The 72,089-nt window shown below is 42.2% G+C and overlaps 1 protein-coding gene and 2 long non-coding RNA genes across 3 annotated transcripts; 1 reads left to right on the forward strand and 2 right to left on the reverse strand.

Annotated features, from left to right (window-relative positions):
• Positions 1 to 13,654: 13,654 nt before the first annotated feature.
• On the reverse strand, positions 13,655 to 24,527 carry LOC140586962 (uncharacterized). The gene is made up of 3 exons (XR_011988737.1): positions 24,474 to 24,527; positions 13,993 to 14,086; positions 13,655 to 13,789 (listed from the first exon to the last, which is right to left on the reverse strand). It is a non-coding gene; the product is annotated as an uncharacterized lncRNA (long non-coding RNA).
• Positions 19,375 to 22,276, forward strand: LOC140586961 (uncharacterized). Its single transcript, XM_072708506.1, has 8 exons — positions 19,375 to 19,452; positions 19,696 to 19,945; positions 20,365 to 20,680; positions 20,747 to 21,039; positions 21,127 to 21,171; positions 21,261 to 21,362; positions 21,629 to 21,729; positions 21,811 to 22,276. Exons 1-8 carry the CDS (start codon positions 19,442 to 19,444, stop codon positions 21,842 to 21,844), a joined length of 1,152 nt encoding a protein of 383 aa, XP_072564607.1. The 5' UTR covers positions 19,375 to 19,441; the 3' UTR covers positions 21,845 to 22,276.
• Positions 24,528 to 29,533: 5,006 nt separating the features above from the next.
• LOC140586960 (uncharacterized) lies at positions 29,534 to 30,595 on the reverse strand. Its single transcript, XR_011988736.1, has 3 exons — positions 30,542 to 30,595; positions 29,832 to 29,931; positions 29,534 to 29,606 (listed from the first exon to the last, which is right to left on the reverse strand). It is a non-coding gene; the product is annotated as an uncharacterized lncRNA (long non-coding RNA).
• Between the last annotated feature and the right edge of the window lie 41,494 nt (positions 30,596 to 72,089).

Genomic DNA, 72,089 nt, shown 5'->3' on the forward strand with positions numbered 1-72,089 from the left:
AGCACTGTAGGAATTGCGATGTGACTTTTCTGGTATCATATTACTAACTTAGCAATTACGGCATTGTGATGTGTGTTTTCTGGTATCATCATATTAACCTAGCACTTCAGGTGTTGTTATGTGACTTTTCTGGTATCATCTCAATAACATAGCAGTTCAGGTATCGTTATGTGTCTTTTCTGGTATCATCTCACTAACTTAGCAGTTCAGGTATTGTTATGTGACATTTCTGGTATCATCTTACTAACGTAGCAGTTCAGGTATTGTTATGTGACTTTTCTGATATCATCTCACTAACTTAGCAGTTCAGGTATCGTTATGTCACATTTCTGTTATCATCTCACTAACTTAGCAGTTCAGGTATTGTTATGTGACATTTCTGGTATCATCTTACTAACTTAGCGATTCAGGTATTGTTATGTGACTTTTCTGGTACCATCTTACTAACGTAGCAGATTAGGAATTGTTATGTGACTTTTCTGGTATCATCTTACTAACTTAGCAGTTCAGGTATTGTTATGTGACATTTCTGGTATCATCTCACTAACTTAGCGGTTCAGGTATTGTTATGTGACATTTCTGGTATCATCTTACTAACTTAGCAATGTCGGAAGTACTAAGTGTTTTCCCGTCTTACTAGGCCTCAAACTAACATTAGGGGGCGTCACGGCCGAACCGTATGACCTACACGTCTGACCTTTGGCATGCATAAAGTAGATCAGCTCTGGATCAAGTCTGCCAAGTTTTATGAATGTGACCCTTACGAAAGGCCTACAGTGACCTCTTGAATTTGCTATGGTAGGCAAGGCTGTTTAGGCCCGTGTAGGCCTCAAACTAACTTAAGGGGGCATAACTGCACGACCGTAGAAGCTAGGAAGATGGTTCAAAGTGTTCCTGAAAGTAGACGGTCTGTCCTTCAATTACCCCAATACATGTTTATTAAAATTGTGCCTCCTTAATTTGAAAATAGACTGTTTCTTTATCTGCCTAGACGGAAGATCTTTAAGCAGATGATCGACTCCCCCTCTCAGACAACGTCACGGGGGGTCACGGCCAAGCCGTACGAGCTAGAGGTCTGAAATTCGGCACGGCAAAACTAGACACCCGCCGGAACGACCGAGCCGAGTTGCGTGACCGTAGCTCGCACCCGTGTCCCGCAGTTAATTTTTAAATTTCAGTATGTAGGCAATGTTAAGTGAATGGCTGCCTTTGACAGGCCATAACTTCACGTAGCAGTGACCTAGGAAGATGATCCAAGATGTTTCTGAAACTGGACGGCGTACTGTACAATCCTGCCAATACATGTCCATTAAAATTATGCCTCCTCGATTTGCAATTAGCAGGTGAGTGCCATCAGATGTGGCAATGCCGGAACTGCTAGGTGTAATCCCGTTTCCAGAATTGTCACGATGCATTTCTGGGTTATTGATTTTTCAATTAACGTCAATTAGGGAATGGTTCTGCGGAGCAGCGACGAAGGACGACGGGTCAAAGTTCACCGGAAACGACGAGCCCCTCCAGAGAAGGCCATCCATACACCTCTGTTAAAATCATGCCCCCAAGATGCCCGTAGAAGGGGTTTCCCAACATCAAAGAGGACCACTCTGCGCCGTATGAGCGCTCCCCATATTAGAGCCAATTAGCGGATATCTCGGCGGAGGTGCGACGTAGGGGGTCGGGTCGAGGCTCTCCCGACACCGGACGCCGGCGGCGCAAAGTCCCTCCATATATGTCCGTTAGAATTATGCCCCCTACATACGGCAGGAGCACAAGTTGATGATATTTTGCCTCATCTGGGCCAAAAAATGGGGGTAAGGTCCTAGGCCCTCTACCCCATGTCGAAAGGCTGCCGAAGCTCGGAGGGGACGTCATTAGAAAAATGATCATAACTGCAGTTCGCTTAGAGCTAGAGGTCTGAAATTTGGAATACTGACGGAGGAGGGTGGCCTGCATCAGTGACCCGAATTTTGGAGGTCTAGACCACACGGGGCAGGTTTTATTAACCCTTTAGCGTCTGGTGGTCTCACGGCCGGCCCGTTTGAGCTAGGAGAGTGAGATTTGGCACAGTGGAGCCCCACCGAGGTCTATATCACATACTGGAGAATCAGCGGTCTAGACCTCAGCACTAGGCCGCAAAGTACAAAAAGGTACCTGCGGCCTAGGCCGTGCGACCCAGAGGTCTGGATTTTTTACTGCACACACATGGGAGACTGAAGACCACACCTGTAGAGTTTCAAAGGTGTAGACCTCACAGAACTGTTTTTATAGGCCCTCAAAGTCAGTGAGGTCGGCAATGTTAAGTCAATGGAGGCACCCCACCTGTCACTTCTAGGCCCATAACTTCAGCTAGGAGTGGCCTAGGAACACCATTCAAAGTGCTACTAAAACTACAGAGTCTGCCCTTTAATTTCATGTATAGATATCACCTTAATTAGCAGATCTTCATGTCAAACAATGGGCTTTACTTTTGGTGACCTTTCGTGACCTTTCCACAAATGCGTCGTGCGGTTCCGGATATGCGCTTTATGGCCTAGGGGGACTTCTGGGGGGCCTACGACTGACCCGTACCACCTATGGGTCTGAAATTCGGCACACGTAAACTAGACGCCTTCAGGAATGACCGTGCCCAGTCTGAAGACTGTGGCCCTTACCAAAGTCCCGCAGTGGCCCTTTGAATTTGCCGTGGTAGGCAATGTTAAGTGAATGGAGTCCTTTGACAGGGCATAACTACAGGTAGCAGTGGCCTAGGGAGATGATCCAAAGTGTTCCTGAAACTAGACAGTCTGCTGTACAATCCCCCCAATACATGTTTATTAAAATTGTGCCTCCTTAACTTGATAACACTAGGCTTTTGACCTTGAGTGCATGTTCTGCCTCTACCTGCCTGGAAGATCTTTGTTGATGATTGACTGTATCATATTACTAACTTAGCAATTCCGGACCTGTGTTGTGTGGTTTCTGGTATCATCTGACTAACTTAGCAGTTCAGGTATTGTTATGTGACTTTTCTGGTATCATCTTACTAACTTAGCAGTTCAGGTATCATCTTACTAACGTAGCAGTTCAGGTATTGTTATGTGACTTTTCTGGTATCACCTTACTAACTTAGCGGTTCAGGTATTGATGTGTCACATTTCTGGTATCATCCTACTAACTTAGCACTTCAGGTATTGTGACGTGACTTTTCTGCTATCATCTTACTAACTTAGCAGTTCAGGTATTGTTATGTGACATTTCTGGTATCATCTCACTAACCTAGCAGTTCAGGTATTGTTATGTCACATTTCTGGTATCATCTGACTAACGTAGCAGTTCAGGTATTGTTATGTGACATTTCTGGTATCATCTTACTAATCTAGCGATTCCGGAACTGTGACGTGATGTTTCTGGTATCATCTTACTAACGTAGCGATTCCGGAATCATGATGTGTGGTTTCTGGTATCATCTTACTAACGTAGCACTTTAGGGATTGCGATGTGACTTTTCTGGTATCTTATTACTAACGTAGCAGATTAGCAATTATTATGTGACTTTTCTGGTATCATCTTACTAACTTAGCATTCCCGGAACTGCGAAGTGACATTTCTGGTATCATCTTACTAATCTAGCGATTCCGGTACTGTGACGTGACATTTCTGGTATCATCTTACTAACGTAGCAATGTCGGAAGTACTAAGTGTTTTCCCGTCTTACTAGGCCTCAAACTAACATTAGGGGGCGCCACGGCCGACCCGTATGACCTACACATCTGACCTTTGGCACGCATAAAGTAGATCAGCTCTGGATCAAGTCTGCCAAGTTTTATGAATGTGACCCTTACGAAAGGCCTACAGTGACCTCTTGAATTTGCTATTGTCGGCAATGTTAAGTGAATGGAGACACCACACCTCTCATTAGACAGGCCATAAGTTCAGGTAGCAGTGACTTAGGAAAATGATTAAAAGTGTTCCTGATACTAGATAGTCTGCTCCTAAATGTAATCTATACATGTCCATTAAAATTATGCCTCCTTAATTTGAAACCAATGCATATTTTATCATTAGTGGCTGCACTTTTTTCACTAGGCCTCAAACTAACATGTGGGGGCGTCACGGCTGAGCCGTACGAGCTAGAGGTCTGAAATTCGGCCTGCACAAACTAGGTATACGTATGAATAAGTGTGCCAAGCCTCATGAACGCAGCACTTACCAAAGAGCTATAGTGGGCTGTAGAATTTGCTAAGTTGGGCAATGCAAGTCAATGGGGACATATGAGAGAGTAGGCCGCAAACGAACATGAGGGGCAGTAACGGCCCAGCCGTACGAGCTGCAGGTCTGAAACTCGGTGGAGACATACTAGACGGATGCCTGATGAAGCACGTGCAGCATCATCAGTGCAGACCTGACCAAAAAATTTCTACAATGTTTTTAATATTACAAAACCAACTTTGTTAGTGATATTTCCGGAAACGTGCGTTTTCTGGTTTGACTAACTTAGCAACGGCGGAATTGTGACGTGTGTTTTCTGGTATCATATTACTAACTTAGCACTTCAGGTATTGTGACGTGCCTTTTCTGGTATCATCTTACTAACTTAGCACTGTAGGAATTGCGATGTGACTTTTCTGGTATCATATTACTAACTTAGCAATTACGGCATTGTGATGTGTGTTTTCTGGTATCATCATATTAACCTAGCACTTCAGGTGTTGTTATGTGACTTTTCTGGTATCATCTCAATAACGTAGCAGTTCAGGTATTGTTATGTGTCTTTTCTGGTATCATCTCACTAACTTAGCAGTTCAGGTATTGTTATGTGACATTTCTGGTATCATCTTACTAACTTAGCGGTTCAGGTATTGTTATGTCACATTTCTGGTATCATCTCACTAACTTAGCAATGTTGGAACTGTCATGTCACATTTCTGGTATCATCTCACTAACTTAGCCGTACAGGTATTGTTATGTGACATTTCTGGTATCATCTGACTAACTTAGCAGTTCAGGTATTGTTATGTGTCTTTTCCGGTATCATCTCACTAACTTAGCAGTTCAGGTATTGTTATGTGACATTTCTGGTATCATCTAACTGACTGAAGGCCTCAGAGTAACATTAGGGGGCGTCACGGCCGACCCGTATGACCTACACGTCTGACCTTTGGCATGCATAAACTAGATCAACTCAGGAACAAGTGTGCCAAGTTTTATGACCGTGACCCTTACGAAAGGCCCACAGTGACCTCTTGAATTTGCTATGGTAGGCAAGACTGTTTAGGTCCGTGTAGGCCTCGAACTGACTTAAGGGGGCATAACTGCACGACCGTAGAAGCTAGGAAGATGGTTCAAAGTGTTCCTGAAAGTAGACAGTCTGTCCTTCAATTACCCCGATACATGTTTATTAAAATTGTGCCTCCTTAATTTGAAAATAGACTGTTTCTTTATCTGCCTAGACGGAAGATCTTTAAGCAGATGATCGACTCCCCCTCTCAGACAACGTCACGGGGGGTCACGGCCAAGCCGTACGAGCTAGAGGTCTGAAATTCGGCACGACAAAACTAGGTACCCGCAGGAACGACCGTGCCGAGTTCCGTGAGCGTAGCTCGCACCCGTGTCCCACAGTCAATTTTTAAATTTTAGTGCGTAGGCAATGTTAAGCGGATGGCCGGCTTTGACAGGCCATAACTTTACGTAGGAGTGACCTAGGAAGATGATCCAAGATGTTTCTGAAACTGGACGGCGTACTGTACAATCCTGCCAATACATGTCCATTAAAATTATGCCTCCTCGATTTGCAATTAGCAGGTGAGTGCCATCAGATGTGGCAATGCCGGAACTGTTAGGCGTAATCCCGTTTCCAGAATTGTCACGACGCATTTCTGGGTTATTGATTTTTCAATTAACGTCAATTAGGGAATGGTTCTGCGGAGCAGCGACGAAGGACGACGGGTCAAAGTTCGCCGTGAGCTACGAGCCCCTCCAGAGAAGGCCCTCCATATACCTCTGTTAAAATTATGCCCCCAAGATGCCCCTAGAAGGGGTTTCCCAACATCAAAGAGGACGACTCTGCGCCGTATGAGCGCTCCCCATATTAGAGCCAATCAGCGGATATCTCGGCGGAGGTGCGACGTAGGGGGTCGGGTCGAGGCTCTCCCGACACCGGACGTCGGCGGCGCAAAGTCCCTCCATACATGTCCGTTAGAATTATGCCCCCTACATACGGCAGGAGCACAAGTTGATGATATTTTGCCTCATCTGGGCCAAAAAATGGGGGTAAGGTCCTAGGCCCTCTACCCCATGTCGAAAGGCTGCCGAAGCTCGGAGGGGACGTCGTTAGAAAAATGATCATAACTGAAGTTCTGTTAGAGCTATAGGTCTGAAATTTGGAATACTGACGGAGGAGGGTGGCCTGCATCAGTGACCCGAATTTTGGAGGTCTAGACCACACGGGGCAGGTTTTATTAACCCTTTAGCGTCTGGTGGTCTCACGGCCGGCCCGTTTGAGCTAGGAGCGTGAGATGTGGCACAGTGGAGCCCCACGGAGGTCTATATCACATACTGGAGAATCAGCGGTCTAGACCTCAGCACTAGGCTGCAAAGTACAAAAAGGTACCTGCGGCCTAGGCCGTGCGAGCCAGAGGTCTGGATTTTTTACTGCACACACATGGGAGACTGAAGACCACAACTGTAGAGTTTCAAAGGTGTAGACTTCACAGAACAGTTTTTATAGGCCCTCAAAGTCAGTGAGGTCGGCAATGTTAAGTCAATGGAGGCACCCCACCTGTCACTTCTAGGCCCATAACTTCAGCTAGGAGTGGCCTAGGAACACCATTCAAAGTGCTACTAAAACTACAGAGTCTGCCCTTTAATTACATGTATAGATATCACCTTAATTAGCAGATCTTCATGTCAAACAATGGGCTTTACTTTTGGTGACCTTTCGTGACCTTTCCACAAATGCGTCGTGCGGTTCCGGATGTGCGCTTTATGGCCTAGGGGGACTTCTGGGGGGCCTACGACTGATCCGTACGACCTATGGGTCTGAAATTCGGCACAGCTAAACTAGACGCCTTCAGGAATGACCGTGCCGAGTCTGAAGACTGTGGCCCTTACCAAAGTCCCGCAGTGGCCCTTTGAATTTGCCATGGTAGGCAATGTTAAGTGAATGGAGTCCTTTGACAGGGTATAACTACAGGTAGCAGTGGCCTAGGGAGATGATCCAAAGTGTTCCTGAAACTAGACAGTCTGCTGTACAATCCCCCCAGTACATGTTTATTAAAATTGTGCCTCCTTAACTTGATAACACTAGGCTTTTGACCTTGAGTGCATGTTCTGCCTCTGCCTGCCTGGAAGATCTTTGTTGATGATTGACTGTATCATATTACTAACTTAGCAATTCCGGACCTGTGTTGTGTGGTTTCTGGTATCATCTGACTAACCTAGCAGTTCAGGTATTGGTATGTGACATTTCTGGTATCATCTGACTAACTTAGCGGTTCAGGTATTGTTATGTGACATTTCTGGTATCATCTGACTAATTTAGCGGTTCAGGTATTGTTATGTGACATTTCTGGTATCATCTCACTAACTTAGCGGTTCAGATATTGTTATGTGACATTTCTGGTATCATCTGACTAACTTAGCCGTTCAGGTATTGTTATGTGACGTTTCTGGTATCATCTTACTAACTTAGCGGTTCAGGTATTGTTATGTGACATTTCTGGTATCATCTTACTAACGTAGCAGTTCAGGTATTGTTATGTGACTTTTCTGGTATCATCTGACTAACTTAGCAATTCAGGTATTGTGACGTGACTTTTCTGGTGTCATCTTACAAACTTAGCACTTTAGGAATTGCGATGTGACTTGTCTGGTATCATATTACTAACTTAGCAATTACGGCATTGTGATGTGTGTTTTCTGATATCATCTTACTAACTTAGCAGATTAGTAATTGTTATGTGACTTTTCTGGTACCATCTTACTAACTTAGTAGATTGGGAATTGTTATGTGACTTTTCTGGTACCATCTTACTAACTTAGTAGATTCGGAATTGTTATGTGACTTTTCTGGTATCATCTAACAAGCTTAGTGATTTCGGAACCGTGATGTGTGGTTTCTGGTATCATCTTACTAACTTAGCAATGTCGGAAGTACTAAGTGTTTTCCCGTCTTACTAGGCCTCAAACTAACATTAGGGGGCGTCACGGCCGAACCGTGTGACCTACACGTCTGACCTTTGGCATGCATAAACTAGATCAGCTCAGGAACAAGTCTGCCAAGTTTTATGACTGTGACCCTTACGAAAGGCCTACAGTGACCTCTTGAATTTGCTATGGTAGGCAAGGCTGTTTAGGCCCGTGTAGGCCTCTAACTTAAGGGGGCATAACTGCACGACCGTAGAAGCTAGGAAGATGTTTCAAAGTGTTCCTGAAAGTAGACGGTCTGACCTTCAATTCCTCTTATACATGTTTATTAAAATTGTGCCTCCTTAATTTGAAAATAGACTGTTTCTTTATCTGCCTAGACGGAAGATCTTTAAGCAGATGATCGACTCCCCCTCTCAGACAACGTCACGGGGGGTCACGGCCAAGCCGTACGAGCTAGAGGTCTGAAATTCGGCACGACAAAACTAGGTACCCGCAGGAACGACCGTGCCGAGTTCCGTGAGCGTAGCTCGCACCCGTGTCCCACAGTCAATTTTTAAATTTTAGTGCGTAGGCAATGTTAAGCGGATGGCCGGCTTTGACAGGCCATAACTTTACGTAGGAGTGACCTAGGAAGATGATCCAAGATGTTTCTGAAACTGGACGGCGTACTGTACAATCCTGCCAATACATGTCCATTAAAATTATGCCTCCTCGATTTGCAATTAGCAGGTGAGTGCCATCAGATGTGGCAATGCCGGAACTGTTAGGCGTAATCCCGTTTCCAGAATTGTCACGACGCATTTCTGGGTTATTGATTTTTCAATTAACGTCAATTAGGGAATGGTTCTGCGGAGCAGCGACGAAGGACGACGGGTCAAAGTTCGCCGTGAGCTACGAGCCCCTCCAGAGAAGGCCCTCCATATACCTCTGTTAAAATTATGCCCCCAAGATGCCCCTAGAAGGGGTTTCCCAACATCAAAGAGGACGACTCTGCGCCGTATGAGCGCTCCCCATATTAGAGCCAATCAGCGGATATCTCGGCGGAGGTGCGACGTAGGGGGTCGGGTCGAGGCTCTCCCGACACCGGACGTCGGCGGCGCAAAGTCCCTCCATACATGTCCGTTAGAATTATGCCCCCTACATACGGCAGGAGCACAAGTTGATGATATTTTGCCTCATCTGGGCCAAAAAATGGGGGTAAGGTCCTAGGCCCTCTACCCCATGTCGAAAGGCTGCCGAAGCTCGGAGGGGACGTCGTTAGAAAAATGATCATAACTGCAGTTCACTTAGAGCTAGAGGTCTGAAATTTGGAATACTGACGGAGGAGGGTGGCCTGCATCAGTGACCCGAATTTTGGAGGTCTAGACCACACGGGGCAGGTTTTATTAACCCTTTAGCGTCTGGTGGTCTCACGGCCCGCCCGTTTGAGCTAGGAGCGTGAGATTTGGCACAGTGGAGCCCCACCGAGGTCTATATCACATACTGGAGAATCAGCGGTCTAGACCTCAGCACTAGGCTGCAAAGTACAAAAAGGTACCTGCGGCCTAGGCCGTGCGACCCAGAGGTCTGGATTTTTTACTGCACACACATGGGAGACTGAAGACCACACCTCTAGAGTTTCAAAGGTGTAGACCTCACAGAACTGTTTTTATAGGCCCTCAAAGTCAGTGAGGTCGGCAATGTTAAGTCAATGGAGGCACCCCACCTGTCACTTCTAGGCCCATAACTTCAGCTAGGAGTGGCCTAGGAACATCATTCAAAGTGCTACTAAAACTACAGAGTCTGCCCTTTAATTTCATGTATAGATATCACCTTAATTAGCAGATCTTCATGTCAAACAATGGGCTTTACTTTTGGTGACCTTTCGTGACCTTTCCACAAATGCGTCGTGCGGTTCCGGATATGCGCTTTATGGCCTAGGGGGACTTCTGGGGGGCCTACGACTGACCCGTACCACCTATGGGTCTGAAATTCGGCACACGTAAACTAGACGCCTTCAGGAATGACCGTGTCGAGTCTGAAGACTGTGGCCCTTACCAAAGTCCCGCAGTGGCCCTTTGAATTTGCCATGGTAGGCAATGTTAAGTGAATGGAGTCCTTTGACAGGGCATAACTACAGGTAGCAGTGGCCTAGGGAGATGATCCAAAGTGTTCCTGAAACTAGACAGTCTGCTGTACAATCACCACAATACATGTTTATTAAAATTGTGCCTCCTTAACTTGATAACACTAGGCTTTTGACCTTGAGTGCATGTTCTGCCTCTGCCTGCCTGGAAGATCTTTGTTGATGATTGACTGTATCATATTACTAACTTAGCAATAACGGAACTGTGTAGTGTGGTTTCTGGTATCATCTGACTAACTTAGCAGTTCAGGTATTGTTATGTGACATTTCTGGTATCATCTTACTAACTTAGCAGGTCAGGTATTGTTATGTCACATTTCTGGTATCATCTTACTAACTTAGCAGTTCAGGTATCGTTATGTCACATTTCTGGTATCATCTCACTAACTTAGCAGTTCAGGTATCATCTTACTAACTTAGCATATTACGGATTGTTATGTGACTTTTCTGTTATCATCTTACTAACCTAGTGATTCCGGTACTGTGACGTGACTTTTCTTGTATCATCTCACTAACGTAGCAGTTCAGGTATTGTTATGTCACATTTCTGGTACCATCTTACTAACTTAGCACTGTAGGAATTGTTATGTGACTTTTCTGGTATCATCTTACTAATCTAGCAATTCCGGTACTGTGACGTGACTTTTCTGGTATCATCTTACTAACTTAGCATTCCAGGTATTGCTATGTGACTTTTCTGGTATCATCTTACTAACTTAGCGATTCCGGACTCGTGATGTGTGGTTTCTGGTATCATCTTACTAACTTAGCAGTTCAGGTATTGCTATGTGACGTTTCTGGTATCATCTTACTAACTTGGCACTTTAGGAAGTGTTATGTGACATTTCTGGTATCATCTCACTAACTTAGCAATTCAGGTATTGTGACGTGACATTTCTGGTATCATCTCACTAACTTAGCAATGTCGGAACTGTGATGTGACATTTCTGGTATCATCTCACTAACTTAGCAGTTCAGGTATTGTTATGTGTCTTTTCTGGTATCATCTCACTAACTTAGCAGTTCAGGTATTGTTATGTCACATTTCTGGTATCATCTTACTAACTTAGTAGATTAGCAATTGTTATGTGACTTTTCTGGTATCATCTTACTAACTTAGCAATCCCGGAACTGCGAAGTGACATTTCTGGTATCATCTTACTAATCTAGCGATTCCGGTACTGTGACGTGACATTTCTGGTATCATCTTACTAACGTAGCAGTTCAGGTATTGTTATGTGACTTTTCTGGTATCACCTTACTAACTTAGCGGTTCAGGTATTGATGTGTCACATTTCTGGTATCATCCTACTAACTTAGCGCTTCAGGTATTGTGACGTGACTTTTCTGCTATCATCTTACTAACTTAGCAGTTCAGGTATTGTTATGTGACATTTCTGGTATCATCTCACTAACCTAGCAGTTCAGGTATTGTTATGTCACATTTCTGGTATCATCTGACTAACGTAGCAGTTCAGGTATTGTTATGTGACATTTCTGGTATCATCTTACTAATCTAGCGATTCCGGAACTGTGACGTGATGTTTCTGGTATCATCTTACTAACGTAGCGATTCCGGAATCATGATGTGTGGTTTCTGGTATCATCTTACTAACGTAGCACTTTAGGGATTGCGATGTGACTTTTCTGGTATCTTATTACTAACGTAGCAGATTAGCAATTGTTATGTGACTTTTCTGGTATCATCTTACTAACGTAGCAATGTCGGAAGTACTAAGTGTTTTCCCGTCTTACTAGGCCTCAAACTAACATTAGGGGGCGCCACGGCCGACCCGTATGACCTACACATCTGACCTTTGGCACGCATAAAGTAGATCAGCTCTGGATCAAGTCTGCCAAGTTTTATGAATGTGACCCTTACGAAAGGCCTACAGTGACCTCTTGAATTTGCTATTGTCGGCAATGTTAAGTGAATGGAGACACCACACCTCTCATTAGACAGGCCATAAGTTCAGGTAGCAGTGACTTAGGAAAATGATTAAAAGTGTTCCTGATACTAGATAGTCTGCTCCTAAATGTAATCTATACATGTCCATTAAAATTATGCCTCCTTAATTTGAAACCAACGCATATTTTATCATTAGTGGCTGCACTTTTTTCACTAGGCCTCAAACTAACATGTGGGGGCGTCACGGCTGAGCCGTACGAGCTAGGTGTCTGAAATTCGGCCTTCACAAACTAGTTATACGTATGAATAAGTGTGCCTATCCTCATGAACGCAGCACTTACCAAAGAGCTATAGTGGGCCGTAGAATTTGCTAAGTTGGGCAATGCAAGTCAATGGGGACATATGAGCGAGTAGGCCGCAAACGAACATGAGGGGCCGTAACGGCCCAGCCGTACGAGCTGCAGGTCTGAAACTCGGTGGAGACATACTAGACGGATGTCTGATGAAGCACGTGCAGCATCATTAGTGCAGACCTGACCAAAAAATTTCTACAATGTTTTTAATATTACAAAACCAACTTTGTTAGTGATATTTCTGGAAACATGTGTTTTCCGGTTTGACTAACTTAGCAACTTCGAAATTGTGACGTGTGTTTTCTGGTATCGTCTTACTAAGTTAGCAATTCAGGTATTGTTATGTGACTTTTCTGCTATCATCTTACTAACTTAGCGATTCCGTAATTGCGATGTGTGGTTTCTGGTATCATCGTACTAACGTAGCACTAAGTTACAAACCCGGAATTGCGACATGTGTTTTCTGGTATCATCTTACTAACGTAGCAGATTAGGGATTGTTATGTGACTTTTCTGGTATCATCTTACTAACGTAGCACTTTAGGAATTGCGATGGCAACATCTTACTAACCTAGCAGATTAGGAATTGTTATGTGACTTTTCTGGTATCATCTTACTAACTTAGCAAGTCCGGAATTGACGTTTTCTGGTGTCATTTCACTAACTTAGCAACTTCGGAATTGCGACGTGTCCTTTTCACTAACTTAACTTCAGAATTGCGATGTACCTTTTATGGGTTCATTTGATTATTACAAACCGGTAAGACACTATGAATTGTCTAGTGACCAATATGCAAAACAAAGAAGTCAGACACTGATTTAACTTAACAACCTTTTATTACACTTAACAGCATCTTCATTAAATCTAATTTGGATGGACTGGAGCAGTCGGCGCCAATGCATCCTTATGCCTGAAATTTAAACAGACAGCAGACAAACATCAATCACCAGCGACAGCAACCATAACATAAAGTAATAGTAGTTGCAGTAGCACATTCAGTTTTTCAATGTCTTAACTTACTTTTCTATCTTCTTCATATAATAAGAGATATCGCGCAGGTTTAGCTTCACCTCTTTCATTGCAGCTAGCAGATGAGGATAGCCTTTCGTATAATGACGGAGCTGAAAAGTAAGCATTAAATCAGTTTAACCTTTTTAATTTTGAACAACCAATGAAATTACATGAAAGTGTTCTTACAATGTCCTCAGGAATTGGGCGAGTCCACATGTCAAGGCAAATTTCGGTAAGGATGTAATTTAGTTTTTCAACTGCTGCCTTTAATGAATCAGAAGAAACATATCTTTCATAACACCATACACATTGATATATATATATATGCATGTTTGTGCGTGTGTTTGTGTACAATGCCTCACCAGCTTGCATTTTCATAATCTCACAGATATTCTCAAGGTATTGTGTTTAATATATGTTTTTAGTTTTACCTGTGTATCTATCAGTGACAAATTATGATTACTTACTTCACGCTCTTCATTTTTGCAGTTCTGCGCAGACGCATTTTCTTTTCCTTGTTTGTAAATTTTACTGGTTGCCCTTGCCATGATGATGATTATCCTGGAAAAGATTAAAGTTAGGCTTTCCTATCTCATCCATTGCAATATATGACACTACAGAAGACAAGCCACCATAAAGTCTCTTAGCATTCCCGGAATTGCATTATCTAGCTTTCTAGCTTTTAGCTTCATAGCACTGTCAGAATTTCGTTATAGCATTTCCAGAATTGCGTAATCTAGCGTGAAGCTTTATAGCATTTCTGAATTACGTCAAGAACCTTCTAGAAGTTTCTAAGCATTTCCAGGATTCCGTCATCTAGCTTCAAGCTTCATAGCACTGCCGGAGTTTCGTTATAGCATCTCCAGAATTGCGTTATCTAGCGTGAAGTTTCATAGCATTTTTTAATTACAGCAAGAACCTTCTAGAAGTTTCCAAGCATTGGAAAAACATCAATAGACTTGATTGCAAGTCAAATGCAATCACATTAATATGCCGCTTCACGTTTCTGATCTTCATTAGCCTACCAAATGTTTCTCAGTCACCGTATTAGACGGGCACAGCATCTCGCTTACATTTAAACATTTTAGTCTAAGCATTTCACTCACAAATAAACAGTGAGATTGATTAAAACTGCTAAATTCTACTAATTTTTTTTTACATTACTTACCAAATAATGCTTTGAACAATAAAGCTTGCAGCCAGCTTTTTGATGTTGTTGTGAGGTGAAAAAGTACCAAGACTTTTATACTGAACCACCCACTCACGTGACAGATTTTCGCCCAATGAATACCTAAAGTCTATAAATTGATTTACATATTACGAATAAATCATTAACAAAACCATAATTTAATATTGTGACCATCAACTGACCGTGCACTTCCACAATTACACTTAAATTTTTTTTTGTAATATTTCCTGAAATGTTAGTAATGCCCTGTCAGACCTTTGTGGTGATAAAGTTCAAAAATAGTGCAAAATTCACAAAGTGTGAAAATTAGTGACTGACACATTTTGGAATTGCGAAGTGTCTTTCTGGTATCATCTTACCAACTTAGCAACTTTGGAACTGCGACGTACCTCTTATGGGTTCATTAGACTAACGTAGCAATTTTGGAATTGTGATGTGTGGTTTCTGGTATCATCTTACTAACATAGCAGATTATGAATTGTTATGTGACTTTTCTGGTATCATCCTACTAACTTAGCACTTCAGGTATTGTGACGTCACTTTTCTGGTATCATCTTACTAACTTAGCACTGTAGGAATTGCGATGTGACTTTTCTGGTGTCATATTACTAACGTAGCAATTACAGAATTGTGATGTGACTTTTCTGGTATCATCTTACTAACTTAGCACCTTAGGAATTGCGATGTGACTTTTCTGGTATCATCTTACTAACCTGGCAATTCTTGAATTGCGACGTGTCTTCTCTGGTGTCATCTTACTAACTTAGCAACTTCAGAACTGTGACGTGTAATTTTTTCCATGTATAATTAATTAAAATAAATGTAACAAATTACTTTAAAAATAGTTATAATTTTTTTTGTTAAAGGGGACATTTAAACATGCATAAAATATTTCATTTTATAAACTGAGAGCATTCATTGGGGTGAATCTGTGTCAATCAGCACAGTGGGTGGGGCAGTATAAAAGGCTTTGCTCACTCTCAGGCTGCTCAGAACTCTTCAGACTTGCAGCGTGTTACTTTGTGGAACAGCGGATCATCAGGGGAATACAAATCATTTTCCGGAATTGCATTTCTGATCATTTTTGGTAAGTAGTTATTCGGTTTGCTGTGTAGTTTGTGGATATGATGATTTATCTTGAAAAACATGAATATGTTTAATTGTTTAGAAAAAAAATTAAATAGTCTTCCCAACTGCCATAAGATTGTACACTTAATTTATAACTTCAGTCTTTTGACTTTTCTTGCGAATGCACTTTATGTATAGAACTTTATATAATTTCTCTAGTTGAGCTGAACAACTTCTGTACTTATTTTATGTTTATCTTATTTTAATTTCGGAATTGCGAAGTACCTCATGGGTTCATTAGACTAACTTAGTAGTTTTGGAATTGTGATGTGTGGTTTCTGGTATCATCTTACTAACATAGCAGATTAGGAATTGTTATGTGACTTTTCTGGTATCATCCTACTAACTTAGCACTTCAGGTATTGTGACGTCACTTTTCTGGTATCATCTTACTAACTTAGCACTTTAGGAATTGCGATGTGACTTTTCTGGTATCATCTTACTAACCTGGCAATTCTGGAATTGCGACGTGTCTTCTCTGGTGTCATCTTACTAACTTAGCAACTTCAGAACTGTGACGTGTAATTTTTTCCATGTATAATTAATTAAAATAAATGTAACAAATTACTTTAAAAATAATTATAATTTTTTTTTGTTAAAGGGGACATTTAAACATGCATAAAATATTTCATTTTATAAACTGAGAGCATTCATTGGGGCGAATCTGTGTCAATCAGCACAGTGGGTGGGGCAGTATAAAAGGCTTTGCTCACTCTCAGGCTGCTCAGAACTCTTCAGACTTGCAGCGTGTTACTTTGTGGAACAGCGGATCATCAGGGGAATACAAATCATTTTCCGGAATTGCATTTCTGATCATTTTTGGTAAGTAGTTATTCGGTTTGCTGTGTAGTTTGTGGATATGATGATTCATCTTGAAAAACATGAATATGTTTAATTATTTAGAAAAAAAATTAGTCTTCCCTACTGCCATAAGATTGTACACTTAATTTATAACTTCAGTCTTTTGACTTTTCTTGCGAATGCACTTTATGTATAGTTATATAATTTCTCTAGTTGAGCTGAACAACTTCTGTACTTATTTTATGTTTATCTTATTTTAATTTCGGAATTGTGAAGTGTCTTTTCCGGTGTCATCTTACTAACTTAGCAATACAGGAATTGCAATGTGTGTTTCCTGGTGTCATCTTACTGACGTAGCAAATCAGGAATTCTGTTGTGTGTTTTCTAGTATCATTATACAAACTTAGCAATTTTAGAATTGCGATGTATGTTTTCCGGTGTCATCTTACTAACTTAGCAATTCTGGAATCGCGATGTGTCTTTTCTGGTGTATCATACTAACTTAACAACCTTGGAAGTGTGATGTGTGTTTTCTGGTATCATTATACAAACTTAGCAACTTTAGAACTGTGATGTGTGTTTTCTGGTTTCATTCCACTAACCTAGCAATTATGGAATTGCGATGTATGTTTTCCGGTGTCATCTTACTAACTTAGCAATTCTGGAATCGCGATGTGTCTTTTCTGTTGTATCTTACTAACTTAGCAACCTTGGAAGTGTGATGTGTTTTCTGGTATCATTATACAAACCTAGCAATTCAGGAATTGTGATGTGTTTTCTGGTATCATCTTACTAATGTAGCAGCTTTGCAACTGTGTCGTGTGTTTTCTGGTATCATTATAGAAACCTTAGCAACTTTGGAACTGTGATATGTGTTTTACGGTTTCTTTCCTTTTGTCTATATTTATTTACGATAAGGTAAGTATCTATCAATCTATCTATGTAATTGCATTTTTATTTTTTCAAAGGATGCAACATGGTTCGTAAAAGGCTGCCTTGCCCACTGTGTCAAGTGCACTATATGAATGTGACAGTACATTTGAGGGATGTGCATAACATTACAAGCAACGAGGAGCGAAGGCTCCTCGTTTCTTGTAAGACAGGCCGGTATTCTGGTGCAGTGGACTGCCCAATACCTGGTTGTGTTTCGAAAAAGTTGATTCGGCTAGACAAGCACCTAGAAATCATTCATGGCAAGAGTGGTGCCGATCTTAAGACTATGCTTCATGAAGCCAAATGTGCTGCTGCAAAAAAAGCAGTCATGAAGCATAGAGGGGAAAATAATAAGAGAGACAGCGAGATTGAGGAATTGAAGCGCCAAGTCACAGAGCTTCAATCCCGCCTTGATGAATTTGAAGGGGAGAATTTGGACAAATCAGGCCCCAGCCAAGCAACACATAAGCTCTTCTTTATTGGTAAGTATAATAATAAGTATAATATTTATATTATGCAGTTATTTTAAACTTCTGTAGTTGACGGCATTGTTGACAATGCCTAGTATTTTTCTTGTGTATTTTATTTCATAACTATATCTTACAGAAATGTTAAAAGAAATGTTGACTATATACATAATGTAATTCTTTTCAAAACGTCCATTGTTGGGAATTTTAACCTTCTCAAGGCAGGCGTTGCTGATTTGCAACAGTTAAAAACTAACTACCTTATTACCTCACATACATATTTTATTAGTTTTTTTTTACTAAAAAGTACCACTGCAGGTCTTGGTTGTCCTTTAGCAACAAAAACTCAATTTGAGCCTGAAATGGTTAAAGCTTTTAAAATTAGGTTAAACTGGTCACCTTTGTTTTACCTGCATTATGGTCATGTAGTACCGCTGTCACCCGAAGATTGCTATTCACATTATAAATAGCCACATTACAGATGGCTAATTGTGTTCCTTTCTTATAGATAAAATACTTCCAGATTTTCAGGAGTCCCTATTTCGTGTTGGTGCCGACAAGAAAAAAGGTGAAAACAAGAAGCAGGAACTGGGTTACATAAAGAGCTTCATTCAGTTTATGTGGGGCTCTTCATCTGACACAGCACCTGCTCACTTGAAATTCCTGAATGAACCAAGCAAATTAAATGATTGGGTGAAGGTTTTGACAGAAAAATTTAAAGTCACGACCTGCAAAAATTATCTCATTTCCGTTTGCAAGTTTTTTGAATTTCTAATTGAGAGACGGCCAAGCTCTGTACGGCTTGGCCAAAAAATTTTAGAGGGTCTGTTGAGGCATTTAAAAATGCAGAAACATTCCCTAGCAAAAAAGATAGTAGGGCACCGGCAACATGTTAAAGAGCTCAAAACAAGGAAGATGCCTACCAGAAACGACCTGCGTGAGCTAATCACGACACTACGGGGCCGAATTCCAGAATTTCTTGGTAAGAAATGCAAATTGCTGAAATGTGGAAATCTCAACTGCATAATTTCTGGTAGTGGGGGGCTACATTTGCTGAATTAGCTGCCCCCTGCAATGTCACGATGTCACATATTTGTTAAATGCAGAGGATACATTTTGGTGTGCACTGTGTGCTGTGGCTTGTTAACAATGACCACTGATCACTTTTTAAAAAAATGTAGTTGTAATGCATAAGGATTCTTGAAAAAGTCTTGTAAATGCCTTAATATGTTTTGCTCACAGATGAACTATCTGAAGACCCCAGTTGCATAAACACAAGAAACGAGGCAATAGGCGCACTGGCAACGTATATATTTATCTGTACTGGGCACCGTGTGAGTGTGCTCGTAAACCTCACACTAACTGAATTTAATGAGTGCCAGGAGATAGATAATCTATATGTCATCAACGTGAGTACCAAAAAATTGATATTGTACTGATTATTAGATCGTGACACACCAATGTAATGTGCTTTGGGATAGTTAAGTTGTGAATTGACCTGCTTGGTTTTCAATAATGATAATAATAATAATATATCCTTTATTGCCTTGTTCTTTGTAGCGCAAGCTGTCTGCAAAGGGCAGCCACCTTTAGCGGCACCCAGGGAGCCTCCATGCTGAGTAACACATTGTTGCATTCTTAAAGGTGTCCAGCCACAAGACGTCTGGATCATTCGGGAGGGCAAAAATTGCCCTCAACAACAGGGAGTACTTGTGGATGCAGCAGTTTGTGCAAATGAGACGAAGACTATCAGGATACCACCACAATCCAGGGACATTTTTCTTTTCCTCCTCCGGAGAGCCACTAAAAAAGCTCTGCGAGCTTGTGAGAAAAACATGCCTGGATTGTGGGATGTGCAGGGGCTTCAGCGTCACAGAGATTCGCTCTGCCGTTGCGACCTGTGTAAGTCTAAATTTAAAGCAATAGTGATGTGCTTAGTGTATGATAGATTATTAATTTATGACATCTTTTCTGGTTTTGTCTTAACTTAGCAATTCTGGATCTGCAACATGTCTTTTCTGGTTTTGTCTTATTAACTTAGCAATTCCGGATTTGCGACATGTCTTATCTGGTTTTGTCTTATTAACTTAGCGATCCCGGATTTGCGACATGATTTATCTGGCTTTGTCCTAGTTACTTAGCAATTTCTGATTTGATGTTTTTGTTTTCTGGCTTCATCTTGCTAACTTAGCAATTCCGGATTTGCAACATATTTTTCTGGCTTCGTCCTACTAAGTGATTTCTGATTGAAAATTTGTGTTCTGGTTTCATCTTACTAACTTCTCTAGCGCTAGTCATCAGATCATGTATCTTGTCTGCAGGCACAGAGAAACCTACCTGATGACCAGCGCAGACTAGTGGCCCAAATTATGTGTCACAGTCTTACAACAGCAGATAAGTTTTATGTCGCCGAACTGGAAGTGAACGATCTGCAACGGGGTCGTGCTTTTGTGAATGAGGCCTTAGGTATTGGTAAAAGTAAGGCATTGAAAACCAGTACACCTTACAAGAGGCTGAGACCCCAGGTGTTGTCTTCTGATGACGATGACCAGGAGGGGGCAGTTGGTGTTTCGCCAGTCCTACTGCCCAGTCACATTTTGGAGGAAGACCCTGCATGTGAACCTCAGCAAGAAACAGGTAGTTGTCAGCTACAGATTAAAGTACAAATAGTAATCATGACACTAACATAATGTTTCTTTCCAGATAGTATTGTCTACATACCTGTTGATTTTGGGGAAGAAGTGGTTGAGGTGACACAAGAAGAGGGAGAAGGGGAGGAAGATCTAGAGGAAATGGAGAATGATGAGGAGGAAGGTGGTGAAAATGAGGAAGATCTAGAGGAAATGGAGAAAGATGATGAGGAAGGTGGTGAAAATGAGGAAGAAGATCTAGAGGAAATGGAGAAAGATGAGGAAGGTGGTGAAAATGAGGAGGAAGAGAACATTGATTTCAACTTTGTTTTGGACGATGACGAGGAAGAGGAAGATAGCCCAAAGGTAAGTCTCACCAATACCTTGATCTCTGTTGACTGCAGTATCTTACCTATACAAAAATTATAATCTCTGTTAACATTCTTGTGACAGGTTCTCAGTCCACTTCCGAAATATGTTGAGGACATAGATGGAAGGGTGAGGTTTGAAATTTTCTTTTAATAGGTCTGATATATAGAAATCATGTATGTTATTATCAAAGACATGCTGCCTGTGTTATATTTCAGAGATTAAGATGTAGAAGACGGCTTGTATATCCTGAATCACTAAAGGCCATGGTGAGGGAGAAATTTAGCAGTTATTGGAATCAGAAAATTACGACACAAATCGTAAGTATGCTTTGTCACTTTAATTGTTCATACTTATGAACAGTACATAAGAACATAAAAAACGACAGACAAGTGTGGGCTATTCAGCCCGTCAAAGGTTGTTTGGGGATAACTTAACTAATAGCTCACAGTTGACAAAATCTTATCTAGCTCTGATTTAAAGGAACCCATGGTTTTAGCTTGTGCTACACTAACAGGAAGACTATTGCATATAACTTCATGCATCCTGACCAAAACAGTAACATAACCTAATGCTGTTTTTTCAGATAAACAGTACTTTGATGAAAAACACCCAGTTGCTACTATCATGCAAAGTATTACGGTTGACCATTGACAACTTTAGGAGCTTAGTCCAGCTCCTGCAACGGTAATCCACTAACATTTAACATTTAGAAACAATTAGTGCAATTATTACATCATGGTTCTTGTCATTGTTTTTGTTTTTCAGACAAGATGCAATGACCATGAGCGATGATGATTAAGATGTCTCCAGAACTCTTAAGTGGCAGTAGGTGTTTCAATTAAAAAAAAACTTTTGTTTTAAAGTAAAGGTGGCATTATTTTGATTAAGAAACAGATTTGTATTGTTTAAATAAAAACTTTTGTTAAATTTAATAAAACTTGTTATTTTAAAGCAAAGGTGGCATTGTTTTGACCTAGAAAATTGATTTATTAAAATAAGGACTTTTGTACCTAAATTTTAAAAACCTGCATTTCTGTTTAAAGCCAAGCTGCCGTCATTTTGATTTGAGAACAGACATCTTTTGTTTAAATAAAGGCTATTTTTGTTAAATGTACAAAACTGCTATTCCTGTTTAATGTCAAGCTGCCATCATTTTTATTTGAGAACAGATTTCCTTAGTTTAAATAAAGGCTATTTTTCTTAAATGTACAAAACTACTATTTTGTTTAAAGTCAAGCCACCATTATTTTGACTTAATTGCAATGCATTGTTTAAATAAAGGCTTTTGTTGTGTAATTTGTGGTCAAGTTGTCATTTGTTATAGCAAAACTAATGCAAAATCACAAACTTACAAAGCAAATTAATAAATGTGATCTTACTAACTTAGCACTTCAGGTATTGCTATGTGACTTTTCTGGTATCGTTTTACTAACTTACCAATTCCGGAATTGTGATGTGTGGTTTCTGGTATCATCTTAGTAACTTAGCAATTCAGGTATTGCTACATGACTTTTCTGGTATCATATTACTAATTTAGCAATTCAGGTATTGCTATGTGACTTTTCTGGTATCATATTACTAATTTAGCAATTCAGGTATTGCTATGTGTCTTTTCTGGTACCATCTTACTAATTTAGCAGATTAGGAATTGTTATGTGACTTTTCTGGTATCATATTACTAATTTAGCAATTCAGGTATTGCTATGTGACTTTTCTGGTATCATATTACTAATTTAGCAATTCAGGTATTGCTATGTGTCTTTTCTGGTACCATCTTACTAATTTAGCAGATTAGGAATTGTTATGTGACTTTTCTGGTATCATCTTACTAACTTAGCAATTCAGGTATTGCTATGTGACGTTTCTGGTATCATCTTACTAACCTAGCAATCCCGGAACTGTGACGTGACATTTCTGGTATCATCTTACTAATCTAGCAATTCCGGTACTGTGACGTGACTTTTCTGGTATCATCTTACTAACTTAGCAATTCAGGTATTGCTAATAACACTGATGTAATTATGAAACATTAACATGACCAATAAGACATTATCAGTAAGCATTATGGAAAATCAAAAAGTCAGACACTGATGAAACCTAAGTAACTTTTATCAATCACAACTGAAAAAAACATTTTGATGTGTAGGGACTCAAGCAGTTGGCCCGGATGTATCGTCATGCCTGAAATTTAGACAGACAGACAGCAAACATCAATCACCAGTGACAGCAACTATAACAGTAAAGCAATAGTAGTGGCAGTAGCACATTAGCTTTTTCAACATTTTGATGCAGCTTACTTCAGCAAATTCTTCAAAACATAGCTGACATCGAGCAGACTGGCCTTCAACTGTTTCATCGTCCCTAGCAGGAGAGGATCGTCTATCACAAATGGGCTGTTCTGAAAGGTAAGTATTTAATCAGTGTAATGTTTTTAATTTTAAACTACTGAAATTAAATTAAAGTGTTCTTACAGTGTCCTCATCGATTGTATGATTCCAGTCTTCAATATCAGCCAGGATAGATTTCAAACTTTCAGATTCTGTCTTTAATCAATGAAGACAAACATATGTTTAATAACAGCATATGCATTGATTTATATATATATATAGACAAGAACTTTAATCATGTATGTTTTTAGTTTTACCTCTGCATGTATCAATCACAATAAATTGTTACTTACTTCAGCCTCTTCATCTTTACGTTTCGGAGTTGACTCACATTCTTCATCTACTGGTTTGTCAGTTTTACTGGTCCTCTTTGCCATGCTGATGATGATTATCCTGGAAAAGATTAAAGTTAGTCTTTTATATCTCATCAATTGCAATATATGGCACTACAGAATACAAGCCACCACAAAGTCTCTTAGACTGACTCTGACACGCAACCCTTTCCGTAATTGCATTGTCTAGCGTGAAGCGTCATAGCATTGCCGTAATTACGTTATAGCATATCCGTAATTGCATCATCTAGCATGAAGCTTCATAGCATTGCCAGAATTCCGTTATAACATTTCCAGAATTGCATCATTTAGCGTCAAGCTTCATAGCATTGCCGTAATTTCATTGTAGCATTTCTGAATTTGCATTATCTAGCTTCAAGCTTCATAGCATTGCTGCAATTACGTTATATCATTTCTGAAATTACATTATCTAGCATGAAGCTTCATAGAATTTCCGAATTACGTCAAGAACCTTCTAGAAGTTTCTAAGCATTGGAAAAACATCAATAGACTTGATTATAAGTCAAATGCAATAATTTTAAAATCTTCATTAGCCTATCAAACAATTTTCAGTCTATTTGACGGGTGCAGCGGGTTACTAACATTTAAAAACTATAGTCTAACGGTTTCACTATGAGAAACAGTGAGATGGCTTAAAACTTATTGTAGAAGACTAAATGCTACTAAAGAAAGGTTTTACATTACTTACCAAATAATGCTTCTAAAAGTTATGCTTGCCAGATGCACGTCTAAACAGCTTTCCAATGTGTTTGTGAGCTCGTAAAAAATTACCGAGACTTTTATACTGAACCACCGACTCACGTGACCAAAGTCTATGAATATATTTGCATATCATGAATAAAGCATTGACAGATATGTTTCATTACACTAACTTTCCGGCCTTAGCAATTCCGTAATTGCGATGTGTGGTTTCTGTTATCATCTTACTAACGTAGCAATTCTGGTACTGTTATGTGACTTTTCTGGTATCATCTTACTACCTTAGCAATTCAGGTGTTGCTATGTTACTTTTCTGGTACCATCTTACTAACTTAGCACTTTAGGGATTGTTATGTGACTTTTCTGGTATCATCTTACTAACATAGCAGATTAGAAATTGTTATGTGCCTTTTCTGGTATCATCTCACTAACATAGCAATTCAGGTATTGCTATGTTGCTTTTCTGGTACTATCTTACTAACGTAGCAGATTAGGAATTGTTATGTGACTTTTCTGGTATCATCTTACTAACCTAGCAATGTAGGAATTGCTATGTGACTTTTCTGGTATCATCTTACTAACCTAGTAATTCAGGTATTGTTATGTGACTTTTCTGGTATCATCTTACTAACTTAGCAGATTAGGAATTGTTATGTGACTTTTCTGGTATCATCTTACTAATTTAGCAGATTAGGAATTGTTATGTGACTTTTCTGGTATCATTTTACTAACGTAGCAATTCTGGTACTGTTATGAGACTTTTCTGGTATCATCTTACTAACTTAGCAATTCTGGTACTGTTATGTGACTTTTCTGGTATCATCTTACTAACTTAGCAATTCAGATATTGCTATGTGACTTTTCTGGTAGCAGATTAGGAATTGTTATGTGGCTTCTCTGGTATCATCTTACTAACTTAGCAATGCCGTGATTGCACTGTGTGTTTTCTGGCTTCATTAGACTAACTTAGCAATTCCGGTTTTGTGTTATTAACTTAGCAATTCAGGACCTGCGACGTGTCTTTACTGGTTTTGTCTCATTAACTTAGCAATTCAACATTTGGTTTCATTACAGTAACTTAGCAACTTCATAACTATGTCATGTGTTTTCTGTTATCTTAAACATAGCAATTTCTGATTTGTGACATGTTATTAAGCTGTAGGTGCACATTCAGAATTACGAACTGCAAATGCAATTTTTAATTTAACATGACTGATCATTAATGATGCAGTTCAAAATTGTTAATGTGAGGTGTATAATCTAAGATTACAAACCAGTAAGACATTACCACTTGCCTAGTGACCAGTATGAAAAATAAAGTCAGACACTGATGAAACTCAACAACCTTTTATTAAATTTAACATCTTGATTAAATCCGATGTCGAGGGACTTTGGCAGTTGGTGCATCCTCAGGCCTAAAATTTAAACAGACAGCAGAAAAACATCAATTACCAATGACAGCAACTATAACAGTGAAGTAATAGTAGTGACAGTAGCACAATAGCTATTTCAATGTTTTGATGCAGCTTACTTTAGCATCTTCTTCAGAATATCGCTGACTTCAAGCAGGCTGGCCTTCAACAGTTTCATCGCCTCTAGCATGAGAGGATCACCTTTCACAAATGGGCAGATCTGAAAGGTACGTCATTAATCAGTTTCACGTTTTTAATTTTGAGCAACTAATGAAATGAAATTAAATTGCTCTTACAATGTCCTTATCGATATCTCGATTCCAGTCTTCAATATCAGCCAGGATGGACTTCAGATGCAACATTACAGTTGCTGCCTTCAATGAATCAGGATAAACATATGTTTAAAAACAGCATATATATATATGCAATTACATATTTATGTGTGCAATGCCTCACCAGCTTGCCTTTTCATAATCTCGCATATATTCTCAAGGTATTGTGATGGTATGACAAGAACTTTAATAATGTATGCCTTTAGTTTTACCGATATATTTATCTATGACAAAAAATTACTGTTACTTACGTCAGCTTCATCAATTATTTTGCTGTAAGATGACTCAGTTTTTTGATTCTCTGGGTCGTTTGACTTGTCCATCATTCTTGCCATTATGAAGATGATTATCCTGGAAAAGATTAAAGCTAGTCTTTTATATCTCATCAATTGCAATATATGGCACTACAGAATACAAGCCACCACAAAGTCTCTTAGACTGACTCTGATTGACACAACCCTTTCCGTAATTGCATTCTCTAGCGTGAAGCGTCATAGCATTGCCGTAATTACGTTATAGCATTTCCGTAATTGCATCATCTAGCATGAAGCTTCATAGCATTGCCAGAATTCCGTTATAACATTTCCAGAATTGCATCATCTAGCGTCAAGCTTCATAGCATTGCCGTAATTTCATTGTAGCATTTCTGAAATTGCATTATCTAGCTTCAAGCTTCATAGCATTGCTGCAATTACGTTATAGCATTTCCGAAATTACATTATCTAGCATGAAGCTTCATAGAATTTCTGAATTACGTCAAGAACCTTCTAGAAGTTTCTAAGCATTGGAAAAACATCAATAGACTTGATTATAAGTCAAATGCAATAATATGCATAAGTACCTGCACGTTTTGAATCTTCATTAGCCTATCAAACAATTTTCAGTCTATTTGACGGGTGCAGCGGGTTACTAACATTTAAAAATTATAGTCTAACGGTTTCACTATGAGAAACAGTGAGATGGCTTAAAACTTATTGTAGAAGACTAAATGCTACTAAAGAAAGGTTTTACATTACTTACCAAATAATGCTTCTAAAAGTTATGCTTGCCAGATGCACGTCTAAACAGCTTTCCAATGTGTTTGTGAGCTCGGAAAAATTACCGAGACTTTTATACTGAACCACCGACTCACGTGACCAAAGTCTATGAATATATTTGCATATCATGAATAAATCATTGACAGATATGTTTCATTACACTAGCTTTCTGGCCTTAGCAATTCCGGCATTGCGATGTGTGGTTTCTGGTATCATCTTACTGACTTAGCACTGCAGTAATTGTTATGTGACTTCTGGTATCATCTTACTAACCTAGCAGTTCAGGTATTGTTATGTGACATTTCTGGTATCATCTTACTAACATAGCAGTTCAGGTATTGTTATGTGACTTTTCTGGTATCATCTTACTAACTTAGCGATTCCGGGATTGCGATGTGTGGTTTCTGGTATCATCCTACTAACTTAGCACTTCAGGTATTGTGTCGTGACTTTTCTGGTATCATCTTACTAACGTAGCATTTCAGGTATTGCTATGTGACTTTTCTGGTACCATCTTACTAACGTAGCAGTTCAGGTATTGTTATGTGACTTTTCTGGTATCATCTCACTAACATAGCAGTTCAGGTATTGTTATGTCACATTTCTGGTATCATCTTACTAACTTAGCACTGTAGGAATTGTTATGTGACTTTTCTGGTATCATCTCACTAACTTAGCAATTCAGGTATTGCTATGTGACTTTTCTGGTACCATCTTACTAATCTAGCAATTCCGGTACTGTGACGTGACTTTTCTGGTATCATCTTACTAACTTAGCACTTTAGGGATTGCGATGTGGCTTTTCTGGTACCATATTACTAACTTAGCAATTACGGCATTGTGATGTGTGTTTTCTGTTATCATCCTACTAACCTAGCACTTCAGGTATTGTGACGTGACTTTTCTGGTATCATCCTACTAACCTAGCACTTCCGGTACTGTGACGTGACTTTTCTGATATCATATTACTAACCTAGCAGATTAGGAATTGTTATGTGACTTTTCTGATATCATCTTACTAACTTAGCGATTTCGGAACTGTGATGTGTGGTTTCTGGAATCATCTTACTAACTTAGCAATTCAGGTATTGCTATGTGACGTTTCTGGTATCATATTACTAACCTAGCACTTTAGGAATTGCGATGTGTCTTTTCTGTTATCATCTTACTAACTTAGCACTTTAGGAATTGCGATGTGTCTTTTCTGGTATCATATTACTAACCTAGCAATTACGGCATTGTGACATGACGTTTCTGGTATCATCTTACTAACTTAGCAATCCAGGTATTGTTATGTGGCTTTTCTGGTATCATCTTACTAATTTAGCAGATTAGGAATTGTTATGTGACTTTTCTGTTATTATCTTACTAACTTAGCAATCCAGGTATTGTTATGTGGCTTTTCTGGTATCATCTTACTAATTTAGCAGATTAGGAATTGTTATGTGACTTTTCTGTTATCATCTTACTAACTTAGCAATTCAGGTATTGTGACGTGACTTTTCTGGTATCATCTTACTAACTTAGCAATTCAGGTATTGTTATGTGACTTTTCTGGTATCATCTTACTAGCTTAGCAATTCCGGAATTGTGATGTGTGTTTTCTGGTATCATCTTACTAACGTAGCAGTTTAGGTATTGTTATGTGACTTTTCTGGTACCATCTTACTAACGTAGCAGATTCGGAATTGTTATGTGACTTTTGTGGTATCATCTAACAAACTTAGTGATTTTGGAACCGTGATGTGTGGTTTCTGGTATCATCTTACTACCTTAGCAATTCAGGTATTGCTAATAACACTGATGTAATTATGAAACATTAACATGACCAATAAGACATTATCAGTAAGCATTATGGAAAATCAAAAAGTCAGACAATGATGAAACCTAAGTAACTTTTATTAATCACAACTGAAAATAAAACATGTTGATGTGTAGGGACTCAAGCAGTTCGCCCGGATGCATCGTCATGCCTGAAATTTAGACAGACAGACAGCAAACATCAATCACCAGTGACAGCAACCATAACATTAAGTAATAGTAGTGGCAGTAGCACATTAACTTTTTCAATGTCTCGATGCAGCTTACTTTGGAAATGTCTTCAAAATATCGCCGATATCGAGCAGATTGATTTTCAACTGTGTCAGCGCCGCTAGCAGGGGAGGATCTTCTTTCACAAATGGGCAGATCTAAAAGGTAAGTATTTAATCAGTTTCATGTTTTTAATTTTTGAACAACTAATGAAATTAAATGAAAGTATTCTTACAAAGCTCTCATCGATTGCACGGATCCAGGCTTCAGTATCAGCCAGGATGCAGTTCAAGGATTCAAACGCTGCCTTCTTTAAATCAGGACAAACATCTTTATCACTAAGATGATAATAAACATATGCATTGATATAAATATATATTTATTTTGGTTTCTGTGCAATACCTCAACCAACTTGCCTTTTCATAATCTCAGAGATATTCTCAAGGTAATGTGATGTTATGACAAGATATATAATGATATATGTTTTTAGTTTTATCTATGTAATTGTCCATGACAATAAACTGTTGTTACTTACTTTAGCATCTTCATTTATGGGGTTCTGAGCTGACGCACTTTCTTCATTTCCTGGTTTGTCAGTCTTATTGGTTGTCTTTTCCATGATGACAATGATTATCCTGGAAAAGATTAAAGTTAGTCTTTTATATCTCATCAATTGCAATATATGGCACTACAGAATACAAGCCACCGCAAAGTCTCTTAGACTGACTCTGATTGACACACAACCCTTTCCGTAATTGCATTCTCTAGCGTGAAGCGTCATAGCATTGCCGTAATTACGTTATAGCATTTCCGTAATTGCATCATCTAGCATGAAGCTTCATAGCATTGCCAGAATTACGTTATAACATTTCCGGGATTGCATCATCAAGCGTCAAGCTTCATAGCATTGCTGCAATTACGTTATAGCATTTCCGAAATTACATTATCTAGCATGAAGCTTCATAGAATTTCTGAATTACGTCAAGAACCTTCTAGAAGTTTCTAAGCATTGGAAAAACATCAATAGACTTGATTATAAGTCAAATGCAATAATATGCATAAGTACCTGCACGTTTTGAATCTTCATTAGCCTATCAAACAAATTTCAGTCTATTTGACGGGTGCAGCGGGTTACTAACATTTAAAAATTATAGTCTAACGGTTTCACTATGAGAAACAGTGAGATGGCTTAAAACTTATTGTAGAAGACTAAATGCTACTAAAGAAAGGTTTTACATTACTTACCAAATAATGCTTCTAAAAGTTATGCTTGCCAGATGCACGTCTAAACAGCTTTCCAATGTGTTTGTGAGCTCGGAAAAATTACCGAGACTTTTATACTGAACCACCGACTCACGTGACCAAAGTCTATGAATATATTTGCATATCATGAATAAATCATTGACAGATATGTTTCATTGCACTAACTTTCTGGCCTTAGCAATTTCGGAATTGCGATGTGTGGTTTCTGGTATCATCTTACTAACGTAGCAGATTAGGAATTGTTATGTGACTTTTCTGCTATCATCTTACTAACATAGCAGTTCAGGTATTGTTATGTGACATTTCTGGTATTATATTACTAACTTAGCGATTACAGCATTGTTATGTCACATTTCTGGTATCATATTACTAACTTAGCAATGCCAGCATTGTTATGTCACATTTCTGGTATCATCTCACTAACGTAGCAGTTCAGGTACTGTTATGTGACATTTCTGGTATCATCTCACTAACGTAGCAGTTCAGGTATTGTTATGTGACATTTCTGGTATCATCTCACTAACATAGCAGTTCAGGTATTGTTATGTGACATTTCTGGTATGTGACAATTCTGTTATCATATTACTAACCTAGCAATTACGGCATTGTGATGTGTGTTTTCTGGTGTCATCATATTAACCTAGCACTTCAGGTGTTGTTATGTGACTTTTCTGGTATCATCTCAATAACGTAGCAGTTCAGGTATTGTTATGTGACATTTCTGGTATCATCTTACTAACGTAGCACTCCAGGTATTGTTATGTGTCTTTTCTGGTATCATCTCACTAACTTAGCAGTTCAGGTATCGTTATGTGTCCTTTCTGGTATCATCTCAGTAACTTAGCAGTTCAGGTATTGTTATGTGACATTTCTGGTATCATCTTACTAACGTAGCAGTTCAGGTATTGTTATGTGACTTTTCTGGTATCACCTTACTAACTTAGCGGTTCAGGTATTGATGTGTCACATTTCTGGTATCATCCTACCAACTTAGCACTTCAGGTATTGTGACGTGACTTTTCTGCTATCATCTTACTAACTTAGCAGTTCAGGTATTGTTATGTGACATTTCTGGTATCATCTCACTAACCTAGCAGTTCAGGTATTGTTATGTCACATTTCTGTTATCATCTTACTAACTTAGCAGTTCAGCTATTGTTATGTCACATTTCTGGTATCATCTCACTAACGTAGCAGTTCAGGTATTGTTATGTGACATTTCTGGTATCATCTTACTAACTTAGCAGTTCAGGTATTGCTATGTGACGTTTCTGCTATCATCTTACTAACGTAGCGATTCCGGAATCATGATGTGTGGTTTCTGGTATCATCTTACTAACGTAGCACTTTAGGGATTGCGATGTGACTTTTCTGGTATCATATTACTAACGTAGCAGATTAGCAATTGTTATGTGACTTTTCTGGTATCATCTTACTAACTTAGCAATCCCGGAACTGCGAAGTGACATTTCTGGTATCATCTTACTAATCTAGCGATTCCGGTACTGTGACGTGACATTTCTGTTATCATCTTACTAACTTAGCAATGTTGGAAGTACTAAGTGTTTTCCCGTCTTACTAGGCCTCAAACTAACATTAGGGGGCGTCACGGCCGAACCGTATGACCTACACATCTGACCTTTGGCATGCATTAACTAGATCAGCTCTGGATCAAGTCTGCCAAGTTTTATGAATGTGACCCTTACGAAAGGCCTACAGTGACCTCTTGAATTTGCTATTGTCGGCAATGTTAAGTGAATGGAGACACCACACCTCTCATTAGACAGGCCATAAGTTCAGGTAGCAGTGACCTCGGAAAATGATTAAAAGTGCTCCTGATACTAGACAGTCTGCTCCTAAATGTAATCTATACATGTCCATTAAAATTATGCCTCCTTAATTTGAAACCAACGTATATTTTATCATTAGTGGCTGCACTTTTTTCACTAGGCCTCAAACTAACATGTGGGGGCGTCACGGCTGAGCCGTACGAGCTAGAGGTCTGAAATTCGGCCTGCACAAACTAGGTATACGTATGAATAAGTGTGCCAAGCCTCATGAACGCAGCACTTACCAAAGAGCTATAGTCGGCTGTAGAATTTGCTAAGTTGGGCAATGCAAGTCAATGGGGACATATGAGAGAGTAGGCCGCAAACGAACATGAGGGGCAGTAACGGCCCAGCCGTACGAGCTGCAGGTCTGAAACTCGGTGGAGACATACTAGACGGATGCCTGATGAAGCACGTGCAGCATCATCAGTGCAGACCTGACCAAAAAATTTCTACAATGTTTTTAATATTACAAAACCAACTTTGTTAGTGATATTTCCGGAAACGTGCGTTTTCTGGTTTGACTAACTTAGCAACGGCGGAATTGTGACATGTGTTTTCTGGTATCATATTACTAACTTAGCACTTCAGGTATTGTGACGTGCCTTTTCTGGTATCATCTTACTAACTTAGCACTGTAGGAATTGCGATGTGACTTTTCTGGTATCATATTACTAACTTAGCAATTACGGCATTGTGATGTGTGTTTTCTGGTATCATCATATTAACCTAGCACTTCAGGTGTTGTTATGTGACTTTTCTGGTATCATCTCAATAACATAGCAGTTCAGGTATCGTTATGTGTCTTTTCTGGTATCATCTCACTAACTTAGCAGTTCAGGTATTGTTATGTGACATTTCTGGTATCATCTTACTAACGTAGCAGTTCAGGTATTGTTATGTGACTTTTCTGATATCATCTCACTAACTTAGCAGTTCAGGTATCGTTATGTCACATTTCTGTTATCATCTCACTAACTTAGCAGTTCAGGTATTGTTATGTGACATTTCTGGTATCATCTTACTAACTTAGCGATTCAGGTATTGTTATGTGACTTTTCTGGTACCATCTTACTAACGTAGCAGATTAGGAATTGTTATGTGACTTTTCTGGTATCATCTTACTAACTTAGCAGTTCAGGTATTGTTATGTGACATTTCTGGTATCATCTCACTAACTTAGCGGTTCAGGTATTGTTATGTGACATTTCTGGTATCATCTTACTAACTTAGCAATGTCGGAAGTACTAAGTGTTTTCCCGTCTTACTAGGCCTCAAACTAACATTAGGGGGCGTCACGGCCGAACCGTATGACCTACACGTCTGACCTTTGGCATGCATAAAGTAGATCAGCTCTGGATCAAGTCTGCCAAGTTTTATGAATGTGACCCTTACGAAAGGCCTACAGTGACCTCTTGAATTTGCTATGGTAGGCAAGGCTGTTTAGGCCCGTGTAGGCCTCAAACTAACTTAAGGGGGCATAACTGCACGACCGTAGAAGCTAGGAAGATGGTTCAAAGTGTTCCTGAAAGTAGACGGTCTGTCCTTCAATTACCCCAATACATGTTTATTAAAATTGTGCCTCCTTAATTTGAAAATAGACTGTTTCTTTATCTGCCTAGACGGAAGATCTTTAAGCAGATGATCGACTCCCCCTCTCAGACAACGTCACGGGGGGTCACGGCCAAGCCGTACGAGCTAGAGGTCTGAAATTCGGCACGGCAAAACTAGACACCCGCCGGAACGACCGAGCCGAGTTGCGTGACCGTAGCTCGCACCCGTGTCCCGCAGTTAATTTTTAAATTTCAGTATGTAGGCAATGTTAAGTGAATGGCTGCCTTTGACAGGCCATAACTTCACGTAGCAGTGACCTAGGAAGATGATCCAAGATGTTTCTGAAACTGGACGGCGTACTGTACAATCCTGCCAATACATGTCCATTAAAATTATGCCTCCTCGATTTGCAATTAGCAGGTGAGTGCCATCAGATGTGGCAATGCCGGAACTGCTAGGTGTAATCCCGTTTCCAGAATTGTCACGATGCATTTCTGGGTTATTGATTTTTCAATTAACGTCAATTAGGGAATGGTTCTGCGGAGCAGCGACGAAGGACGACGGGTCAAAGTTCACCGGAAACGACGAGCCCCTCCAGAGAAGGCCATCCATACACCTCTGTTAAAATCATGCCCCCAAGATGCCCGTAGAAGGGGTTTCCCAACATCAAAGAGGACCACTCTGCGCCGTATGAGCGCTCCCCATATTAGAGCCAATTAGCGGATATCTCGGCGGAGGTGCGACGTAGGGGGTCGGGTCGAGGCTCTCCCGACACCGGACGCCGGCGGCGCAAAGTCCCTCCATATATGTCCGTTAGAATTATGCCCCCTACATACGGCAGGAGCACAAGTTGATGATATTTTGCCTCATCTGGGCCAAAAAATGGGGGTAAGGTCCTAGGCCCTCTACCCCATGTCGAAAGGCTGCCGAAGCTCGGAGGGGACGTCATTAGAAAAATGATCATAACTGCAGTTCGCTTAGAGCTAGAGGTCTGAAATTTGGAATACTGACGGAGGAGGGTGGCCTGCATCAGTGACCCGAATTTTGGAGGTCTAGACCACACGGGGCAGGTTTTATTAACCCTTTAGCGTCTGGTGGTCTCACGGCCGGCCCGTTTGAGCTAGGAGAGTGAGATTTGGCACAGTGGAGCCCCACCGAGGTCTATATCACATACTGGAGAATCAGCGGTCTAGACCTCAGCACTAGGCCGCAAAGTACAAAAAGGTACCTGCGGCCTAGGCCGTGCGACCCAGAGGTCTGGATTTTTTACTGCACACACATGGGAGACTGAAGACCACACCTGTAGAGTTTCAAAGGTGTAGACCTCACAGAACTGTTTTTATAGGCCCTCAAAGTCAGTGAGGTCGGCAATGTTAAGTCAATGGAGGCACCCCACCTGTCACTTCTAGGCCCATAACTTCAGCTAGGAGTGGCCTAGGAACACCATTCAAAGTGCTACTAAAACTACAGAGTCTGCCCTTTAATTTCATGTATAGATATCACCTTAATTAGCAGATCTTCATGTCAAACAATGGGCTTCACTTTTGGTGACCTTTCGTGACCTTTCCACAAATGCGTCGTGCGGTTCCGGATGTGCGCTTTATGGCCTAGGGGGACTTCTGGGGGGCCTACGACTGACCCGTACCACCTATGGGTCTGAAATTCGGCACACGTAAACTAGACGCCTTCAGGAATGACCGTGCCGAGTCTGAAGACTGTGGCCCTTACCAAAGTCCCGCAGTGGCCCTTTGAATTTGCCATGGTAGGCAATGTTAAGTGAATGGAGTCCTTTGACAGGGCATAACTACAGGTAGCAGTGGCCTAGGGAGATGATCCAAAGTGTTCCTGAAACTAGACAGTCTGCTGTACAATCCCCCCAATACATGTTTATTAAAATTGTGCCTCCTTAACTTGATAACACTAGGCTTTTGACCTTGAGTGCATGTTCTGCCTCTGCCTGCCTGGAAGATCTTTGTTGATGATTGACTGTATCATATTACTAACTTAGCAATAACGGAACTGTGTAGTGTGGTTTCTGGTATCATCTGACTAACTTAGCAGTTCAGGTATTGTTATGTGACATTTCTGGTATCATCTTACTAACTTAGCAGGTCAGGTATTGTTATGTCACATTTCTGGTATCATCTTACTAACTTAGCAGTTCAGGTATCGTTATGTCACATTTCTGGTATCATCTCACTAACTTAGCAGTTCAGGTATTGTTATGTGACTTTTCTGGTATCATCTTACTAACTTAGCATATTAGGGATTGTTATGTGACTTTTCTGTTATCATCTTACTAACCTAGTGATTCCGGTACTGTGACGTGACTTTTCTGGTATCATCTCACTAACGTAGCAGTTCAGGTATTGTTATGTCACATTTCTGGTACCATCTTACTAACTTAGCACTGTAGGAATTGTTATGTGACTTTTCTGGTATCATCTTACTAATCTAGCAATTCCGGTACTGTGACGTGACTTTTCTGGTATCATCTTACTAACTTAGCATTCCAGGTATTGCTATGTGACTTTTCTGGTATCATCTTACTAACTTAGCGATTCCGGACTCGTGATGTGTGGTTTCTGGTATCATCTTACTAACTTAGCAGTTCAGGTATTGCTATGTGACGTTTCTGGTATCATCTTACTAACTTAGCACTTTAGGAAGTGTTATGTGACATTTCTGGTATCATCTCACTAACTTAGCAATTCAGGTATTGTGACGTGACATTTCTGGTATCATCTCACTAACTTAGCAATGTCGGAACTGTGATGTGACATTTCTGGTATCATCTCACTAACTTATCAGTTCAGGTATTGTTATGTGTCTTTTCTGGTATCATCTCACTAACTTAGCAGTTCAGGTATCGTTATGTGTCCTTTCTGGTATCATCTCAGTAACTTAGCAGTTCAGGTATTGTTATGTGACATTTCTGGTATCATCTTACTAACGTAGCAGTTCAGGTATTGTTATGTGACTTTTCTGGTATCACCTTACTAACTTAGCGGTTCAGGTATTGATGTGTCACATTTCTGGTATCATCCTACCAACTTAGCACTTCAGGTATTGTGACGTGACTTTTCTGCTATCATCTTACTAACTTAGCAGTTCAGGTATTGTTATGTGACATTTCTGGTATCATCTCACTAACCTAGCAGTTCAGGTATTGTTATGTCACATTTCTGTTATCATCTTACTAACTTAGCAGTTCAGCTATTGTTATGTCACATTTCTGGTATCATCTCACTAACGTAGCAGTTCAGGTATTGTTATGTGACATTTCTGGTATCATCTTACTAACTTAGCAGTTCAGGTATTGCTATGTGACGTTTCTGCTATCATCTTACTAACGTAGCGATTCCGGAATCATGATGTGTGGTTTCTGGTATCATCTTACTAACGTAGCACTTTAGGGATTGCGATGTGACTTTTCTGGTATCATATTACTAACGTAGCAGATTAGCAATTGTTATGTGACTTTTCTGGTATCATCTTACTAACTTAGCAATCCCGGAACTGCGAAGTGACATTTCTGGTATCATCTTACTAATCTAGCGATTCCGGTACTGTGACGTGACATTTCTGTTATCATCTTACTAACTTAGCAATGTTGGAAGTACTAAGTGTTTTCCCGTCTTACTAGGCCTCAAACTAACATTAGGGGGCGTCACGGCCGAACCGTATGACCTACACATCTGACCTTTGGCATGCATTAACTAGATCAGCTCTGGATCAAGTCTGCCAAGTTTTATGAATGTGACCCTTACGAAAGGCCTACAGTGACCTCTTGAATTTGCTATGGTAGGCAAGGCTGTTTAGGCCCGTGTAGGCCTCAAACTAACTTAAGGGGGCATAACTGCACGGCCGTAGAAGCTAGGAAGATGGTTCAAAGTGTTCCTGAAACTAGACGGTCTGCCCTTCAATTGCCCCTATACATGTTTGTTAAAATTGTGCCTCCTTAATTTGAAAATAGACTGTTTCTTTATCTGCCTAGACGGAAGATCTTTAAGCAGATGATCGACTCCCCCTCTCAGACAACGTCACGGGGGGTCACGGCCAAGCCGTACGAGCTAGAGGTCTGAAATTCGGCACGGCAAAACTAGACACCCGCCGGAACGACCGAGCCGAGTTGCGTGACCGTAGCTCGCACCCGTGTCCCGCAGTTAATTTTTAAATTTCAGTATGTAGGCAATGTTAAGTGAATGGCTGCCTTTGACAGGCCATAACTTCACGTAGCAGTGACCTAGGAAGATGATCCAAGATGTTTCTGAAACTGGACGGCGTACTGTACAATCCTGCCAATACATGTCCATTAAAATTATGCCTCCTCGATTTGCAATTAGCAGGTGAGTGCCATCAGATGTGGCAATGCCGGAACTGCTAGGTGTAATCCCGTTTCCAGAATTGTCACGATGCATTTCTGGGTTATTGATTTTTCAATTAACGTCAATTAGGGAATGGTTCTGCGGAGCAGCGACGAAGGACGACGGGTCAAAGTTCACCGGAAACGACGAGCCCCTCCAGAGAAGGCCATCCATACACCTCTGTTAAAATCATGCCCCCAAGATGCCCGTAGAAGGGGTTTCCCAACATCAAAGAGGACCACTCTGCGCCGTATGAGCGCTCCCCATATTAGAGCCAATTAGCGGATATCTCGGCGGAGGTGCGACGTAGGGGGTCGGGTCGAGGCTCTCCCGACACCGGACGCCGGCGGCGCAAAGTCCCTCCATATATGTCCGTTAGAATTATGCCCCCTACATACGGCAGGAGCACAAGTTGATGATATTTTGCCTCATCTGGGCCAAAAAATGGGGGTAAGGTCCTAGGCCCTCTACCCCATGTCGAAAGGCTGCCGAAGCTCGGAGGGGACGTCATTAGAAAAATGATCATAACTGCAGTTCGCTTAGAGCTAGAGGTCTGAAATTTGGAATACTGACGGAGGAGGGTGGCCTGCATCAGTGACCCGAATTTTGGAGGTCTAGACCACACGGGGCAGGTTTTATTAACCCTTTAGCGTCTGGTGGTCTCACGGCCGGCCCGTTTGAGCTAGGAGAGTGAGATTTGGCACAGTGGAGCCCCACCGAGGTCTATATCACATACTGGAGAATCAGCGGTCTAGACCTCAGCACTAGGCCGCAAAGTACAAAAAGGTACCTGCGGCCTAGGCCGTGCGACCCAGAGGTCTGGATTTTTTACTGCACACACATGGGAGACTGAAGACCACACCTGTAGAGTTTCAAAGGTGTAGACCTCACAGAACTGTTTTTATAGGCCCTCAAAGTCAGTGAGGTCGGCAATGTTAAGTCAATGGAGGCACCCCACCTGTCACTTCTAGGCCCATAACTTCAGCTAGGAGTGGCCTAGGAACACCATTCAAAGTGCTACTAAAACTACAGAGTCTGCCCTTTAATTTCATGTATAGATATCACCTTAATTAGCAGATCTTCATGTCAAACAATGGGCTTTACTTTTGGTGACCTTTCGTGACCTTTCCACAAATGCGTCGTGCGGTTCCGGATATGCGCTTTATGGCCTAGGGGGACTTCTGGGGGGCCTACGACTGACCCGTACCACCTATGGGTCTGAAATTCGGCACACGTAAACTAGACGCCTTCAGGAATGACCGTGCCCAGTCTGAAGACTGTGGCCCTTACCAAAGTCCTGCAGTGGCCCTTTGAATTTGCCATGGTAGGCAATGTTAAGTGAATGGAGTCCTTTGACAGGGTATAACTACAGGTAGCAGTGGCCTAGGGAGATGATCCAAAGTGTTCCTGAAACTAGACAGTCTGCTCTACAATCCCCCCAGTACATGTTTATTAAAATTGTGCCTCCTTAACTTGATAACACTAGGCTTTTGACCTTGAGTGTATGTTCTGCCTCTGCCTGCCTGGAAGATCTTTGTTGATGATTGACTGTATGATATTACTAACTTAGCAATTCCAGAACTGTGTTGTGTGGTTTCTGGTATCATCTGACTAACTTAGCAGGTCAGGTATTGTTATGTGTCTTCTCTGGTATCATCTCACTAACTTAGCAGTTCAGGTATCGTTATGTGTCCTTTCTGGTATCATCTCAGTAACTTAGCAGTTCAGGTATTGTTATGTGACATTTCTGGTATCATCTCAGTAACTTAGCAGTTCAGGTATTGTTATGTGACATTTCTGGTATTATATTACTAACTTAGCGATTACAGCATTGTTATGTCACATTTCTGGTATCATATTACTAACTTAGCAATGCCAGCATTGTTATGTCACATTTCTGGTATCATCTCACTAACTTAGCAGTTCAGGTACTGTTATGTCACATTTCTGGTACCATCTTACTAACTTAGCACTGTAGTAATTGTTATGTGACTTTTCTGGTATCATCTTACTAACTTAGCACTTTAGGCATTGTGATGTGACTTTTCTGGTATCATATTACTAACTTAGCAGATTAGGAATTGTTATGTCAGTTTTCTGGTATCATCCTACTAACTTAGCGATTTTGGAACTGTGATGTGTGGTTTCTGGTATCATCTTACTAACCTAGCAGTTCAGGTATTGTTATGTGACATTTCTGGTATCACCTTACTAACTTAGCAGTTCAGGTATTGTTATGTGACATTTCTGGTATCATCTCACTAACGTAGCAGTTCAGGTATTGTTATGTGACATTTCTGGTATCATCTCACTAACGTAGCAGTTCAGGTATTGTTATGTGACATTTCTGGTATCACCTTACTAACTTAGCAGTTCAGGTATTGTTATGTGACATTTCTGGTATCATCTCACTAACGTAGCAGGTCAGGTATTGTTATGTGACATTTCTGGTATCACCTTACTAACTTAGCAGTTCAGGTATTGTTATGTGACATTTCTGGTATCATCTCACTAACGTAGCAGTTCAGGTATTGTTATGTGACATTTCTGGTATCATCTCACTAATGTAGCAGTTCAGGTATTGTTATGTGACATTTCTGGTATCATCTTACTAACTTAGCAGTTCAGGTATTGCTATGTGACGTTTCTGGTATCATCCTACTAACGTAGCGATTCCGGAATCATGATGTGTGGTTTCTGGTATCATCTTACTAACGTAGCACTTTAGGGATTGCGATGTGACTTTTCTGGTATCATATTACTAACGTAGCAGATTAGCAATTGTTATGTGACTTTTCTGGTATCATCTTACTAACTTAGCAATCCCGGAACTGCGAAGTGACATTTCTGGTATCATCTTACTAATCTAGCGATTCCGGTACTGTGACGTGATGTTTCTGGTATCATCTTACTAACTTAGCAATGTCGGAAGTACTAAGTGTTTTCCCGTCTTACTAGGCCTCAAACTAACATTAGGGGGCGTCACGGCCGAACCGTATGACCTACACATCTGACCTTTGGCATGCATAAACTAGATCAGCTCTGGATCAAGTCTGCCAAGTTTTATGAATGTGACCCTTACGAAAGGCCTACAGTGACCTCTTGAATTTGCTATTGTCGGCAATGTTAAGTGAATGGAGACTCCACACCTTTCATTAGACAGGCCATAAGTTCAGGTAGCAGTGACTTAGGAAAATGATTAAAAGTGTTCCTGATACTAGATAGTCTGCTCCTAAATGTAATCTATACATGTCCATTAAAATTATGCCTCCTTAATTTGAAACCAACGCATATTTTATCATTAGTGGCTGCACTTTTTTCACTAGGCCTCAAACTAACATGTGGGGGCGTCACGGCTGAGCCGTACGAGCTAGAGGTCTGAAATTCGGCCTGCACAAACTAGGTATACGTATGAATAAGTGTGCCAAGCCTCATGAACGCAGCACTTACCAAAGAGCTATAGTGGGCTGTAGAATTTGCTAAGTTGGGCAATGCAAGTCAATGGGGACATATGAGAGAGTAGGCCGCAAACGAACATGAGGGGCAGTAACGGCCCAGCCGTACGAGCTGCAGGTCTGAAACTCGGTGGAGACATACTAGACGGATGCCTGATGAAGCACGTGCAGCATCATCAGTGCAGACCTGACCAAAAAATTTCTACAATGTTTTTAATATTACAAAACCAACTTTGTTAGTGATATTTCAGGAAACGTGCGTTTTCCGGTTTGACTAACTTAGCAACGTCGGAATTGTGACGTGTGTTTTCTGGTATCATCTTACTAACTTATCAATTACGGCATTGTGACGTGACTTTTCTGGTATCATCTTACTAACTTAGCAATCCCGGAACTGCGGCGTGACATTTCTGGTATCATCTTACTAATCTAGCAATTCCAGTATTGTGACGTGACTTTTCTGGTATCATCTTACTAACTTAGCACTTTAGTAATTGCGATGTGACAATTCTGTTATCATATTACTAACTTAGCAATTACGGCATTGTGATGTGTGTTTTCTGGTATCATCATATTAACCTAGCACTTCAGGTGTTGTTATGTGGCTTTTCTGGTATCATCTCAATAACGTAGCAGTTCAGGTATTGTTATGTGACTTTTCTGGTATCATCTCACTAACTTAGCAGGTCAGGTATTGTTATGTGACATTTCTGGTATCATCTTACTAACTTAGCAATCCCGGAACTGCGAAGTGACATTTCTGGTATCATCTTACTAATCTAGCGATTCCGGTACTGTGACGTGATGTTTCTGGTATCATCTTACTAACTTAGCAATGTCGGAAGTACTAAGTGTTTTCCCGTCTTACTAGGCCTCAAACTAACATTAGGGGGCGTCACGGCCGAACCGTATGACCTACACATCTGACCTTTGGCATGCATAAAGTAGATCAGCTCTGGATCAAGTCTGCCAAGTTTTATGAATGTGACCCTTACGAAAGGCCTACAGTGACCTCTTGAATTTGCTATGGTAGGCAAGGCTGTTTAGGCCCGTGTAGGCCTCAAACTAACTTAAGGGGGCATAACTGCACGACCGTAGAAGCTAGGAAGATGGTTCAAAGTGTTCCTGAAAGTAGACGGTCTGTCCTTCAATTACCCCAATACATGTTTATTAAAATTGTGCCTCCTTAATTTGAAAATAGACTGTTTCTTTATCTGCCTAGACGGAAGATCTTTAAGCAGATGATCGACTCCCCCTCTCAGACAACGTCACGGGGGGTCACGGCCAAGCCGTACGAGCTAGAGGTCTGAAATTCGGCACGGCAAAACTAGACACCCGCCGGAACGACCGAGCCGAGTTGCGTGACCGTAGCTCGCACCCGTGTCCCGCAGTTAATTTTTAAATTTCAGTATGTAGGCAATGTTAAGTGAATGGCTGCCTTTGACAGGCCATAACTTCACGTAGCAGTGACCTAGGAAGATGATCCAAGATGTTTCTGAAACTGGACGGCGTACTGTACAATCCTGCCAATACATGTCCATTAAAATTATGCCTCCTCGATTTGCAATTAGCAGGTGAGTGCCATCAGATGTGGCAATGCCGGAACTGCTAGGTGTAATCCCGTTTCCAGAATTGTCACGATGCATTTCTGGGTTATTGATTTTTCAATTAACGTCAATTAGGGAATGGTTCTGCGGAGCAGCGACGAAGGACGACGGGTCAAAGTTCACCGGAAACGACGAGCCCCTCCAGAGAAGGCCATCCATACACCTCTGTTAAAATCATGCCCCCAAGATGCCCGTAGAAGGGGTTTCCCAACATCAAAGAGGACCACTCTGCGCCGTATGAGCGCTCCCCATATTAGAGCCAATTAGCGGATATCTCGGCGGAGGTGCGACGTAGGGGGTCGGGTCGAGGCTCTCCCGACACCGGACGCCGGCGGCGCAAAGTCCCTCCATATATGTCCGTTAGAATTATGCCCCCTACATACGGCAGGAGCACAAGTTGATGATATTTTGCCTCATCTGGGCCAAAAAATGGGGGTAAGGTCCTAGGCCCTCTACCCCATGTCGAAAGGCTGCCGAAGCTCGGAGGGGACGTCATTAGAAAAATGATCATAACTGCAGTTCGCTTAGAGCTAGAGGTCTGAAATTTGGAATACTGACGGAGGAGGGTGGCCTGCATCAGTGACCCGAATTTTGGAGGTCTAGACCACACGGGGCAGGTTTTATTAACCCTTTAGCGTCTGGTGGTCTCACGGCCGGCCCGTTTGAGCTAGGAGAGTGAGATTTGGCACAGTGGAGCCCCACCGAGGTCTATATCACATACTGGAGAATCAGCGGTCTAGACCTCAGCACTAGGCCGCAAAGTACAAAAAGGTACCTGCGGCCTAGGCCGTGCGACCCAGAGGTCTGGATTTTTTACTGCACACACATGGGAGACTGAAGACCACACCTGTAGAGTTTCAAAGGTGTAGACCTCACAGAACTGTTTTTATAGGCCCTCAAAGTCAGTGAGGTCGGCAATGTTAAGTCAATGGAGGCACCCCACCTGTCACTTCTAGGCCCATAACTTCAGCTAGGAGTGGCCTAGGAACACCATTCAAAGTGCTACTAAAACTACAGAGTCTGCCCTTTAATTTCATGTATAGATATCACCTTAATTAGCAGATCTTCATGTCAAACAATGGGCTTCACTTTTGGTGACCTTTCGTGACCTTTCCACAAATGCATCGTGCGGTTCCGGATGTGCGCTTTATGGCCTAGGGGGACTTCTGGGGGGCCTACGACTGACCCGTACCACCTATGGGTCTGAAATTCGGCACACGTAAACTAGACGCCTTCAGGAATGACCGTGCCGAGTCTGAAGACTGTGGCCCTTACCAAAGTCCCGCAGTGGCCCTTTGAATTTGCCATGGTAGGCAATGTTAAGTGAATGGAGTCCTTTGACAGGGCATAACTACAGGTAGCAGTGGCCTAGGGAGATGATCCAAAGTGTTCCTGAAACTAGACAGTCTGCTGTACAATCCCCCCAATACATGTTTATTAAAATTGTGCCTCCTTAACTTGATAACACTAGGCTTTTGACCTTGAGTGCATGTTCTGCCTCTGCCTGCCTGGAAGATCTTTGTTGATGATTGACTGTATCATATTACTAACTTAGCAATAACGGAACTGTGTAGTGTGGTTTCTGGTATCATCTGACTAACTTAGCAGTTCAGGTATTGTTATGTGACATTTCTGGTATCATCTTACTAACTTAGCAGGTCAGGTATTGTTATGTCACATTTCTGGTATCATCTTACTAACTTAGCAGTTCAGGTATCGTTATGTCACATTTCTGGTATCATCTCACTAACTTAGCAGTTCAGGTATTGTTATGTGACTTTTCTGGTATCATCTTACTAACTTAGCATATTAGGGATTGTTATGTGACTTTTCTGTTATCATCTTACTAACCTAGTGATTCCGGTACTGTGACGTGACTTTTCTGGTATCATCTCACTAACGTAGCAGTTCAGGTATTGTTATGTCACATTTCTGGTACCATCTTACTAACTTAGCACTGTAGGAATTGTTATGTGACTTTTCTGGTATCATCTTACTAATCTAGCAATTCCGGTACTGTGACGTGACTTTTCTGGTATCATCTTACTAACTTAGCATTCCAGGTATTGCTATGTGACTTTTCTGGTATCATCTTACTAACTTAGCGATTCCGGACTCGTGATGTGTGGTTTCTGGTATCATCTTACTAACTTAGCAGTTCAGGTATTGCTATGTGACGTTTCTGGTATCATCTTACTAACTTAGCACTTTAGGAAGTGTTATGTGACATTTCTGGTATCATCTCACTAACTTAGCAATTCAGGTATTGTGACGTGACATTTCTGGTATCATCTCACTAACTTAGCAATGTCGGAACTGTGATGTGACATTTCTGGTATCATCTCACTAACTTATCAGTTCAGGTATTGTTATGTGTCTTTTCTGGTATCATCTCACTAACTTAGCAGTTCAGGTATCGTTATGTGTCCTTTCTGGTATCATCTCAGTAACTTAGCAGTTCAGGTATTGTTATGTGACATTTCTGGTATCATCTTACTAACGTAGCAGTTCAGGTATTGTTATGTGACTTTTCTGGTATCACCTTACTAACTTAGCGGTTCAGGTATTGATGTGTCACATTTCTGGTATCATCCTACCAACTTAGCACTTCAGGTATTGTGACGTGACTTTTCTGCTATCATCTTACTAACTTAGCAGTTCAGGTATTGTTATGTGACATTTCTGGTATCATCTCACTAACCTAGCAGTTCAGGTATTGTTATGTCACATTTCTGTTATCATCTTACTAACTTAGCAGTTCAGCTATTGTTATGTCACATTTCTGGTATCATCTCACTAACGTAGCAGTTCAGGTATTGTTATGTGACATTTCTGGTATCATCTTACTAACTTAGCAGTTCAGGTATTGCTATGTGACGTTTCTGCTATCATCTTACTAACGTAGCGATTCCGGAATCATGATGTGTGGTTTCTGGTATCATCTTACTAACGTAGCACTTTAGGGATTGCGATGTGACTTTTCTGGTATCATATTACTAACGTAGCAGATTAGCAATTGTTATGTGACTTTTCTGGTATCATCTTACTAACTTAGCAATCCCGGAACTGCGAAGTGACATTTCTGGTATCATCTTACTAATCTAGCGATTCCGGTACTGTGACGTGACATTTCTGTTATCATCTTACTAACTTAGCAATGTTGGAAGTACTAAGTGTTTTCCCGTCTTACTAGGCCTCAAACTAACATTAGGGGGCGTCACGGCCGAACCGTATGACCTACACATCTGACCTTTGGCATGCATTAACTAGATCAGCTCTGGATCAAGTCTGCCAAGTTTTATGAATGTGACCCTTACGAAAGGCCTACAGTGACCTCTTGAATTTGCTATGGTAGGCAAGGCTGTTTAGGCCCGTGTAGGCCTCAAACTAACTTAAGGGGGCATAACTGCACGACCGTAGAAGCTAGGAAGATGGTTCAAAGTGTTCCTGAAAGTAGACGGTCTGTCCTTCAATTACCCCAATACATGTTTATTAAAATTGTGCCTCCTTAATTTGAAAATAGACTGTTTCTTTATCTGCCTAGACGGAAGATCTTTAAGCAGATGATCGACTCCCCCTCTCAGACAACGTCACGGGGGGTCACGGCCAAGCCGTACGAGCTAGAGGTCTGAAATTCGGCACGGCAAAACTAGACACCCGCCGGAACGACCGAGCCGAGTTGCGTGACCGTAGCTCGCACCCGTGTCCCGCAGTTAATTTTTAAATTTCAGTATGTAGGCAATGTTAAGTGAATGGCTGCCTTTGACAGGCCATAACTTCACGTAGCAGTGACCTAGGAAGATGATCCAAGATGTTTCTGAAACTGGACGGCGTACTGTACAATCCTGCCAATACATGTCCATTAAAATTATGCCTCCTCGATTTGCAATTAGCAGGTGAGTGCCATCAGATGTGGCAATGCCGGAACTGCTAGGTGTAATCCCGTTTCCAGAATTGTCACGATGCATTTCTGGGTTATTGATTTTTCAATTAACGTCAATTAGGGAATGGTTCTGCGGAGCAGCGACGAAGGACGACGGGTCAAAGTTCACCGGAAACGACGAGCCCCTCCAGAGAAGGCCATCCATACACCTCTGTTAAAATCATGCCCCCAAGATGCCCGTAGAAGGGGTTTCCCAACATCAAAGAGGACCACTCTGCGCCGTATGAGCGCTCCCCATATTAGAGCCAATTAGCGGATATCTCGGCGGAGGTGCGACGTAGGGGGTCGGGTCGAGGCTCTCCCGACACCGGACGCCGGCGGCGCAAAGTCCCTCCATATATGTCCGTTAGAATTATGCCCCCTACATACGGCAGGAGCACAAGTTGATGATATTTTGCCTCATCTGGGCCAAAAAATGGGGGTAAGGTCCTAGGCCCTCTACCCCATGTCGAAAGGCTGCCGAAGCTCGGAGGGGACGTCATTAGAAAAATGATCATAACTGCAGTTCGCTTAGAGCTAGAGGTCTGAAATTTGGAATACTGACGGAGGAGGGTGGCCTGCATCAGTGACCCGAATTTTGGAGGTCTAGACCACACGGGGCAGGTTTTATTAACCCTTTAGCGTCTGGTGGTCTCACGGCCGGCCCGTTTGAGCTAGGAGCGTGAGATTTGGCACAGTGGAGCCCCACCGAGGTCTATATCACATACTGGAGAATCAGCGGTCTAGACCTCAGCACTAGGCCGCAAAGTACAAAAAGGTACCTGTGGCCTAGGCCGTGCGACCCAGAGGTCTGGATTTTTTACTGCACACACATGGGAGACTGAAGACCACACCTGTAGAGTTTCAAAGATGTAGACCTCACAGAACTGTTTTTATAGGCCCTCAAAGTCAGTGAGGTCGGCAATGTTAAGTCAATGGAGGCACCCCACCTGTCACTTCTAGGCCCATAACTTCAGCTAGGAGTGGCCTAGGAACACCATTCAAAGTGCTACTAAAACTACAGAGTCTGCCCTTTAATTACTTGTATTGATATCACCTTAATTAGCAGATCTTCATGTCAAACAATGGGCTTTACTTTTGGTGACCTTTCGTGACCTTTCCACAAATGCGTCGTGCGGTTCCGGATATGCGCTTTATGGCCTAGGGGGACTTCTGGGGGGCCTACAACTGACCCGTACCACCTATGGGTCTGAAATTCGGCACACGTAAACTAGACGCCTTCAGGAATGACCGTGCCCAGTCTGAAGACTGTGGCCCTTACCAAAGTCCTGCCGTGGCCCTTTGAATTTGCCACGGTAGGCAATGTTAAGTGAATGGAGTCCTTAGACAGGGCATAACTACAGGTAGCAGTGGCCTAGGGAGATGATCCAAAGTGTTCCTGAAACTAGACAGTCTGCTGTACAATCCCCCCAATACATGTTTATTAAAATTGTGCCTCCTTAACTTGATAACACTAGGCTTTTGACCTTGAGTGCATGTTCTGCCTCTGCCTGCCTGGAAGATCTTTGTTGATGATTGACTGTATGATATTACTAACTTAGCAATTCCAGAACTGTGTTGTGTGGTTTCTGGTATCATCTGACTAACTTAGCAGGTCAGGTATTGTTATGTGTCTTTTCTGGTATCATCTCAGTAACCTAGCAGTTCAGGTATTGTTATGTCTCTTTTCTGGTATCATCTCACTAACTTAGCAGTTCAGGTATTGTTATGTCACATTTCTGGTATCATCTCACTAACTTAGCAGTTCAGGTATTGTTATGTCACATTTCTGGTATCATCTCACTAACTAAGCAGTTCAGGTATTGTTATGTCACATTTCTGGTATCATGTCACTAACTTAGCAGTTCAGGTATTGTTATGTCACATTTCTGGTATCATCTCACTAACGTAGCAGTTCAGGTATTGTTATGTGACATTTCTGGTATCATCTTACTAACTTAGCAGTTCAGGTATTGCTATGTGACGTTTCTGCTATCATCTTACTAACGTAGCGATTCCGGAATCATGATGTGTGGTTTCTGGTATCATCTTACTAACGTAGCACTTTAGGGATTGCGATGTGACTTTTCTGGTATCATATTACTAACGTAGCAGATTAGCAATTGTTATGTGACTTTTCTGGTATCATCTTACTAACTTAGCAATCCCGGAACTGCGAAGTGACATTTCTGGTATCATCTTACTAATCTAGCGATTCCGGTACTGTGACGTGATGTTTCTGGTATCATCTTACTAACTTAGCAATGTCGGAAGTACTAAGTGTTTTCCCGTCTTACTAGGCCTCAAACTAACATTAGGGGGCGTCACGGCCGAACCGTGTGACCTACACATCTGACCTTTGGCATGCATACACTAGGTCAGCTCAGGAACAAGTCTGCCACAGGTTTATGACTGTGACCCTTACGAATTGCCTACAGTGACCTCTTGAATTTGCTAAGTTTGGCAGTTCCAGTGCAAGATCAGGGATCAGGTATCATGCATCACCTGACTTTATTGTGGCCTGGTCAAGTGCATGGTATTAGATGGCCAGTGCATTTCATGTAGCATGGTGGTCTCCAAACCCTTACTCAAACCTCCTTCCTAACCTCAAACTCCTACCCTAACCCCCAACCCACCTCCGGTCCCTAAACCTAACCCTTACCCAAACCCTAACCCCAATTCTCCAGGCCCTAACCCCAAATCCCAACTCCAACCATACTCCTGCCCTAACCCCCAACCCACCTCCGATCCCTAAACTTAACTCTAACCCCAAACCCCTTCCCTAACCATAAAACTCCAAACCTTAACCCCAAACCCCTTCCCTAACCCTAAAACTCCAAGCCCTATGGCTCCACGGAGGAGTGACGTAGGACGACGGGTCAAAGTTCACTAGAAACTACGAGTGTTTTCTGGTTTCATTACAATGACTTAGCATTCTCGGAACTGTGAATGATATTTCCTTGTTTCATCAGAATGACTTAGCAATCCCAGAACTGTGATGCGTGTTTTCTTATTAACTTAGCACCTCCGGAACTGTGACGTGTTAGGGTTAGGGACCTACCCAGAATTTCTAAGTAATATTCCGGAATTGCTTATGCCGTTAACATTGCCATGCAACGCAAATTTGGGTGAAGATGTTAATTAGTCCTTGCAGTGGCAATTCTGTCCTTGCCTATGTAAAATCACATGTATTCAAAATTCCACAATTGCTAATAAATTAGCAATTGTGAATTTCTTTACTGGGGGGACATACAAATTCCACACATTTGCCACTGGGTGGCATGACTGAGTTTTAAATAATTTTATTCTGCAATTGTTAACTGTAAACTTGGTTTAACTTAGTGATTTCAGAACTGTGTCGGTTGTTTTCTGGTATCATCTTACTAACCTAGCAGTTCAGGTATTGTTATGTGACATTTCTGGTATCATCTCACTAACTTAGCAATGTCGGAAGTACTAAGTGTTTTCCCGTCTTACTAGGCCTCAAACTAACATTAGGGGGCGTCACGGCCGAACCGTATGACCTACACATCTGACCTTTGGCATGCATAAAGTAGATCAGCGCTGGATCAATTCTGCCAAGTTTTATGAATGTGACCCTTACAAAAGGCCTACAGTGACCTCTTGAATTTGCTATGGTAGGCAATGTTAAGTGAATGGAGACACCACACCTCTCATTAGACAGGCCATAACTTCAGGTAGCAGTGACCTAGGAAAATGATTAAAAGTGCTCCTGATACTAGACAGTCTGCTCCTAAATGTAATCTATACATGTCCATTAAAATTGTGCCTCCTTAATTTGAAACCAACGCATATTTTATCATTAGTGGCTGCACTTTTTTGACTAGGCCTCAAACTAACATGTGGTGGCGTCATGGCTGAGCCATACGAGCTAGGTGTCTGAAATTCGGCCTTCACAAACTAGTTATACGTATGAATAAGTGTGCCTATCCTCATGAACGCAGCACTTACCAAAGAGCTATAGTGGGCCGTAGAATTTGCTAAGTTGGGCAATGCAAGTCAATGGGGACATATGAGCGAGTAGGCCGCAAACGAACATGAGGGGCCTTAACGGCCCAGCCGTACGAGCTGCAGGTCTGAAACTCGGTGGAGACATACTAGACGGATGCCTGATGAAGCACGTGCAGCATCATCAGTGCAGACCTGACCAAAAAATTTCTACAATGTTTTTAATATTACAAAACCAACTTTGTTAGTGATATTTCCGGAAACGTGCGTTTTCCGGTTTGACTAACTTAGCAACGTCGGAATTGTGACGTGTGTTTTCTGGTATCATCTTACTAACTTATCAATTACGGCATTGTGACGTGACTTTTCTGGTATCATCTTACTAACTTAGCAATCCCGGAACTGCGGCGTGACATTTCTGGTATCATCTTACTAATCTAGCAATTCCAGTATTGTGACGTGACTTTTCTGGTATCATCTTACTAACTTAGCACTTTAGTAATTGCGATGTGACAATTCTGTTATCATATTACTAACTTAGCAATTACGGCATTGTGATGTGTGTTTTCTGGTATCATCATATTAACCTAGCACTTCAGGTGTTGTTATGTGACTTTTCTGGTATCATCTCAATAACGTAGCAGTTCAGGTATTGTTATGTGACTTTTCTGGTATCATCTCACTAACTTAGCAGTTCAGGTATTGTTATGTGACATTTCTGGTATCATCTCACTAACGTAGCAGTTCAGGTATTGTTATGTGACATTTCTGGTATCATCTCACTAACTAAGCAGTTCAGGTATTGTTATGTCACATTTCTGGTATCATCTCACTAACGTAGCAGTTCAGGTATTGTTATGTGACATTTCTGGTATCATCTTACTAACTTAGCAGTTCAGGTATTGCTATGTGACGTTTCTGCTATCATCTTACTAACGTAGCGATTCCGGAATCATGATGTGTGGTTTCTGGTATCATCTTACTAACGTAGCACTTTAGGGATTGCGATGTGACTTTTCTGGTATCATATTACTAACGTAGCAGATTAGCAATTGTTATGTGACTTTTCTGGTATCATCTTACTAACTTAGCAATCCCGGAACTGCGAAGTGACATTTCTGGTATCATCTTACTAATCTAGCGATTCCGGTACTGTGACGTGACATTTCTGTTATCATCTTACTAACTTAGCAATGTTGGAAGTACTAAGTGTTTTCCCGTCTTACTAGGCCTCAAACTAACATTAGGGGGCGTCACGGCCGAACCGTATGACCTACACATCTGACCTTTGGCATGCATTAACTAGATCAGCTCTGGATCAAGTCTGCCAAGTTTTATGAATGTGACCCTTACGAAAGGCCTACAGTGACCTCTTGAATTTGCTATTGTCGGCAATGTTAAGTGAATGGAGACACCACACCTCTCATTAGACAGGCCATAAGTTCAGGTAGCAGTGACCTCGGAAAATGATTAAAAGTGCTCCTGATACTAGACAGTCTGCTCCTAAATGTAATCTATACATGTCCATTAAAATTATGCCTCCTTAATTTGAAACCAACGTATATTTTATCATTAGTGGCTGCACTTTTTTCACTAGGCCTCAAACTAACATGTGGGGGCGTCACGGCTGAGCCGTACGAGCTAGAGGTCTGAAATTCGGCCTGCACAAACTAGGTATACGTATGAATAAGTGTGCCAAGCCTCATGAACGCAGCACTTACCAAAGAGCTATAGTCGGCTGTAGAATTTGCTAAGTTGGGCAATGCAAGTCAATGGGGACATATGAGAGAGTAGGCCGCAAACGAACATGAGGGGCAGTAACGGCCCAGCCGTACGAGCTGCAGGTCTGAAACTCGGTGGAGACATACTAGACGGATGCCTGATGAAGCACGTGCAGCATCATCAGTGCAGACCTGACCAAAAAATTTCTACAATGTTTTTAATATTACAAAACCAACTTTGTTAGTGATATTTCCGGAAACGTGCGTTTTCTGGTTTGACTAACTTAGCAACGGCGGAATTGTGACATGTGTTTTCTGGTATCATATTACTAACTTAGCACTTCAGGTATTGTGACGTGCCTTTTCTGGTATCATCTTACTAACTTAGCACTGTAGGAATTGCGATGTGACTTTTCTGGTATCATATTACTAACTTAGCAATTACGGCATTGTGATGTGTGTTTTCTGGTATCATCATATTAACCTAGCACTTCAGGTGTTGTTATGTGACTTTTCTGGTATCATCTCAATAACATAGCAGTTCAGGTATCGTTATGTGTCTTTTCTGGTATCATCTCACTAACTTAGCAGTTCAGGTATTGTTATGTGACATTTCTGGTATCATCTTACTAACTTAGCGGTTCAGGTATTGTTATGTCACATTTCTGGTATCATCTCACTAACTTAGCAATGTTGGAACTGTCATGTCACATTTCTGGTATCATCTCACTAACTTAGCCGTACAGGTATTGTTATGTGACATTTCTGGTATCATCTGACTAACTTAGCAGTTCAGGTATTGTTATGTGTCTTTTCCGGTATCATCTCACTAACTTAGCAGTTCAGGTATTGTTATGTGACATTTCTGGTATCATCTAACTGACTGAAGGCCTCAGAGTAACATTAGGGGGCGTCACGGCCGACCCGTATGACCTACACGTCTGACCTTTGGCATGCATAAACTAGATCAACTCAGGAACAAGTGTGCCAAGTTTTATGACCGTGACCCTTACGAAAGGCCCACAGTGACCTCTTGAATTTGCTATGGTAGGCAAGACTGTTTAGGTCCGTGTAGGCCTCGAACTGACTTAAGGGGGCATAACTGCACGACCGTAGAAGCTAGGAAGATGGTTCAAAGTGTTCCTGAAAGTAGACAGTCTGTCCTTCAATTACCCCGATACATGTTTATTAAAATTGTGCCTCCTTAATTTGAAAATAGACTGTTTCTTTATCTGCCTAGACGGAAGATCTTTAAGCAGATGATCGACTCCCCCTCTCAGACAACGTCACGGGGGGTCACGGCCAAGCCGTACGAGCTAGAGGTCTGAAATTCGGCACGACAAAACTAGGTACCCGCAGGAACGACCGTGCCGAGTTCCGTGAGCGTAGCTCGCACCCGTGTCCCACAGTCAATTTTTAAATTTTAGTGCGTAGGCAATGTTAAGCGGATGGCCGGCTTTGACAGGCCATAACTTTACGTAGGAGTGACCTAGGAAGATGATCCAAGATGTTTCTGAAACTGGACGGCGTACTGTACAATCCTGCCAATACATGTCCATTAAAATTATGCCTCCTCGATTTGCAATTAGCAGGTGAGTGCCATCAGATGTGGCAATGCCGGAACTGTTAGGCGTAATCCCGTTTCCAGAATTGTCACGACGCATTTCTGGGTTATTGATTTTTCAATTAACGTCAATTAGGGAATGGTTCTGCGGAGCAGCGACGAAGGACGACGGGTCAAAGTTCGCCGTGAGCTACGAGCCCCTCCAGAGAAGGCCCTCCATATACCTCTGTTAAAATTATGCCCCCAAGATGCCCCTAGAAGGGGTTTCCCAACATCAAAGAGGACGACTCTGCGCCGTATGAGCGCTCCCCATATTAGAGCCAATCAGCGGATATCTCGGCGGAGGTGCGACGTAGGGGGTCGGGTCGAGGCTCTCCCGACACCGGACGCCGGCGGCGCAAAGTCCCTCCATATATGTCCGTTAGAATTATGCCCCCTACATACGGCAGGAGCACAAGTTGATGATATTTTGCCTCATCTGGGCCAAAAAATGGGGGTAAGGTCCTAGGCCCTCTACCCCATGTCGAAAGGCTGCCGAAGCTCGGAGGGGACGTCATTAGAAAAATGATCATAACTGCAGTTCGCTTAGAGCTAGAGGTCTGAAATTTGGAATACTGACGGAGGAGGGTGGCCTGCATCAGTGACCCGAATTTTGGAGGTCTAGACCACACGGGGCAGGTTTTATTAACCCTTTAGCGTCTGGTGGTCTCACGGCCGGCCCGTTTGAGCTAGGAGAGTGAGATTTGGCACAGTGGAGCCCCACCGAGGTCTATATCACATACTGGAGAATCAGCGGTCTAGACCTCAGCACTAGGCCGCAAAGTACAAAAAGGTACCTGCGGCCTAGGCCGTGCGACCCAGAGGTCTGGATTTTTTACTGCACACACATGGGAGACTGAAGACCACACCTGTAGAGTTTCAAAGGTGTAGACCTCACAGAACTGTTTTTATAGGCCCTCAAAGTCAGTGAGGTCGGCAATGTTAAGTCAATGGAGGCACCCCACCTGTCACTTCTAGGCCCATAACTTCAGCTAGGAGTGGCCTAGGAACACCATTCAAAGTGCTACTAAAACTACAGAGTCTGCCCTTTAATTTCATGTATAGATATCACCTTAATTAGCAGATCTTCATGTCAAACAATGGGCTTTACTTTTGGTGACCTTTCGTGACCTTTCCACAAATGCGTCGTGCGGTTCCGGATATGCGCTTTATGGCCTAGGGGGACTTCTGGGGGGCCTACGACTGACCCGTACCACCTATGGGTCTGAAATTCGGCACACGTAAACTAGACGCCTTCAGGAATGACCGTGCCCAGTCTGAAGACTGTGGCCCTTACCAAAGTCCCGCAGTGGCCCTTTGAATTTGCCGTGGTAGGCAATGTTAAGTGAATGGAGTCCTTTGACAGGGCATAACTACAGGTAGCAGTGGCCTAGGGAGATGATCCAAAGTGTTCCTGAAACTAGACAGTCTGCTGTACAATCCCCCCAATACATGTTTATTAAAATTGTGCCTCCTTAACTTGATAACACTAGGCTTTTGACCTTGAGTGCATGTTCTGCCTCTACCTGCCTGGAAGATCTTTGTTGATGATTGACTGTATCATATTACTAACTTAGCAATTCCGGACCTGTGTTGTGTGGTTTCTGGTATCATCTGACTAACTTAGCAGTTCAGGTATTGTTATGTGACTTTTCTGGTATCATCTTACTAACTTAGCAGTTCAGGTATCATCTTACTAACGTAGCAGTTCAGGTATTGTTATGTGACTTTTCTGGTATCACCTTACTAACTTAGCGGTTCAGGTATTGATGTGTCACATTTCTGGTATCATCCTACTAACTTAGCACTTCAGGTATTGTGACGTGACTTTTCTGCTATCATCTTACTAACTTAGCAGTTCAGGTATTGTTATGTGACATTTCTGGTATCATCTCACTAACCTAGCAGTTCAGGTATTGTTATGTCACATTTCTGGTATCATCTGACTAACGTAGCAGTTCAGGTATTGTTATGTGACATTTCTGGTATCATCTTACTAATCTAGCGATTCCGGAACTGTGACGTGATGTTTCTGGTATCATCTTACTAACGTAGCGATTCCGGAATCATGATGTGTGGTTTCTGGTATCATCTTACTAACGTAGCACTTTAGGGATTGCGATGTGACTTTTCTGGTATCTTATTACTAACGTAGCAGATTAGCAATTATTATGTGACTTTTCTGGTATCATCTTACTAACTTAGCATTCCCGGAACTGCGAAGTGACATTTCTGGTATCATCTTACTAATCTAGCGATTCCGGTACTGTGACGTGACATTTCTGGTATCATCTTACTAACGTAGCAATGTCGGAAGTACTAAGTGTTTTCCCGTCTTACTAGGCCTCAAACTAACATTAGGGGGCGCCACGTTGGGAATGTTGGGAAACCCCTTGAATTTGCTATTGTCGGCAATGTTAAGTGAATGGAGACACCACACCTCTCATTAGACAGGCCATAAGTTCAGGTAGCAGTGACTTAGGAAAATGATTAAAAGTGTTCCTGATACTAGATAGTCTGCTCCTAAATGTAATCTATACATGTCCATTAAAATTATGCCTCCTTAATTTGAAACCAATGCATATTTTATCATTAGTGGCTGCACTTTTTTCACTAGGCCTCAAACTAACATGTGGGGGCGTCACGGCTGAGCCGTACGAGCTAGAGGTCTGAAATTCGGCCTGCACAAACTAGGTATACGTATGAATAAGTGTGCCAAGCCTCATGAACGCAGCACTTACCAAAGAGCTATAGTGGGCTGTAGAATTTGCTAAGTTGGGCAATGCAAGTCAATGGGGACATATGAGAGAGTAGGCCGCAAACGAACATGAGGGGCAGTAACGGCCCAGCCGTACGAGCTGCAGGTCTGAAACTCGGTGGAGACATACTAGACGGATGCCTGATGAAGCACGTGCAGCATCATCAGTGCAGACCTGACCAAAAAATTTCTACAATGTTTTTAATATTACAAAACCAACTTTGTTAGTGATATTTCCGGAAACGTGCGTTTTCTGGTTTGACTAACTTAGCAACGGCGGAATTGTGACGTGTGTTTTCTGGTATCATATTACTAACTTAGCACTTCAGGTATTGTGACGTGCCTTTTCTGGTATCATCTTACTAACTTAGCACTGTAGGAATTGCGATGTGACTTTTCTGGTATCATATTACTAACTTAGCAATTACGGCATTGTGATGTGTGTTTTCTGGTATCATCATATTAACCTAGCACTTCAGGTGTTGTTATGTGACTTTTCTGGTATCATCTCAATAACGTAGCAGTTCAGGTATTGTTATGTGTCTTTTCTGGTATCATCTCACTAACTTAGCAGTTCAGGTATTGTTATGTGACATTTCTGGTATCATCTTACTAACTTAGCGGTTCAGGTATTGTTATGTCACATTTCTGGTATCATCTCACTAACTTAGCAATGTTGGAACTGTCATGTCACATTTCTGGTATCATCTCACTAACTTAGCCGTACAGGTATTGTTATGTGACATTTCTGGTATCATCTGACTAACTTAGCAGTTCAGGTATTGTTATGTGTCTTTTCCGGTATCATCTCACTAACTTAGCAGTTCAGGTATTGTTATGTGACATTTCTGGTATCATCTAACTGACTGAAGGCCTCAGAGTAACATTAGGGGGCGTCACGGCCGACCCGTATGACCTACACGTCTGACCTTTGGCATGCATAAACTAGATCAACTCAGGAACAAGTGTGCCAAGTTTTATGACCGTGACCCTTACGAAAGGCCCACAGTGACCTCTTGAATTTGCTATGGTAGGCAAGACTGTTTAGGTCCGTGTAGGCCTCGAACTGACTTAAGGGGGCATAACTGCACGACCGTAGAAGCTAGGAAGATGGTTCAAAGTGTTCCTGAAAGTAGACAGTCTGTCCTTCAATTACCCCGATACATGTTTATTAAAATTGTGCCTCCTTAATTTGAAAATAGACTGTTTCTTTATCTGCCTAGACGGAAGATCTTTAAGCAGATGATCGACTCCCCCTCTCAGACAACGTCACGGGGGGTCACGGCCAAGCCGTACGAGCTAGAGGTCTGAAATTCGGCACGACAAAACTAGGTACCCGCAGGAACGACCGTGCCGAGTTCCGTGAGCGTAGCTCGCACCCGTGTCCCACAGTCAATTTTTAAATTTTAGTGCGTAGGCAATGTTAAGCGGATGGCCGGCTTTGACAGGCCATAACTTTACGTAGGAGTGACCTAGGAAGATGATCCAAGATGTTTCTGAAACTGGACGGCGTACTGTACAATCCTGCCAATACATGTCCATTAAAATTATGCCTCCTCGATTTGCAATTAGCAGGTGAGTGCCATCAGATGTGGCAATGCCGGAACTGTTAGGCGTAATCCCGTTTCCAGAATTGTCACGACGCATTTCTGGGTTATTGATTTTTCAATTAACGTCAATTAGGGAATGGTTCTGCGGAGCAGCGACGAAGGACGACGGGTCAAAGTTCGCCGTGAGCTACGAGCCCCTCCAGAGAAGGCCCTCCATATACCTCTGTTAAAATTATGCCCCCAAGATGCCCCTAGAAGGGGTTTCCCAACATCAAAGAGGACGACTCTGCGCCGTATGAGCGCTCCCCATATTAGAGCCAATCAGCGGATATCTCGGCGGAGGTGCGACGTAGGGGGTCGGGTCGAGGCTCTCCCGACACCGGACGTCGGCGGCGCAAAGTCCCTCCATACATGTCCGTTAGAATTATGCCCCCTACATACGGCAGGAGCACAAGTTGATGATATTTTGCCTCATCTGGGCCAAAAAATGGGGGTAAGGTCCTAGGCCCTCTACCCCATGTCGAAAGGCTGCCGAAGCTCGGAGGGGACGTCGTTAGAAAAATGATCATAACTGAAGTTCTGTTAGAGCTATAGGTCTGAAATTTGGAATACTGACGGAGGAGGGTGGCCTGCATCAGTGACCCGAATTTTGGAGGTCTAGACCACACGGGGCAGGTTTTATTAACCCTTTAGCGTCTGGTGGTCTCACGGCCGGCCCGTTTGAGCTAGGAGCGTGAGATGTGGCACAGTGGAGCCCCACGGAGGTCTATATCACATACTGGAGAATCAGCGGTCTAGACCTCAGCACTAGGCTGCAAAGTACAAAAAGGTACCTGCGGCCTAGGCCGTGCGAGCCAGAGGTCTGGATTTTTTACTGCACACACATGGGAGACTGAAGACCACAACTGTAGAGTTTCAAAGGTGTAGACTTCACAGAACAGTTTTTATAGGCCCTCAAAGTCAGTGAGGTCGGCAATGTTAAGTCAATGGAGGCACCCCACCTGTCACTTCTAGGCCCATAACTTCAGCTAGGAGTGGCCTAGGAACACCATTCAAAGTGCTACTAAAACTACAGAGTCTGCCCTTTAATTACATGTATAGATATCACCTTAATTAGCAGATCTTCATGTCAAACAATGGGCTTTACTTTTGGTGACCTTTCGTGACCTTTCCACAAATGCGTCGTGCGGTTCCGGATGTGCGCTTTATGGCCTAGGGGGACTTCTGGGGGGCCTACGACTGATCCGTACGACCTATGGGTCTGAAATTCGGCACAGCTAAACTAGACGCCTTCAGGAATGACCGTGCCGAGTCTGAAGACTGTGGCCCTTACCAAAGTCCCGCAGTGGCCCTTTGAATTTGCCATGGTAGGCAATGTTAAGTGAATGGAGTCCTTTGACAGGGTATAACTACAGGTAGCAGTGGCCTAGGGAGATGATCCAAAGTGTTCCTGAAACTAGACAGTCTGCTGTACAATCCCCCCAGTACATGTTTATTAAAATTGTGCCTCCTTAACTTGATAACACTAGGCTTTTGACCTTGAGTGCATGTTCTGCCTCTGCCTGCCTGGAAGATCTTTGTTGATGATTGACTGTATCATATTACTAACTTAGCAATTCCGGACCTGTGTTGTGTGGTTTCTGGTATCATCTGACTAACCTAGCAGTTCAGGTATTGGTATGTGACATTTCTGGTATCATCTGACTAACTTAGCGGTTCAGGTATTGTTATGTGACATTTCTGGTATCATCTGACTAATTTAGCGGTTCAGGTATTGTTATGTGACATTTCTGGTATCATCTCACTAACTTAGCGGTTCAGATATTGTTATGTGACATTTCTGGTATCATCTGACTAACTTAGCCGTTCAGGTATTGTTATGTGACGTTTCTGGTATCATCTTACTAACTTAGCGGTTCAGGTATTGTTATGTGACATTTCTGGTATCATCTTACTAACGTAGCAGTTCAGGTATTGTTATGTGACTTTTCTGGTATCATCTGACTAACTTAGCAATTCAGGTATTGTGACGTGACTTTTCTGGTGTCATCTTACAAACTTAGCACTTTAGGAATTGCGATGTGACTTGTCTGGTATCATATTACTAACTTAGCAATTACGGCATTGTGATGTGTGTTTTCTGATATCATCTTACTAACTTAGCAGATTAGTAATTGTTATGTGACTTTTCTGGTACCATCTTACTAACTTAGTAGATTGGGAATTGTTATGTGACTTTTCTGGTACCATCTTACTAACTTAGTAGATTCGGAATTGTTATGTGACTTTTCTGGTATCATCTAACAAGCTTAGTGATTTCGGAACCGTGATGTGTGGTTTCTGGTATCATCTTACTAACTTAGCAATGTCGGAAGTACTAAGTGTTTTCCCGTCTTACTAGGCCTCAAACTAACATTAGGGGGCGTCACGGCCGAACCGTGTGACCTACACGTCTGACCTTTGGCATGCATAAACTAGATCAGCTCAGGAACAAGTCTGCCAAGTTTTATGACTGTGACCCTTACGAAAGGCCTACAGTGACCTCTTGAATTTGCTATGGTAGGCAAGGCTGTTTAGGCCCGTGTAGGCCTCTAACTTAAGGGGGCATAACTGCACGACCGTAGAAGCTAGGAAGATGTTTCAAAGTGTTCCTGAAAGTAGACGGTCTGACCTTCAATTCCTCTTATACATGTTTATTAAAATTGTGCCTCCTTAATTTGAAAATAGACTGTTTCTTTATCTGCCTAGACGGAAGATCTTTAAGCAGATGATCGACTCCCCCTCTCAGACAACGTCACGGGGGGTCACGGCCAAGCCGTACGAGCTAGAGGTCTGAAATTCGGCACGACAAAACTAGGTACCCGCAGGAACGACCGTGCCGAGTTCCGTGAGCGTAGCTCGCACCCGTGTCCCACAGTCAATTTTTAAATTTTAGTGCGTAGGCAATGTTAAGCGGATGGCCGGCTTTGACAGGCCATAACTTTACGTAGGAGTGACCTAGGAAGATGATCCAAGATGTTTCTGAAACTGGACGGCGTACTGTACAATCCTGCCAATACATGTCCATTAAAATTATGCCTCCTCGATTTGCAATTAGCAGGTGAGTGCCATCAGATGTGGCAATGCCGGAACTGTTAGGCGTAATCCCGTTTCCAGAATTGTCACGACGCATTTCTGGGTTATTGATTTTTCAATTAACGTCAATTAGGGAATGGTTCTGCGGAGCAGCGACGAAGGACGACGGGTCAAAGTTCGCCGTGAGCTACGAGCCCCTCCAGAGAAGGCCCTCCATATACCTCTGTTAAAATTATGCCCCCAAGATGCCCCTAGAAGGGGTTTCCCAACATCAAAGAGGACGACTCTGCGCCGTATGAGCGCTCCCCATATTAGAGCCAATCAGCGGATATCTCGGCGGAGGTGCGACGTAGGGGGTCGGGTCGAGGCTCTCCCGACACCGGACGTCGGCGGCGCAAAGTCCCTCCATACATGTCCGTTAGAATTATGCCCCCTACATACGGCAGGAGCACAAGTTGATGATATTTTGCCTCATCTGGGCCAAAAAATGGGGGTAAGGTCCTAGGCCCTCTACCCCATGTCGAAAGGCTGCCGAAGCTCGGAGGGGACGTCGTTAGAAAAATGATCATAACTGAAGTTCTGTTAGAGCTATAGGTCTGAAATTTGGAATACTGACGGAGGAGGGTGGCCTGCATCAGTGACCCGAATTTTGGAGGTCTAGACCACACGGGGCAGGTTTTATTAACCCTTTAGCGTCTGGTGGTCTCACGGCCGGCCCGTTTGAGCTAGGAGCGTGAGATGTGGCACAGTGGAGCCCCACGGAGGTCTATATCACATACTGGAGAATCAGCGGTCTAGACCTCAGCACTAGGCCGCAAAGTACAAAAAGGTACCTGCGGCCTAGGCCGTGCGAGCCAGAGGTCTGGATTTTTTACTGCACACACATGGGAGACTGAAGACCACAACTGTAGAGTTTCAAAGGTGTAGACTTCACAGAACAGTTTTTATAGGCCCTCAAAGTCAGTGAGGTCGGCAATGTTAAGTCAATGGAGGCACCCCACCTGTCACTTCTAGGCCCATAACTTCAGCTAGGAGTGGCCTAGGAACACCATTCAAAGTGCTACTAAAACTACAGAGTCTGCCCTTTAATTACATGTATAGATATCACCTTAATTAGCAGATCTTCATGTCAAACAATGGGCTTTACTTTTGGTGACCTTTCGTGACCTTTCCACAAATGCGTCGTGCGGTTCCGGATGTGCGCTTTATGGCCTAGGGGGACTTCTGGGGGGCCTACGACTGATCCGTACCACCTATGGGTCTGAAATTCGGCACAGCTAAACTAGACGCCTTCAGGAATGACCGTGCCGAGTCTGAAGACTGTGGCCCTTACCAAAGTCCCGCAGTGGCCCTTTGAATTTGCCATGGTAGGCAATGTTAAGTGAATGGAGTCCTTTGACAGGGTATAACTACAGGTAGCAGTGGCCTAGGGAGATGATCCAAAGTGTTCCTGAAACTAGACAGTCTGCTGTACAATCCCCCCAGTACATGTTTATTAAAATTGTGCCTCCTTAACTTGATAACACTAGGCTTTTGACCTTGAGTGCATGTTCTGCCTCTGCCTGCCTGGAAGATCTTTGTTGATGATTGACTGTATCATATTACTAACTTAGCAATTCCGGACCTGTGTTGTGTGGTTTCTGGTATCATCTGACTAACTTAGCAGTTCAGGTATTGTTATGTGACTTTTCTGGTATCATCTCACTAACTTAGCAGTTCAGGTATTGTCATGTGACATTTCTGGTATCATCTCACTAACATAGCAGTTCAGGTATTGTTATGTGACATTTCTGGTATCATCTGACTAACGTAGCAGTTCAGGTATTGTTATGTGACTTTTCTGGTATCATCTCACTAACGTAGCACTTTAGGAATTGCGATGTGACTTTTCTGGTATCATATTACTAACATAGCAATTATGGCATTGTGATGTGTGGTTTCTGGTATCATCTGACTAACCTAGCAGTTCAGGTATTGGTATGTGACATTTCTGGTATCATCTGACTAACTTAGCGGTTCAGGTATTGTTATGTGACATTTCTGGTATCATCTTACTAACTTAGCAGTTCAGGTATTGTTATGTGACATTTCTGGTATCATCTCACTAACTTAGCAGTTCAGGTATTGTTATGTGACATTTCTGGTATCATCTTACTAACTTAGCAATGTCGGAAGTACTAAGTGTTTTCCCGTCTTACTAGGCCTCAAACTAACATTAGGGGGCGTCACGGCCGAACCGTGTGACCTACACATCTGACCTTTGGCATGCATTAACTAGATCAGCTCTGGATCAAGTCTGCCAAGTTTTATGAATGTGACCTTTACGAAAGGCCTACAGTGACCTCTTGAATTTGCTATGGTAGGCAAGGCTGTTTAGGCCCGTGTAGGCCTCAAACTAACTTAAGGGGGCATAACTGCACGGCCGTAGAAGCTAGGAAGATGGTTCAAAGTGTTCCTGAAAGTAGACGGTCTGTCCTTCAATTACCCCGATACATGTTTATTAAAATTGTGCCTCCTTAATTTGAAAATAGACTGTTTCTTTATCTGCCTAGACGGAAGATCTTGAAGCAGATGATCGACTCCCCCTCTCAGACAACGTCACGGGGGGTCACGGCCAAGCTGTACGAGCTAGAGGTCTGAAATTCGGCACGGCAAAACTAGGTTCCCGCAGGAACGACTGTGCCGAGTTGCGTGACCGTAGCTCGCACCCGTGTCCCGCAGTTAATTTTTAAATTTCAGTATGTAGGCAATGTTAAGTGAATGGCTGCCTTTGACAGGCCATAACTTCACGTAGCAGTGACCTAGGAAGATGATCCAAAATGTTTATGAAACTGGACGGCGTACTGTACAATCCTCCCAATACATGTCCATTAAAATTATGCCTCCTTGATTTGAAATTAGCAGGTGAGTGCCATCAGATGTGGCAATGCCGGAACTGTTAGGCGTAATCCCGTTTCCAGAATTGTCACGACGCATTTCTGGGTCATTAAGTTTTCAATCGACGTCAATTAGGCAATGGCCCCGCGGAGCAGCGACGAAGGACGACGGGTCAAAGTTCACCGTGGACTACGAGCCCCTCCAGAGAAGGCCATCCATACACCTCTGTTAAAATTATGCCCCCAAGATGCCCGTAGAAGGGGTTTCCCAACATCAAAGAGGACCACTCTGCGCCGTATGAGCGCTCCCCATATTAGAGCCAATTAGCGGATATCTCGGCGGAGGTGCGACGTAGGGGGTCGGGTCGAGGCTCTCCCGACACCGGACGCCGGCGGCGCAAAGTCCCTCCATATATGTCCGTTAGAATTATGCCCCCTACATACGGCAGGAGCACAAGTTGATGATATTTTGCCTCATCTGGGCCAAAAAATGGGGGTAAGGTCCTAGGCCCTCTACCCCATGTCGAAAGGCTGCCGAAGCTCGGAGGGGACGTCATTAGAAAAATGATCATAACTGCAGTTCGCTTAGAGCTAGAGGTCTGAAATTTGGAATACTGACGGAGGAGGGTGGCCTGCATCAGTGACCCGAATTTTGGAGGTCTAGACCACACGGGGCAGGTTTTATTAACCCTTTAGCGTCTGGTGGTCTCACGGCCGGCCCGTTTGAGCTAGGAGCGTGAGATTTGGCACAGTGGAGCCCCACCGAGGTCTATATCACATACTGGAGAATCAGCGGTCTAGACCTCAGCACTAGGCCGCAAAGTACAAAAAGGTACCTGTGGCCTAGGCCGTGCGACCCAGAGGTCTGGATTTTTTACTGCACACACATGGGAGACTGAAGACCACACCTGTAGAGTTTCAAAGATGTAGACCTCACAGAACTGTTTTTATAGGCCCTCAAAGTCAGTGAGGTCGGCAATGTTAAGTCAATGGAGGCACCCCACCTGTCACTTCTAGGCCCATAACTTCAGCTAGGAGTGGCCTAGGAACACCATTCAAAGTGCTACTAAAACTACAGAGTCTGCCCTTTAATTACTTGTATTGATATCACCTTAATTAGCAGATCTTCATGTCAAACAATGGGCTTTACTTTTGGTGACCTTTCGTGACCTTTCCACAAATGCGTCGTGCGGTTCCGGATATGCGCTTTATGGCCTAGGGGGACTTCTGGGGGGCCTACAACTGACCCGTACCACCTATGGGTCTGAAATTCGGCACACGTAAACTAGACGCCTTCAGGAATGACCGTGCCCAGTCTGAAGACTGTGGCCCTTACCAAAGTCCTGCCGTGGCCCTTTGAATTTGCCACGGTAGGCAATGTTAAGTGAATGGAGTCCTTAGACAGGGCATAACTACAGGTAGCAGTGGCCTAGGGAGATGATCCAAAGTGTTCCTGAAACTAGACAGTCTGCTGTACAATCCCCCCAATACATGTTTATTAAAATTGTGCCTCCTTAACTTGATAACACTAGGCTTTTGACCTTGAGTGCATGTTCTGCCTCTGCCTGCCTGGAAGATCTTTGTTGATGATTGACTGTATGATATTACTAACTTAGCAATTCCAGAACTGTGTTGTGTGGTTTCTGGTATCATCTGACTAACTTAGCAGGTCAGGTATTGTTATGTGTCTTTTCTGGTATCATCTCAGTAACCTAGCAGTTCAGGTATTGTTATGTCTCTTTTCTGGTATCATCTCACTAACTTAGCAGTTCAGGTATTGTTATGTCACATTTCTGGTATCATCTCACTAACTTAGCAGTTCAGGTATTGTTATGTCACATTTCTGGTATCATCTCACTAACTAAGCAGTTCAGGTATTGTTATGTCACATTTCTGGTATCATGTCACTAACTTAGCAGTTCAGGTATTGTTATGTCACATTTCTGGTATCATCTCACTAACGTAGCAGTTCAGGTATTGTTATGTGACATTTCTGGTATCATCTTACTAACTTAGCAGTTCAGGTATTGCTATGTGACGTTTCTGCTATCATCTTACTAACGTAGCGATTCCGGAATCATGATGTGTGGTTTCTGGTATCATCTTACTAACGTAGCACTTTAGGGATTGCGATGTGACTTTTCTGGTATCATATTACTAACGTAGCAGATTAGCAATTGTTATGTGACTTTTCTGGTATCATCTTACTAACTTAGCAATCCCGGAACTGCGAAGTGACATTTCTGGTATCATCTTACTAATCTAGCGATTCCGGTACTGTGACGTGATGTTTCTGGTATCATCTTACTAACTTAGCAATGTCGGAAGTACTAAGTGTTTTCCCGTCTTACTAGGCCTCAAACTAACATTAGGGGGCGTCACGGCCGAACCGTGTGACCTACACATCTGACCTTTGGCATGCATACACTAGGTCAGCTCAGGAACAAGTCTGCCACAGGTTTATGACTGTGACCCTTACGAATTGCCTACAGTGACCTCTTGAATTTGCTAAGTTTGGCAGTTCCAGTGCAAGATCAGGGATCAGGTATCATGCATCACCTGACTTTATTGTGGCCTGGTCAAGTGCATGGTATTAGATGGCCAGTGCATTTCATGTAGCATGGTGGTCTCCAAACCCTTACTCAAACCTCCTTCCTAACCTCAAACTCCTACCCTAACCCCCAACCCACCTCCGGTCCCTAAACCTAACCCTTACCCAAACCCTAACCCCAATTCTCCAGGCCCTAACCCCAAATCCCAACTCCAACCATACTCCTGCCCTAACCCCCAACCCACCTCCGATCCCTAAACTTAACTCTAACCCCAAACCCCTTCCCTAACCATAAAACTCCAAACCTTAACCCCAAACCCCTTCCCTAACCCTAAAACTCCAAGCCCTATGGCTCCACGGAGGAGTGACGTAGGACGACGGGTCAAAGTTCACTAGAAACTACGAGTGTTTTCTGGTTTCATTACAATGACTTAGCATTCTCGGAACTGTGAATGATATTTCCTTGTTTCATCAGAATGACTTAGCAATCCCAGAACTGTGATGCGTGTTTTCTTATTAACTTAGCACCTCCGGAACTGTGACGTGTTAGGGTTAGGGACCTACCCAGAATTTCTAAGTAATATTCCGGAATTGCTTATGCCGTTAACATTGCCATGCAACGCAAATTTGGGTGAAGATGTTAATTAGTCCTTGCAGTGGCAATTCTGTCCTTGCCTATGTAAAATCACATGTATTCAAAATTCCACAATTGCTAATAAATTAGCAATTGTGAATTTCTTTACTGGGGGGACATACAAATTCCACACATTTGCCACTGGGTGGCATGACTGAGTTTTAAATAATTTTATTCTGCAATTGTTAACTGTAAACTTGGTTTAACTTAGTGATTTCAGAACTGTGTCGGTTGTTTTCTGGTATCATCTTACTAACCTAGCAGTTCAGGTATTGTTATGTGACATTTCTGGTATCATCTCACTAACTTAGCAATGTCGGAAGTACTAAGTGTTTTCCCGTCTTACTAGGCCTCAAACTAACATTAGGGGGCGTCACGGCCGAACCGTATGACCTACACATCTGACCTTTGGCATGCATAAAGTAGATCAGCGCTGGATCAATTCTGCCAAGTTTTATGAATGTGACCCTTACAAAAGGCCTACAGTGACCTCTTGAATTTGCTATGGTAGGCAATGTTAAGTGAATGGAGACACCACACCTCTCATTAGACAGGCCATAACTTCAGGTAGCAGTGACCTAGGAAAATGATTAAAAGTGCTCCTGATACTAGACAGTCTGCTCCTAAATGTAATCTATACATGTCCATTAAAATTGTGCCTCCTTAATTTGAAACCAACGCATATTTTATCATTAGTGGCTGCACTTTTTTGACTAGGCCTCAAACTAACATGTGGTGGCGTCATGGCTGAGCCATACGAGCTAGGTGTCTGAAATTCGGCCTTCACAAACTAGTTATACGTATGAATAAGTGTGCCTATCCTCATGAACGCAGCACTTACCAAAGAGCTATAGTGGGCCGTAGAATTTGCTAAGTTGGGCAATGCAAGTCAATGGGGACATATGAGCGAGTAGGCCGCAAACGAACATGAGGGGCCTTAACGGCCCAGCCGTACGAGCTGCAGGTCTGAAACTCGGTGGAGACATACTAGACGGATGCCTGATGAAGCACGTGCAGCATCATCAGTGCAGACCTGACCAAAAAATTTCTACAATGTTTTTAATATTACAAAACCAACTTTGTTAGTGATATTTCCGGAAACGTGCGTTTTCCGGTTTGACTAACTTAGCAACGTCGGAATTGTGACGTGTGTTTTCTGGTATCATCTTACTAACTTATCAATTACGGCATTGTGACGTGACTTTTCTGGTATCATCTTACTAACTTAGCAATCCCGGAACTGCGGCGTGACATTTCTGGTATCATCTTACTAATCTAGCAATTCCAGTATTGTGACGTGACTTTTCTGGTATCATCTTACTAACTTAGCACTTTAGTAATTGCGATGTGACAATTCTGTTATCATATTACTAACTTAGCAATTACGGCATTGTGATGTGTGTTTTCTGGTATCATCATATTAACCTAGCACTTCAGGTGTTGTTATGTGACTTTTCTGGTATCATCTCAATAACGTAGCAGTTCAGGTATTGTTATGTGACTTTTCTGGTATCATCTCACTAACTTAGCAGTTCAGGTATTGTTATGTGACATTTCTGGTATCATCTCACTAACGTAGCAGTTCAGGTATTGTTATGTGACATTTCTGGTATCATCTCACTAACTAAGCAGTTCAGGTATTGTTATGTCACATTTCTGGTATCATCTCACTAACGTAGCAGTTCAGGTATTGTTATGTGACATTTCTGGTATCATCTTACTAACTTAGCAGTTCAGGTATTGCTATGTGACGTTTCTGCTATCATCTTACTAACGTAGCGATTCCGGAATCATGATGTGTGGTTTCTGGTATCATCTTACTAACGTAGCACTTTAGGGATTGCGATGTGACTTTTCTGGTATCATATTACTAACGTAGCAGATTAGCAATTGTTATGTGACTTTTCTGGTATCATCTTACTAACTTAGCAATCCCGGAACTGCGAAGTGACATTTCTGGTATCATCTTACTAATCTAGCGATTCCGGTACTGTGACGTGACATTTCTGTTATCATCTTACTAACTTAGCAATGTTGGAAGTACTAAGTGTTTTCCCGTCTTACTAGGCCTCAAACTAACATTAGGGGGCGTCACGGCCGAACCGTATGACCTACACATCTGACCTTTGGCATGCATTAACTAGATCAGCTCTGGATCAAGTCTGCCAAGTTTTATGAATGTGACCCTTACGAAAGGCCTACAGTGACCTCTTGAATTTGCTATTGTCGGCAATGTTAAGTGAATGGAGACACCACACCTCTCATTAGACAGGCCATAAGTTCAGGTAGCAGTGACCTCGGAAAATGATTAAAAGTGCTCCTGATACTAGACAGTCTGCTCCTAAATGTAATCTATACATGTCCATTAAAATTATGCCTCCTTAATTTGAAACCAACGTATATTTTATCATTAGTGGCTGCACTTTTTTCACTAGGCCTCAAACTAACATGTGGGGGCGTCACGGCTGAGCCGTACGAGCTAGAGGTCTGAAATTCGGCCTGCACAAACTAGGTATACGTATGAATAAGTGTGCCAAGCCTCATGAACGCAGCACTTACCAAAGAGCTATAGTCGGCTGTAGAATTTGCTAAGTTGGGCAATGCAAGTCAATGGGGACATATGAGAGAGTAGGCCGCAAACGAACATGAGGGGCAGTAACGGCCCAGCCGTACGAGCTGCAGGTCTGAAACTCGGTGGAGACATACTAGACGGATGCCTGATGAAGCACGTGCAGCATCATCAGTGCAGACCTGACCAAAAAATTTCTACAATGTTTTTAATATTACAAAACCAACTTTGTTAGTGATATTTCCGGAAACGTGCGTTTTCTGGTTTGACTAACTTAGCAACGGCGGAATTGTGACATGTGTTTTCTGGTATCATATTACTAACTTAGCACTTCAGGTATTGTGACGTGCCTTTTCTGGTATCATCTTACTAACTTAGCACTGTAGGAATTGCGATGTGACTTTTCTGGTATCATATTACTAACTTAGCAATTACGGCATTGTGATGTGTGTTTTCTGGTATCATCATATTAACCTAGCACTTCAGGTGTTGTTATGTGACTTTTCTGGTATCATCTCAATAACATAGCAGTTCAGGTATCGTTATGTGTCTTTTCTGGTATCATCTCACTAACTTAGCAGTTCAGGTATTGTTATGTGACATTTCTGGTATCATCTTACTAACGTAGCAGTTCAGGTATTGTTATGTGACTTTTCTGATATCATCTCACTAACTTAGCAGTTCAGGTATCGTTATGTCACATTTCTGTTATCATCTCACTAACTTAGCAGTTCAGGTATTGTTATGTGACATTTCTGGTATCATCTTACTAACTTAGCGATTCAGGTATTGTTATGTGACTTTTCTGGTACCATCTTACTAACGTAGCAGATTAGGAATTGTTATGTGACTTTTCTGGTATCATCTTACTAACTTAGCAGTTCAGGTATTGTTATGTGACATTTCTGGTATCATCTCACTAACTTAGCAGTTCAGGTATTGTTATGTGACATTTCTGGTATCATCTTACTAACTTAGCAATGTCGGGAGTACTAAGTGTTTTCCCGTCTTACTAGGCCTGAAACTAACATTAGGGGGCGTCACGGCCGAACCGTATGACCTACACGTCTGACCTTTGGCATGCATAAAGTAGATCAGCTCTGGATCAAGTCTGCCAAGTTTTATGAATGTGACCCTTACGAAAGGCCTACAGTGACCTCTTGAATTTGCTATGGTAGGCAAGGCTGTTTAGGCCCGTGTAGGCCTCAAACTAACTTAAGGGGGCATAACTGCACGACCGTAGAAGCTAGGAAGATGGTTCAAAGTGTTCCTGAAAGTAGACGGTCTGTCCTTCAATTACCCCAATACATGTTTATTAAAATTGTGCCTCCTTAATTTGAAAATAGACTGTTTCTTTATCTGCCTAGACGGAAGATCTTTAAGCAGATGATCGACTCCCCCTCTCAGACAACGTCACGGGGGGTCACGGCCAAGCCGTACGAGCTAGAGGTCTGAAATTCGGCACGGCAAAACTAGACACCCGCCGGAAC

This window comes from Paramormyrops kingsleyae, unplaced genomic scaffold, assembly GCF_048594095.1.
Source record: "Paramormyrops kingsleyae isolate MSU_618 unplaced genomic scaffold, PKINGS_0.4 ups107, whole genome shotgun sequence".
NCBI classification, from domain to species: domain Eukaryota; kingdom Metazoa; phylum Chordata; class Actinopteri; order Osteoglossiformes; family Mormyridae; genus Paramormyrops; species Paramormyrops kingsleyae.

Coding starts and splice junctions, on each gene's coding strand:
- LOC140586961 (XM_072708506.1), top strand. Junction 21,363..21,628: donor AGAAAATTACGACACAAATC/GTAAGTATGCTT, acceptor CTGTTTTTTCAG/ATAAACAGTACTTTGATGAA. Junction 21,730..21,810: donor TTAGTCCAGCTCCTGCAACG/GTAATCCACTAA, acceptor TTTGTTTTTCAG/ACAAGATGCAATGACCATGA.